This window comes from Eleginops maclovinus, chromosome 8, assembly GCF_036324505.1.
Source record: "Eleginops maclovinus isolate JMC-PN-2008 ecotype Puerto Natales chromosome 8, JC_Emac_rtc_rv5, whole genome shotgun sequence".
Classification (NCBI taxonomy): domain Eukaryota; kingdom Metazoa; phylum Chordata; class Actinopteri; order Perciformes; family Eleginopidae; genus Eleginops; species Eleginops maclovinus.
In genome coordinates this window covers 9,636,753-9,708,841 of record NC_086356.1, presented here as the reverse complement: position 1 = coordinate 9,708,841, position 72,089 = coordinate 9,636,753, and the positions used below count along the sequence as shown (strand labels likewise).

Below are 72,089 nucleotides of genomic sequence, written 5' to 3'. Positions count from 1 at the left end.
TTCTTGTCCCTGCAGATGGAATGTTGTGGGAGTTTGTGTGCTTGTGTGTATTTGCATGTGTGCTTGTCAAACAACACAGCTTAAAATGAGATATGGTCAGCGGGATGGATCTGAGTCAGCAGTGTGCAGATGGTTCCTTTTTTTACTGCCATGTGGAGGAATATTTAAAAACTGTAGCACACTCTATGCTATCTGCCCTTTTGTTCAGTCTCCCCTGCACCAAAGCACCACTGGGACTCTCCTAACTCCCTGTTGTGCTTACTGGATCCTTGGCAGCCAGCTGCCATACTGGCCAATTAGGAAAGCTTTTACTAAAGCTCCAGCCAATTGGATTAGTGCTACATTTCCTTGCGAGATGAGACTCTAAATGTGCTGCTGTATGCTAGAATATGAGAACTAGTGGGCAGAGTCGTGTTTCGCTGATAGGCACGGGGCGCCAGAATACACACACGCTGCAGTGGGAAAAGACATGTTGTGACGCTACTGTGGGTTCTCTGCTGCTGAGTTTGTGTTATTGAGATGATAGACAGTTTAAACCAAGGATAAAAAGCTAACTAGAACCAACCCAGCCAAGACGCCTACTCCAAGGCATACAGACACTTGCACACAGAGGGGTTTGCAGGAAAAAAAGATCAACATGCAGAGGTGACAGCAACCAGACAATGGAAGGAGGACAAACCTGAGAATAAAATAGGACAGAGATCTTCCTGTCTTCCCTTTTTGATCATGTTAAATATTTATGGGAGGAGTTTGTCTTTATCAAATTCCAAGATCAAAATGATAGCTGGTGATGTGCCAAAGCCATTTATGGCAAATATGTGATTCTGGGCTATACAAACAAAGCTGATTGGCTGAAATGCAGTTTGATTACCTTAATAAGTCTGAAAAAAGATTTTCGATTTTCAGGTTTGGGGCTGTTTTCAATTGTCATTCCATCGTGTGGGTGTCTTTGCCGTAAATTGTCAGTCTACCTGTCGCCAGCTACCATGTACCGTTAATCTGGGCCAAATTCAATTCCATTTTTGGAAATTAAATACAATTTCAAATCCATTGAACAATCCTAATCCACTTTGTTTAAATCACCGGTTTCAAACAACAAAAGCTAAATATAGGATGGTGAAAAGCCCTATTTTATATAGAACACATTGTTTCAAATAATAGAGCTTTCTGTTTTATGGTGTTTTGTTTTGGGATCACTTGCTTTATGTGTGCAATTCAATGCCTTCTGAAAGTACATTAAATATATAAATAATGCAATAAATCAAGACCTGAAATCTCTGTCTGCCCTAGTAAATAAATACTGTAGCACATGTTCCAAAAGAAATGCAGAGATTTTTTTTTTTTTTAAGAAACAAGGAGAAAAAATACTGAGAGACAAAGATAGATTGTGCATCTTGTTCGTACAACACACGCCTGCTCTCGCTCCCTCCTTCTCATCCTCTTATCTCATCGATACCGATAGAGTGTTCACTGCCAAGTCAATGCCTATGAGAAAGAATCTGTGAAAGTGCTCATGGGGGCCTGGAGCTTACACACACACACACACACACACACACACACACACACACACACACACACACACACACACACACACACACACACACACACACACACACACACACACACACACACACACACACACACACACACACACACACACACACACACACACACACACACACACACACACACACACACACACACACACACACACACACTTTCTCAACCGCCCCTATCCCTGCTACTCTGCTCACTTTGTAAATTTGCCACTGGGTATTTGTCCATCACAAAAAAAGGGACACTAATACACAAAGGAAAAGTAAAATCCCTAAAACACACACATAGGAGCACGGATTTAAACACTAAACCTCTGACAAAGTCCACTGTATGCAGCACAAGAGGAGCATTATATTGGCGTAACAAGCAACAACTAAAAGTCTGTTTCCACTCTATAAATCAACTCTAAGTGCTGGGCATTAAAACAAAGACACCCCACATTTCTATCGGAGCAGGGCAGGTGGGGCTGAGTGTGTGAGACACCTCCTGCACATGAAACAGGGTGGAGCAGGGTGGAGGAAACTAAAATAACCCAAATGGCAACAGGCCATTAGTCAAGCCTGGAGACCACACTGCACAAAGAGCTGATACTGAAACCAGTACTGAGCAATGACAAGAACTAGACAACAAAGTTTAGTCAATGAATACAATAACAACCTCGTCCAAAATGACATGAGCATAGTTAAAACCGCTGTTTCAGCACCAAGAGCAACTGTTTGGAGAGTTTTGCATAGGGTACAGGCTTGTGGGAAGACATTTGTACACTGACAAGCTGAATGTGGTTTTACGAGTTGTTGGTGTAAGTTTACAATTACTTAACAGGTTTGGGTTAGCCAACAAGGTGGTTCAGCAACACAGGACTGAGGGCAGTTTAGCATTGCTTTCTTTCACTGTCATTGTCTTGATCCCAGACACACACAGGAAACACACAAACCTATACCCGAAATAACCTCAATGGTGAAACACGGTGCTTCAATAACTTTTGGTTTTATAAAACAGTATGAGATAAAAAGGGGAAATGAAAGAATACTGAAAAACAACGTTGAAAAAATAGGTAATATTAAGTTAAAACACAACAGCAACTTCTATAGCAGGAACAAAAAGGAATAGGATAATATTTTTAGATAAAACACACCTAAATGTGTTAATGTACGATCTTTATCTCCCAGAACAGTGCGGAAGTGGTTATCAGACACCTGCTATATAAAATGAGCTACAGTTAAACCGCTCATCGCAGTTGTGATTCGCGGATCAATTTAACATCCTCTGCAAACATTTACTGACAACATTGTAGCCTCACAACATGAGGAAATATAGCCTGTTGTAAAGAAGTTCCACTTTTTGTTTTTGCTTCGGGGGAAAAGTGAAAGCAAGTCTGATAAACAGATAAGGAAACAATAAAACAAAGTAGTATAATTTCCTAACAGAGAACACGAAAATAATCAAAACTCCTGCCGGTGGTTTCCTCTCTCGGGTTGACAGCGCTGAACATGCGGAAAACCCCTCATAGAAAACAGGGAAAAGTCAGAAAGAACATATCAACCAACTTACGGTGTGAGCAATAAAGTGTTTGAAGTCCGTGACTGCTACCAACATAGAGAAATCCAAATAGGCTAAAATCCGAGTTCAATCCGAGAAACGAGAGCGCCTGTGTGAGCTGTCACTGTGCAGCCGCAGCGAGCAGAAGTCACACTGCTTGTGACAACCGGGGAAGCGAACCCGGAGCCGCCTGCTGGTTTTTCCTCTCACACAAGACACGAGAACGAGGGCGAGAGATCCCTAGAGATGAATGGAGGGGGGGGGGGGCGCATGCGCGGACGGGGGTTCGCGATTCATTCCGGTGGAGCAGGGTTGTGAGAAGACCGCAGAAACAGCAGGGCAACGCACTGCATTTATGTATTTACTAATGTTTATGTGTTGCTTATTTAATTATTTATTTATTCTGAGCAGGCTTTTTGGATGAACAGAAATATGACACACAACCGCAGACACTTAGGGCAAAAGGATGCTATTCCAATGGTGCATCTAATTTAATAGATGCAAGAGATAGCCTATTGCTTATTTTACCATCAATTACCAGGTCAATATTTTTTTTCAGATAAATCCTTGATCAGTCTTTTGGTTGTAATACGTTAGGAAATAGCTTAGTGACATTGTCAGTATAACAAGTTTCCCAGAGTGCTTATTTTGACAAGTTAACAGTACAAAACTCAATAATGTTTCATTCACAGCGATTATAGTCAGAGAAAAACAGCAAATGTTCAAATTTGAAAAGCTGAGTAGTATGATTATGTTTGTTATTATTACTTCATACATGAGTTAAATGCATGATTCAATCATTTTCTGATGGTTGACTAATTGATTTTCACCTAATCCTGTCAGCCTTTAATTTGACTTATTTGACAAAATCATAATACACCGATCACAAAGTCTTACTATAACTGGAATTAAACACAACATCTACAATTAGAAAACAACACAAGTAGAAATGGGTAGACATTCAGATCAGAAAGAGCCAATCTTGACTCCCTATCCATCCAAGAGAAGCATTACTCTCTCCCAGACAGTCTTATAAATAATTCAGCAATAAAAGCTTGCCTCTGCTCGCCTGGTTGCATGCAGCATCAAAAGAATCCCCCGCCCCCCTTGCACGGCGACAATCTGCGGGCGTTACCAATTATAACAAATCTCGCAGCAAAACAAAGTTCAATCAACATTCTTGTTTCTCAAATGGCTGTGGCCGGTCGGTCAGCCAGATCAGCCGGGGATTACAAGGCTTCTGTCAACTATCAATAGCCTCGTGTGCCTGCGCGAGACAAGCGGGGGAGAAAGGGAGATAGAAAGTGGGAGGGGTGGCTGAGTTTGAATGCGCAGACGGTGCAGAGCCAAGCAGCCGATGATGCTGTTTGTCCTGTCCGCAGATCGGAGGAGAGAAGAGAACCACACACAAGCGATGACCAATGTAATCCAAGACATCCTGTCCCAGAGCCGAGTCTGAAGCACATACTGACCCATTACAGCTGCTGAGAGGGAGATGGAGGCACAGAAAGTGTATAGCCAGGAAAAATGCAATTTACCTGCACACTGCTCCGGTTCAGCCTGCCGTTATTACTTCCCACTCAATGAGGCTTTCAGCGCTGCCGCTCACTCTGGGCTGCTCGCCGCCGGACGAGAATTTAGACAACGGGATTTGTTCACGTGGTCACGGTCGGTGCTCCTAATTGGCGGAGCTTCTCGAGTCGCTGCTCGCTCGCACCTGTACGGTGAGCGGCAGCACGGTGCATAGGGGAGACAAGATAGCAGATTGGTGCAGAATATATTGCATAGCGTGCGTGTGCGCGTGCGTGCGTGCGTGGGTGTGTGGGTCAAAGAAAGAAAACTTTATTAAGTCCCCTAATTGACAATCCACAATTGAATGGTTTTTTAATTCATTTTGAAGCCAAAAAGGAAATTGAGTATATCGCAGATTTCCATCAGTTTTAAATAGCTTGGATTTATAAAGGGTTAGAGAAAGTACAGGCTATAAATAAAACACAAGATCAGAACGTTATAAGCAAGGGTGTCTAACACGTCATATTGTGGATCGTGGTGAATATGTCTGTATATAATTCAACCCTGCATAGTTGCTTTTCTTCTTTATTTTTCATGGCAGATTGAAACCATTGCTTAAGAAATTGCTGCCTAACACTGCCTGCTGCTTCTATTAGGTGTTTTCAAGAAACGTGTTGAAATAAAAGTCCTCTGTTACTTTCATCTGTTATTAAGGGGGAGGAGGCTTGTCAAATACAATATATGAAGGGGGACCTGCCCTCTACATTGCCTCAACTTATTTGGATTAAAAGAATGCACAGCATGGTATCACAATAGTCAGCAAACCTACAATAGCAAATTAAAAATAGCAATATACAAATTATTCATCCTTTGGATACTGTCATTAAGTATTTCTGCTTAAGTACTGAATCAGGGTGAGCAATGACTGCTCCATAGATAAAGCCACCCTTGACAATAAAATTAGCAAACATTCAAGTTTTACAATAAGTAATTTCGTTTTTTCGATTTCAATACAAAAACAGTTTTTTACAAAAAACCCAACTTTTTTATAATCTTGTTTATATGTCAGAGTATCAATTTTAAATGTAACACCTGCTGTATATGAGCACAATTTGGTGTAAAAGTTGTAAGTGGTCATGTCAGTAATGTCTTAAGTGTACTATAATTTGAATTTAGAGTGTACACACACACACACACACACACACACACACACACACACACACACACACACACACACACACACACACACACACACACACAAATATTTACACAGAGGTTTTAAGGTTGAGATTTGTAAACCGAGGCATTGGCAAGCCTCAGAATTTAGCCCGAACCCCTTTCCCACTTTCACACATTCACACAAGCCTACCATACAAACTCCGTTATTCATCTACCTACTGAGGCCACGGTACTGTAGCAGTCAATGGTGCGGTAGTATTTTTAGATATCATGTGGGTTGCAGATGCTGCTCCACTCAACCAGGTCACAGCAAATAGAACAGCGTTTTAACTGTAACATCCGATGCCTTTCACTTCCTTTCGGTTTACCCCTAAATGTTTGCCTAGTGTTGATTTAGATCAGGATTATTAAGTCAATACCTTCACTCAAGGTCTTCCATCTAAATGTGGTTCTTATAGAGGGAGCTCAAAATATGTACCATTTATAATATCTCCTCTTCTCCGTACTCAGAGTTCCTTGTTGGTCCTGACAGATTAGGCCAAGACACTCTGGCCTGCAGGCTGTTGGCAGCTACAGTATGTGGCTCTATGTTTTCCCCCTACTCAAATCTTGGCCCAAATTAAAAGCATATTAGGTTTTATAGGGCAACATAGGGCATTTATAATTGACTGTCAGAAATCTGACACAGTTGCAGTCATAAATAAACAGTGAATCATCTTTTCAGCAGCCATTTGTCATAACCACAATAACAACCTTAGTATGACTCCTGTTTCCAGACTAGAGGGGTTTCCTTGGTTTTTGGAGTCAGGGGGTTGGAGAGTTATTATCTAGGAGAACAAAAGCTGAAGAGTACAGAGAACTGAGCCATCGCCCCCTCCTCCTGTTTCCTTCCATCCCTTCCTTGATCCGCCCCCATCATCTCTCCATCCCCCCTCCACACACCAACACAAATGCCTGCCATCTGACACCCCTCTTAGGAGATCTTTTTCAGAGTTGTCTTCTTAAAAGCGCACACATAAACACTGTTTGGTGGCTGTGAGGAAGTGTTCCTATGTTCTCTATCCAAGGCAGAGACGCAAGCCAAATGGCATGGAGAGATGCAGACGGAAAGACAGACAGGCACCCTTTCTGCAGGCTAATCAGGCCTATGTGCACATCAAGAAAGAGGAAGAAGCAGAAGGATTGCGAGGGACTTTCAGTTGGTAGACCATTGTGTGCTGTAGGTCGCAGCGTGTGTGTAACAACTGTTGGTCAATTGGTGGGATGCCACCTGGTTCTCTGACCACAAGCAAGAAGGGTGTGTGTGTGTTTGGGTGTGTGTATGAGGGGTCTTGCTGTGCCGGACAGAACTTCGACGGGCAGCAGATGGTGGTGCCAGCATGACATGGGCATAAGAATAAGGCGGACTCGCACAAATGGATGCATATAGGTCGGCAGTTGCCAGGAAGAATTTCAATAAAAAACTAATCTGACTTTCAGACTCCATCACCCTTTTACTTTTGTATCAATCTGCTTCTGCGTCTTTGCTTTTTTTGTCCTTTGCTTATTGGCAATCGTGATTATGCAGACCACAGTTCTAATTTATTTTCTAATTAAAACGTTTCCTCAATATATAATGGAGGACATGAGGTGTCACGATCAACAAAGTAACATTCAATCTGTTTAAGTGTCTATAAATAAATGCCATTCAACACAATACAATACTAGTGTCAAACAGGTGGTGTAAAGTCTTTGTCTGCCTTGTTTATTTAAACACAAGCAAATCACATTTAAAATAAGATCTTATTGTAATGTCACAGGTCCAATATTCACACAAACAAACTCATTGTGGTTTGTACATACAGTATATACACCTCCATAAACATACAGATGCCAAGGCATACACACACTTTCAGGGGCTGTGGCTGAACAGCTGTCTAGGGAGTGGACGACATCTCTATTGTTGGGGTGTGATGGATGAGTTGGGAGCTTTAATCGCAGCTTGGACTGTGGGCTGGGGGTGGAAACGTCCTTTGCCAACAATGTGCAGCTTCATTACTGCAGTTAATGGAAAAATATGTTTCGTAGAGGCTTTTTAAAGAACTGAGTGCTTAACTGCTGTCTTCTTTCCGTCCCAGAAAAGTGAGGACATGAGCAGTCGAATAAGGATCACATGGAATGAACAGTAGATGACATGAGACCTCCACAATATGACAAAGATGGGTTTGCTCTCAGAGATGTACTTTGGACGAGTTGCTTCATATTTGGGTTTGAGATCAATAATTCTCAGACACTTCCCTCACACACACACAAAGACACACATACAATGTGGTGGTGGGTTATTAATTATGTCGTGTGAACATCTGTTGTCAGTGACAGGTGATGTGTAAGGTGAGACCACACAGTTTCCCCCACCCAAAACCTCACACGAATAACCAATACAGACACCCATAAACACAACCACAGAGTCATTTTGTGTGCTGCCAAAAACCTTGGCTGTCAGACCTGATCTCCGTCTAACCGTTCTGGTGGTGACAGCATGACATACACACCCATCAAAAGGGTTGACACTCTCTTTTGTTGGCCATAATACCACGGCATCTTCAGATCTGTTCCCTACCATAACACACTGTGCCAAACACAACAGCAGGTTCTCCGCCCAGCAACCCAACTGAATGTCTTTTCATGGACCTAAGCTCATTCAAAATTCAAACATTTATTATTGTGAAATCATGACATTGTTGATGGCAAGTGTATTTCACAACATGTTGAATGAATTCCTTTTCGTTCCAACATTGTTTCATGGCTGGCCCTGACGCCTGACCCCAAGTACAGGTGGGGGCAAGAAGACAAATATTTCCTTGGGGGATATTGGACTATCATATACGTATCATCTAGGCATCAAGAAAATGCAGTGGCTTGATGAACAGATGGAATTGCTTTTAAAAATGAGTATTGAAATGCTAAACACATAAATGTGACAAATCCTGAAGGTCTACAAAAGGGACGTTTTTGTTGCGAAGGGACCATGTCATTCCCTAACTGAAAGTACAAATGTTGTCTTGCCATTTTTCTGCTAAGTACTACTGACCTTGTCTTGTACAGGTGAGAAAGGTCACTTCACTCACAGTTGTATGACAGCTGTACATGCAAACCTGCCCAAACACAGAGGCTGAGAAACTGTTAAAGTGGAACATACAGAAGCTGGATGAAAAGACTTTGACTGAAACAGACCGTTGGCTGGATGATGCAAAGCTGTGAAAACCAGTAACTTGTGCGTTAGTCTCTGTTGTATCAGTCAGTGGAGTATGAGTTAACCTGAAAGTGTCTTTGTCAGGCATCTCGTCAATTCCTTCTTCAGTTCCTGCTGTGAGTCTGACATGGGAAGGAATGAGAAACAAAGACAGAGAAGCCGAGACAGAAGACAGAGGACAAGTAACCCATACAGGGCAGCTCTGATTGCGGCTTTGATTTCGACCTTGACGCATATTGGTTACTTTACATCAGGGGGGAACATCAATCTAGCCTGTTCAGCGTCTACTCCACATGCTCAATCATTACTTGTCAACCACCTGCCCATACCCTGCTTCACCATCCTACATAACATCTCAGTACTTTCATCTTCCCCCATCTTTACATCCTCCCACAGAAATCTTTCCTCTATATCTCCTGAGATTCACTCCAGACCCCATGTGTGTATGTTTCTGCTATAGCACTTTAAAAGCAGCAGAAACAAGGGAAGAGCCACTAGGGAAAAGAGAGAGAGACATACAGAGAGGCCACTCTATCTAAACTGGAGATTGGTAAGCCACTGTTGTACAACTTTAATCATTCTTTTACTTTTTACCTGATACTAGATATCCCGATCAGAATAGCCAATTTATCACATACATATATATGATTGGCAGAAGATGTGACAAACACAGATCGTGCATCTGTTTTGTCTGTGCTCCCGGATGGGAGACAGCAAGAGTCTGCATAAATCCATCCATCTGTTGAGCAATAACAGACCTCACATTAGATCAGGCTGAATGGAGAAAATAGCAAACAATGTTCCAGATCACTGGTTACCTTACTGCAGAGACAGTCATATATTTGGTTTTGTGGTTCCGTCACCCTCCTTTTTACCCCACACTAAAGACACGCACAGGTGCGTGTTTAAATATTATTTCAGTTTCACTCACTACAATGAGGCACAAGCCAATCCCCCCTGAAGACTTCTAATGTTGAACCTAACGTCTATGAACCTTCTATGAAGTCTGTTAAATTGGCCAAGCTATAATCAATGGATGCCTTGTTGGTTCTACATTAATTCGGAATCGCACCAATATATTGTGGTAGACCAATAATTCCAAATAAAAATATACCAGGGTTTTCTTCTAATCCATGCTTGAAAATTACAAGTTGATTAAATATAAATTGTTTTTATTCAATATTAGGAATGCAATGTAACTAAGGAAACAATTATAACAACATTAACCATGGTGAAGATATACCAACGATACTATATCAAATGCAGACTTTCATTTATTTAACATTTACTCATTAACAATAAGTGTAAAAATAATTCATTACCGTCATCATTACCACTAAGCTTAGTGGTCTTACTGTTGATTCACACTAAGTATTACGTTAATTGAGTGTGCACATTCCTGGTGTGTTATAACTGGTGTGTATTTCAGAGTTGAGTACTAAGAGCAATGTCAATCCCTTGGATTTAGATCCAAAAGAGTTATGGGTGATTGACACGTGTGTGTTTATAATACCCTCTCTTACTCTCACTCAAAAACATTTGCATACTTTTCTGCCCTCCCAGTTCCCTAATGATGGATTCACTATGAGAGAAATGGTGGTGGGATATTTACATCTTTGGAGCTAATCCAGTTTTAATGTGTCCCAGGCGCTTAATCTTCTTCTTCTTTTATTTATGAGTCTAGAATGTTAAGGTTTTAAAGGTGTTAATTACGTTTCAGTTTTAGAGAGGCAGCTGTCTACTGCTCCTTAGAGAACACGCAGCACAGGGAAATGTGTGTGGGTGTGTGTGTGTCTGCATATCTGTAAATAAATGGGGGGCCAAATTATAGCTTAAATGCACTCACATGCAACTGTTCAACCAAAATCACAAAGCAATATGTTTTGGTTTACTTTGCACATGGATATAATTGATTCATGCAGGTGTGTGTAAAAATGCTCACTACTTTTCTTCCTTTTCATTATCCTGTCACTGATAGAATTATTGAATTTGTGGTGGGGACATCATTTAAACCTCTGTTTATAAATGGAGAGTAGAAAAAAGCTCCAATAATACTCTCAAAACATATATTTAAAAGAAAACGTTGCATAAATAAAACGTCTTCACATTGGATCTGGGACTGATCACATGAGTCAACGGGTTTTGTTACGTTTTATAAAAAGTTATACTGAAGACACACACAATCTTCCAAATAATTTGTAAAAAACTCAACTGACTGAATGTACCTCCTATCTTCTTCTCTAAACTAGTCATAAGTCTTTGTCCTTGTTTCTTTGATTTGAAATAGTTTTACAAATTTGTTCTGCTCTTGTTAATCAAATTTCACCATTCATCCTTCTTAGGATAATCTAAATCAATGTTTCCAAAATAAGTATTTTTTGAGCTGTACAGTATCTCACTGTATCTGTATCTGTGTTTGTGATTTAAATAGAAAATAGCAATTACCAAATCATTTTCATTATTTATAGGCCAAAATAGGAAAGTCATGTTTTAAAATCCTTCTTAGAATAGTGATTTTCTGAGAGCCAAGGAGATAGAAAGTTCGAATATGGAAGAAAGACAAATCAAGACAGCTACTCTGGAAAAAAAAGCATATGTCTCCTGTGTGTTTGTATTATGTGTGAGGAGTGTGTGATGTCTGCCTCTGATCTGCAGGCTGAGACTAAATTCACACCTGCTGAAGGTTTTTGTTTTTTTCCAGACACTCAGACACACTTCTACCCACCTTCTCATCTTTCAGCTATTTCTGTCTGCATCTGGGTTTAGGGCAAAGTTTCATTTCCCAAAGAGATGGGCTTCATTTCTTTGTATAACCCTCTTACTTTTTCTTTTCTTTTTTTTTTGTATCATTTTCCCTCTTCTCACACATGACTTTTCTCATTATTCCTTCCTTCCTCAGTCTCACACTTACCTCTATTGTGACGCCCTTTTCCTTTCCTTTCTCCCAGCATAGTTTCAAAAGGATGGATGCTGTGTGGTCTAGGCATCCTGTGTAACAGAATGAAGAGCATTTTACGATACTTAATGATTAAAACACACTGAAGACAAATGTGCATGTCCATTGATGGTAATTAGTTAGTTCATTAACTTGTATGATAACAACAGTATCAACATACACATACCTCTGACATACTTTATGAACTTATTCCTGTGTGGTCCCCAGGTTTTTGTCATTGTGCAGCAGAAGTATACCACTCTCATTAGCACCCAGCAACACAGTAAATTTAGACAATGATATATTATTTCCCAACAGTCTATTATCCACACACCCACACACTCTCAAGTCAACACACACACACACACATAGGGGGTGAACAGTTAGTCGTCCACAATGCTGTGCTGCTATTCTGATGACAGTTGTTGCTCAGCTGAAGAAAAGCACACCCTAACAATGAAGCCAAGATGTTTAGGAATTTCTGTCACGCTAACCGGCTTTGTTTTATTGGGTAGATATGTCTATGCACAGATATTTAAAGGGGGACATGTGCTCATGCAGAACCAAAGACATTTAATACACAGAAATAGCTCAAGAGACGAGAGAGCGACACAATTTCCGCACTTCATTGAATATAGGTATTATCAAGTAAGTCAAACATGATTAGCCAACCAAATCGTCATTTTAAATGTTATCATTTTTGGTAAATAGGCTGCACAAAGTAGACATTCTCTTTTAGAATATGATGGTGGTGCTGATAACAATTACAGTAACAAAGCAATGAAAGTATTTATAGAGTTTCGGTAAAGCAATAAGGTCTCAACCACCTGTTCCTCCAACTATTTAGTGAGAGATAGACCACCATGGGAGTGTGTTAGTGTTTCTCTGCATATGAGAGACAGACAGAGAAAGAGTGAAGAGAAAAAAACAGCATATATATGTATACATTTATTAAACATCAAAGACAATATCAGTGCTCTTTAACTTTGAGTATTATGTGTAATGTTTAATAAGCATACATATAACAAGGCAAGAACAATTAACAAATAGCCATTAAGTATTCCAGTACTAGTACTATCTAATACTAAATGATTTTCCTTCTCTATAAAAAGCTGCTGGAAATGCTGCTGGAAACTATAGGGAGTAAAATTAGAAGCAGAATAAATAATAAGGTTAGAAATGAAACACAGAGTTGTAATAGATTTTCGTGACTCCTACCGGTGGGCCGCTACTGAATCCATACTCATTATACATAAGTAATCAATGATCATGTTTATTGATCTTCAGCCACAAGGAGAGGTTGGTCACTGGGGATAGCCAACGTAATTGATCAAAATCAATGCTCTCACACTAATTGGGGCGAGATCCTATGGAAGGTTTGGATTTCCTCAGAAAGGTTGACCAGGGGTGAGGTCGCCCATCTGTAGAAAATAGGAAACATTTCAAGGATGAAGCCCTTTTACCTGTGACCTTCACCTGAACCATGAGGAACTGCAGCTGATTCCTCATGTTTACAAAGTAATCTATTTTGTTATGTAAAGCATGGCACTGTGATATAATTCCATCAAATACAGTATGTAGTGTTGGTATGGAATTATCCGCTCAATACTGAATGCTGGGAGAAAGCCTGAGGCACCTTATGTTAGCTATTAAGTACATGTTGATAAATCGATATTATTAAACTTACAGTGCAGCAGTTTTAAAACATTTCAATACAAAATGCTGTTGAGGGAATACAAGTTTCAGCAATGTGAACTTCTTTTTATAGTTTTCTGTCTTTTTGCACCTTGCAATTGCATCATCACAGTAACAATGTCACGATGTCAGAGACAGTCGAGCACTGAGTTCCTCATGCGACTGATGTTTTTGTGCAATAAGCATCAACATTTTTACTTTCTCTTCTTCACTGTCACTTTTGCTTACTGAATAGAACTTGCTAACCTGAATCATGATCACTTTTCAAAGTTTGTTTTTTCATTCTGAAATGGGGCATATTTATAACAAACTTCTCCACAGCAGACTGTTTGGTAAAAGTTGATGATGAGTTACTAATTGCACAGAAAAAAAAACAATGTTTACACTAAGTCGCTTTCTAATAGCATAAGTAAAGAGATAAGTTGTTTTTGCCTCATGAACTGGAGCACCGATGGAGTGTGATAGAAGGGGAAGGGACCAACAACTTGTCTGTGCCTGTTTTTATCCCCCAGCAGTGGCTGTCATGTTCATTAAATGTTTAACTTTTAGGCTTAAACACCCTAATATCACATTTTTTCATTTGATTCTGAGCTTATTTCTCACTGGAAAAAAAGGTTTAAAGAAGCAAGGAACAATAACCGGAATCCTGAATTCAAAAAAATACATTTGCTCCAAAAGCTATTCAATTGAGCTGTTCTGTAGCCTCTAAAACATTGAATACATATGTTCAGTTCCCAAGCTTCATTTTGAATCCATGAACATGACTCTGTGTCTTCTCCATTCATTGCATTGTGTGAAGCCAGCCAATCAATCACTGAGTACTCGCAGGGATTTGTCTTTTAGACTGTAGTGTCGCAGTGCAATAAACAATAATTGATATAAAGGAGCAGGTTAGGAGGAATAGAGAGGATATATAACTCAGCGTTAGAGACTGCAGGGTGTTTTGTTTGTGTGACAACATATGCTGATACTCCTGAAGAGTGAGAGAGTTCGCAAGATGTGAAGAATGTGAGAAACATAGATGTGTAAGGGAAAAAATGATAAAGAAAACCCCCTCTGTTCTTTGCACAGCTGCAACACTTTAAAAAACATACACGACATGTAACAGCCAACTCGACTCAAACCACATAACGCACATTTTATGTAATATGAGCCAGCCGCGTTTAGTACCTTTTTGAGTTTTGGCTCATCTCTGATGTTGTAGCCAATAACGAACAGCGAATTAAGGGGATAGTTCCTATTTTTGAAGCAGGTCGTATGAGGTACCTATCCATAATTATTGTATATGGAATAAAAATGATTAATTCTGCGGAGCCTTATTGATAATATGTTGATGCCACCATACAGTTAAGCGCATTGTTATCCTTATTGATTTTATAACTACACGCCATGAGCCATGTGCTGAAGCATATGTCATATTTCTAATCCTGAATTGTACTAGAGTAACTGAAATAATGTCTCACATTATCGATAAAGTTGGTAAACATGTAACTGCAGAAGGTTTTCTTCATTCAGTATGACAAGCTTTGAGACATGGCAGTATTACAACTATCATTATCATTGATCGAATGTTTGCAAAATCTGTCTACGAAAGTCCTTAGAGAATCCAGAGTCTCTGCAAAGTGTGTCAAAAGAGTGCACTTGTCAGTAGAGGGAAAGAGATTAAAAAGTAAAGTTTCGACAGTTTTGATTGTGCAATTTACAGATGTAATATGGACCGTCAAGCAATGTGAGCACTTTTACAAACTTGTTTGGATATGTTTGTAAAATACAGAGCAAAAAGAGTGAAGCACAAGAACACCCTTTTTAATAAGTATGGTATTCATTCCTGCTGCAGTGAGTTCACAAACGAGTTCATTTTTCAGTCAGATATTGTATGAAAAGTTAGATCAAGCAATGCATCAATTCACTTGTCAGGAGGAGCAGACAGGCAGCCGGGGCATCATTAGAGCAGGCAGCCGCGCAAAGACTGTTGCAGATGCTCTCTGTTCCTGTCAGGGTGGATCAGACTTCTTTCAAGCAAATCAGAAGGCTAAAACAATGGCAGCACCAAGGTGATAGGTTATGTATTTATAGATTTACATTCTTCTTTTGTTCTTTAGTCTGCTGTTGAAGAAGAGCCCTTTTTAAAACCCTTGTTTCACCAGAATATGTCTAAGCTTTATTAGGACACCTCCATGGGTCATGTTTGGCCTGAAGTCCCACCAGATGAGCACCAGGGAAGCCCATGTGGCCCTTTAGTCATCTCTTTTGTTAGCTCTATTGTGACCTTTTGGACAAAACAAACCCTAAAGCTAAATGTAACCCTAACCTTCTTCTTTTGCCAATACAAGACTTTGCAAAACACTACTGTTGTACAACCATGAAGCTATAGCGTGAATTACAGGAGATTATGTTTATGATTTGCTTTCTGAAGTTATTATATTTAAATGTGATTAAATATGAATAAAGGTACTTCTAGGGGGTGATAGCATGAATACATTGAACACTAAACACATCTGTGCTCCATGGTGTGAGTGTGTGCCTCTGCATGATCAAACGTGTCATGCTTTATGCTGATCCTCCGTATTACAGGGGGATCAGACACTGTCATATATAGCCACCGTCAGCAAATCCCGTACATTGGCGCACACTCACGCACATACACATATGCAGTAGGTCACGGATAAACCCCCTTCTTTCTTTTTTTTTTCTGTCACTCACAAATCAGGTTCAATGTCAACGGCTTTACTGCAGCGACAGCCTGGTTGACGTATCTGATGATTACAGTCAGTCATATTTAACAAGTGGGATAACATGAAATATATATGGATGAAAAGCCAAATCTGTATCTAGGACTGTTATATGTCGTCCTTATGAGCACACACATACACTGTTTGTTAAACACGTAATGCATTTTTGATTTTGAATCTTATCCAAACCCAATTTCCGACGTTTTCACCACTTCCATTTTTCAAAGGAACTGTTTCCTGTGTGAGCGTGCCTCACGGACAGCTCAATTCAAACCATTCATACCCTTGACACCATAGTTCTTTTAAACATTTGTCGGAGCATTACATTGTGAGGAGATAAAAGGAAAGGGCATTTTGCTGCCAGTATTTCCACAGCGGGGGTAAGCTTCAATGGAAAGATTCATCAGCTTGATTGCACACCCCTGAAGGCCTTAAACTGGAGGACTTGAACTTAACTCCACTCAGAAGGGGATAAACACCTCTTACAATATATATTTTAGAAGAATAACAGCCTACTTTTGAAGGACCCCCTGCTTTACTGTGATGGGAGTAGTATACTGCTATTCCCAAACTCTCTCAGTTGATAATGTCTGGCTCAGACACATTTCAGGCCTTGAGCCTCTGAGCCTCGGTGAGGAGCAGAGCCGCCCTGTCAGTTTCTTTTCTTTTCCTTTTCCTGCTGCAATTTCCATAAGTCTGAAGGTCACTGAAGACTTCATAACAACTGTAATGCTTTTGACCTTTTAAAATGCTTTGGAGAGGGCTCATAAGTCTGCCATGTCCATGTATTGCAGAAAGACTAAATCATTGTCATTACTGCAGCCTGTGCACCTTGCAGTGACCAAGGACTAACTGAGACAACCAGAACTTGAGCTAGACAAAAAATTCCATCAGGACATTTCTGTATGGGGACATAAAGTGTCTGGAATGATAACCTGGATGCTGAGGTAAAATGTACCTGGATAAACTAATATATTTAATCAGAACCCAATTATACCATGGACTTTTGCCCTGGTTGGAAAAACTTTCTCTAGGTGGAATAGTTTTCACTGTGAGAAAAACATCATTAGTACCTTAAGTTTTCTTCCTATTAGGGCACCTATACACCTTTTACCTTCCCCCCAGCACTCTGACTAATCAAAGTTGTTTTTATATGGGCTAAACAACAACTTTCTTCAGGATGTTACCTTAAAATTCCTTGAACTGTTTGATGTTGTTTGCAGAGGTTGCATTGAAAGTTTTACACTTTTTTCCAGAAAATGAAAAGAACACATATAACTCTTTAAATAGTCACTGGGTTGCCTCAGATAACAACAAGATTACAGACTAATCTAATGTATTTGCATGGTGGCATAATTCTCAGTTACGGTTTTCTTCTCATTCGGATGAACTGACCCCATGCAGATTGACAGAAGATCATGAGAAAATATAGCCCTTAATCTCCATCTCTGTTTATTGGTGCTTATTCAGTTTGCTTTGTATTAACGAAACTTGAGCTGCCAACAAATTAACATGAGTAGACAGAAGAATACTCAACTCTTAATGAGAAACTAAAATGCTGCGCTATTCACACCGCAAATCAAATTAGTATGCAAATATGGAAGGCAGAACACTTAACAAACAGAAGGATCTCTGAGTGTCTCAAAGATTGCTTCTCCCATGTGTTGTGGGATTTAATGCACAGTTGTGTGTTTGTGAATGTGTGTGTCAGATGCACAATTGGAACAAGCACCTATTATACAAATAAACCAAAGAAAACAACATCAAGCTGCTCTACCTTTCTGAAGCAGGACTACCAGTGGCAGATCGCACATCGTTCTGTGTAAATCAGTCGATGGCTTGTGGGAGGGGGTCAGGATAATGAAGATAAATAGATAAAGAATACATTAAATTACAATGGATCGTGTATGTGACACAACACACAGAATTATTTTCAGATTTAAATATTTTGACTTTGTCACGGGATAATGATGTTGTAATGTTGCAGCAAACAGGGTCTATCTGTCAATACACTCGCCCATCTAAATTCTTGCCTTTTATTAGATCACATCTATACATAATTTATGACTTCGCACCTCCCCCATCTCCCTCAATGTCTCTCTGTTTGTCTCAGTCAGCTGTGGTGAAGGACACTCAAGGTTGAACAATGTGCTTTTGTGTGTGTGTAAAGCATGAAACAGAGAGCAAAGATCAAAGGACAGAGAGCATCCCGGTTTGATTTCCAGGAAGCAGAGACTGATGGATAGACGAGGAAAAAAGAAGAGTGGAAATGAAAAGAAAAGTGTCAGGATTCCCAGCACAAATGCAATAAAGTGAAGCACATCAACAAAATAACATCACACATGAGTAGCTCCAGGTTAGAGGAGATAAAACATTTATGATCTGCTTCTAGAAAATGGGTCACAGCACAGTTACGGAAACATATACAGACATTATTAGATACATGGAATATTTTAGAGACAAAATAATAGATGGCTGAAGAAAAGGGAGAGGCACGACTCATAATTATTTGCTATATGTCTAAAGTGAGAGGTTTGCAGGTGAGCTGATTTTAAGTCTTCACTTGTGTGATGGTCATCTGTTCACATCAATATGCAGATAACAGAGCAGTAATAGAGAATTATGCAAATGTGCATTATGAGCTTTGGACATGTTTGCATTGAATGAATGTATTTCAAAACTGAGTGAACACTAGATAGATAAATAGATGGATGGTGGATGGATGGATGGATGGATGGATGGATGGATGGATGGATGGATGGATGGATAGATAGATAGATAGATGGATGGATGGATGGATGGATGGATGGATGGATGGATGGATGGATGGATGGATAGATAGATAGATAGATAGATAGATAGATAGATAGATAGATAGATAGATAGATAGATAGATAGATAGATAGATAGATAGATAGATAGATAGATAGATAGATAGATAGATAGATAGATAGATAGATAGATAGATAGATGGATGGATGGATGGATAGATAGATAGATAGATAGATAGATAGATAGATAGATAGATAGATAGATAGATAGATAGATAGATAGATAGATAGATAGATAGATAGATAGATAGATAGATAGATAGATAGATAGATAGATAGATAGATAGATAGATAGATAGATAGATAGATAGATAGATAGATAGATAGATAGATAGATAGATAGATAGATAGATAGATAGATAGATAGATAGATAGATAGATAGATAGATAGATAGATAGATAGATAGATAGATAGATAGATAGATAGATAGATAGATAGATAGATAGATAGATAGATAGATAGATAGATAGATAGATAGATAGATAGATAGATAGATAGATAGATAGATAGATAGATAGATAGATAGATGGATGGATGGATGGATGGATGGATAGATAGATAGATGGATGGATGGATGGATAGATGGATAACCTTTCTCTATTGATGTTTGTAGACAATTACCTAGTGGAATGAGATGAATTGAGGGATATCGTCAAGCTGTGTTTTAATTTGGCAGGCATTACACTCACGATGATCCCTGACACCATCTGCTGTCTTCCTCTCTTTGTTGTTAGATTCCCCTTCCTCTCTTTGTATTTTTCCAGTCTCTCATGCACGTGTTCATACTCAAACACTGTCTCTCTGAGTGTTCATCCTTACCACACCTCTTTTATTTCTTTAAGATATTCCTTCCATCTTCAGTAAGACAGTCACAGGATGACGGGGTCAAAGTATGTGCTGGCAGAGTGGGTGCTAAGCGAATAATAAAGGATGGAATACAGAGGTTTTAATTGTATACCTAAAATGAGCTTTTTCAGGCCCATTACTAAAAACTATTTTCCAAAGTCACTTCATTTGTACTTAATTATGCCTATCTGGGATTGGTGGGGTTTCTTTTAGTGCAATGGGTGATAAATATTTCTGTTATAAGGGTGGTAAGTGCAGCTATCAGAACGGTGGATAAGAAGTAATGAAATATTCAAAGAGGGATTACTACAGCGGAATGTTAAAGTGTATCTATCAGCCTTTTGTAACCCTGCCAAGTGCTCTTGTTGAGCTTAAATGTGGCCGACACTGCTGGGGTGAAAAAATAATGTATTTTGTAGTCAGGTTGTATTAGCCGTGGACTTAACTGTGTCCGTATATTGTTTTGGACATCTAGCTCCAATCTAACACCACAAATGTATCTATAAACACCCTGCAGTTTAGTGTTAATGATACCATAATACCATTGGTACTTTGTGGAAAACTTGGTGATGTGATCCTGCACTTATAGGTAGCTGATTAAATATTCACTCCCTTTTCACCTTTCTCTCCATACTGTTCCCAATATTTCATGACTATGCACTCAGCTTTCAACAGGACATACCTCACATTAGAGAAGTTATAATACAATTTAATTGGACCTGTAAATTGAATAATTTTATTTCACTCCATTTCCAGTGTTTCCTGCATAATTTTCCTCTCTGCACTGCTGTCCATGGTGCTGATTGCCCCTGTACTCAGTAGCAATGCTAAGTGGAAATAGAGAAAACGTGAGAAATCAGAGCCAAAGCCATGTACATCTGTCTCCTTTGCCTCAGCTTATGATGTTGGGGATTTATGAATCACCCCATTTGATACTGAGAGTTGTATCCAGATTATTATTTTTCTCCTTGAACTAGGTTGTTTTGATAATCTTCTCTCCGTCAATATGTTCCAGCGTCATCATCAGACAAGCGCGAGGACAGTTCATGCCTTATATTTTCCTCACACATCGTTTTTTTTCCCTCTAGGAAAACAATCTCAGTCATCACCAGATCTCTTTGAAGCGTAGTGTTCAAGAAGTATAATCTAACTCAACCAGCCCTCCTGAGATTTACTCCCCTTAAAAATCAATTCACTGTTTAACTATTCAATGTAACCTGTGATGACCCCTACCACTGCTGTGACCATGCAATGATTCATTTTATTGTTTGAGATGTCCAGTACAGACAATATAAGTTACTAAAATGCTGTAAACAGTGATGATATTTTAAATTCTCCGCAGTGCACATAATTTATCTGATAAATGTTATTCTGTTCAGTAGATTCTAAATAAAATGCTTTTTTTTTCTTCATTTGCAGTCAAACATTCATACTGCTTCAAACCCACACCAACACATGTTTTAATGCAAGTGAATTTAATTTGAATTCAGCACACAGATTTGCTCCACATTGAAAGACCGGTTATTTGCCGTCCTCTAGTGGTTGTAAACCGACATTACAATGACAGTGGAGTGTATCAAAGCCATTTTTGGTGTTGTGAAGCGGGTGATTTTAGTAGGCACCAATGCCATATGAAAACCTCACAGTTAATAGTTCTGTAAAAATGAGCTTGTCTTAAAAAAGTGTTGCAATCCTAAAGCCTCAAATTACTCTCTTAAAACTCCAAATCTGCAAGGTACACTCAAACACTTCTCACATACCGTGTGTGTAACAAATAGAGGCCAAGTCACTACAAAGTGCCAAACCCTGATGACAACAGAATCTGAAATATTGTCTTCTTTTCCTCGTCCATTGTCATTTCATTTTAAGATTATCGTGTTTTGCGGCATTTGTCTTTTGGACAACATACAATAATAGGGACAGGTGAGTTCTGGAAAGCCATGAAAAAAGAGAAGAGGTTTCATAAAGCTTCACATAAACAAAGGCAAAATGTTGTGGAGATTCGAACTGAGCAGTGGAGGGGCCTTTTGCTGCATTCTAAACATGACCCCTGAGTCCATGGGGATAACACAGTGTTTAGTTATAAAGCACCTTTGACTTTCAAAACTATTTGCATTATTTTTTCTTTGGTGTTTGTTTCAGTTCTTCATTTGTCAACAACAAACTATTTGGTTGCTGTGTTAATAATAGATTAGACCACTGGTATTATGGATATTCAATATTACGCAAAACGTGTCCAATCAACCCAAATAGTGAATGCAATACCTGTAGGAAGTTTGGGTAAAAAGATTAGGATAAAAATTGAGAAGTTTTTTTTTTTATTTCAGCATGACACAGGTTATGTATTGCACACTAAGGTACCACAGAAATCATCCTGCAATAACTTCATCATTTACATTCAAGGACAACATTGCAGAGTGATGCATTGCAGTGCTGTGTAGGTGATACATGGAGCACTTTTTTTCAAATCTAATTTGAGTTACAGCAGTTTTGACTGGAAAGTAATAAAAATACATAATTGCAAAGCTCTCGACTTTCTCGAATTATCCCAGGGATACCACATTAGCCCCGCTTCACCAAAAGCTAATGCTGAAATGATTGGAAATAAAATGGAAGCAAGAAGTTAAAATCAAAAAACAACATGTTGTTATGCTTCTAGGCTACATGCCTTTTAAAATGTGTTTATGCTTTTTTAATTTGAGAAAAAAATCTGTTCCATTTATTACAATGTTATTTGAAAATAATACAAAAATCAACAATAATATCTAGTTATACTATTGAGCATCATTTGACATTGTCCAGTTAGCTTTTATAACATAGTAGGCATGCTCAAGAGGGTGTGGACACAATTACATCCTACTTGGTGCAAAATTACAGTACCAATATTAAAAGGTGTAATAAAAAACGGTGACTTGTGACTTTGGAAATCTAAGAAACAGGTGGAAGGGACTTCAGTGAGGCTCAAAGCATTTATACTGTTGTTTAGATCCGTTTTCCGTTTGGTGTGTGTGCCTACTGTATCACAGGGCGGTGAGTATCAGCAAGCCCCCCCAAGTGACTGATATTTGTCATTGTATGAGGAGCCAGAGAGCTGAATTATTGAAGTCTTGTTTTTCATCAACCTGAAATTAAAGTAACACACACACACACACACACACACACACGCACACACGCACACACACACACACACACACACACACACACACACACACACACACACACACACACACACACACACACACACACACACACACACACACACACACACACACACACACACACACACACAATCATAGTCATTCACTTTAGCAAATTACTTCTGAACCTGCGTGGGACACAAAGTCCAAAATGAAAGTCCAACCTATTACCTCAGGGTGTGTGCGTGTGCTCACTTGATTGTGTGTTTGTCTTTATTACATTGCATCATATTTCTCAATTTACTCTACCTGATATAAAATCACTGAGTTAACTGGACCTTATTCCCTAAGATGACTTTGTCCAGGTGAGCCCTGAGGAAGATAAAATATTGCATCACCAAAAAACCCATTTTAAGAGTCAAAGCAAATGACCAGAATTTGTATTTATAATGGGATCAAACAAACCATTAGGCTACTAACCAGGCAACAATTTCTTCCCAAGTCATTATGCATCTTAATGGCTCCTAATTGGAATTATACAAAGCCAATTTATCAGACATTATCTGCGTTAAACATGTATCTGCTGTAATCTGTGGTGTGGCTTTTTCAAGGCCCTTTAGTGCCACCTAGAGGACGATTAACAGAAGACAAAGGTATCTTTCTAACTGTTAGTGTATGAACTGACTACAGAGAGGCTTACATATTCTGTTTTCATTGAGGGACGCCTATTAAGTGCTGAAAATGGCTTTTTTATTTGAGTAATGCATGTGTGCAATCACAAAGATTAGAGTTTAGCTTTGTTGTACAGAATAAAACCAGACAATGTGATGAAACAACTGAAGAGTAAAGTCTGAAGTATTGTTTTCAGTGCACCTGAAACCCAATGCACTCTTCAAGGAAAGACGATGATTAATTTTTACATTGCTTTCCAATGTGTTTCAGTCTCTACTATGGCTTCACACTTCACAGTTTCACAGCTGCATATGTACCCGTGTGGTATGGGTTTGACAGGAAGCCAAGTACATCTTTGCAGAAGTCGCACACCCAAAAGTCAACAGGAAGTGAAAGCCCATAAAGACCATGGCTCAAATGTAAATTGCACTGAACTGGTGTGATCTTAATTGGTCTCCCTGGTATTTGAAGAAAGGGGAAGACAGATAAAGACAGATAAAGAAAACCTCTTCTCACTTCAGATCTTCTATCTTATGCAAACATTTTGATCTTATTCTATTTAAGCAAAATTGATCTAATGTTTGAGAAGCCTTGTTTGAAGTTACATATATGCAAAGTAAACAGAGTGACAAAATCAAACAAGTTATGTATAGATTGTGACCAGAAGAAAACACTGTTGACTGCTGGTAGGAGACACAATGCTGAGCACGGTTTCTGGTTTTAAAGTCATGCCATTTACCTTATAATAGGGAATCTTATCACAGTGTAAATATTTCTATGCAAAACAAGGTTAAAAAAACACATGCTGTAGTTTTACATAATCAAAATCTCCAAAACCTAACCTTATGAAAACCTTGTTTTCACTCCACACACTGCATCACATACATTTTTATGCATTTGGTGCATCTTCTTTCCTGTCCTTAAATCACTTTTTCTCTGAGGGAAATATTCAAACCCAAGACTGTGGTTTTAAATGCACTATTCCATCATAAAGTCACATTCATACCCTTTTTAGAACATTTCATTCAGATACCCTAAATTCAGCTAAATATTGGGTATTTCTGAACTCTGGGATCCCTCCTCATAAATTCAAAGTAAAGATGTGCTTTGGTTAAATGCACATTATAGGCCTGTAATGACTGATTCATCGTTAGGCTTATCCGAGGATGGTTCTCAGATGACGTACAGTATATGTCAGGCATCTTGAGTTTCTTTAATCAAATAAAACTATGAAATACTGAGTGCTCTTACACATCACGCGTAAAACAGGTATCCAAGATGATCACCTGAATTGCTGTAACTGCAATACTTCCATCCCGCGTAAAGTGCAAGTGACACACACACAAGAATCATAAACATGACCTCAATGTCTTAGTATCCGGTGTGACTCACCCACACTCACAGAAATCTAATATGTGCATTGCTGAAATCCTGCATTTGCACTTGACACTGCACTTAAATACTTCATACTAATATTTACTTAAATAAACGCACAGTTAATGTTGGCTTTGGTATAATCAAGGACAATTATAACTCTACACATTAAAAGGATGACACATTGGGTCAATATTTATCGGAGATGTGCTGACCAAAAGGCCCTGATTACTAAATAAATATATTTTTCTTTGTGAATGTTTCAGGTGACTTAGTCATACATGTATGAAGCAGCAATATAATCTTTCTACCCTAATCAAACATTAACTGTAAAAAAAACTGCATAGGGAAGATGAAAGGACTCAGGATGAAAGGCGGTGATAATTATTCTTACCTCTGGATGAATTTATAGCCAGCTGTTTATTTCGATTGGACATAAAGGACCAATCAGCACTTCTGACTTTACACCCTCCAAGTTTCCATCAACACTCTATCTATCCTGTCAACACTATTTCATTCCAGCCTGACATGTTTTATACAATGGTATTCTTATCTGAACCTTTTCAAGTCTTGTCATCTCATCTTCATTTCCTCTTACCATTGGACCTGTCTGCTCTACACAGGAAGTGTCACAGTCTGCCCTGCCCTTGTCGCTGTCTTTCATCTCTCAGTTACAGAGCCATATGCCACTGTGAGCATTATCTCACCCACAGTGAGGAACTGTGGTCCATACCAAAGTGTCTCTGCCTTAAAACAGCTTATCCTCCCATCCGGCTCTACAGTTTCTGTTGCTGTTTAGTTCCACTCAGATGATCCATCTGTCAGCCACCTGCAGCTGAACCACACTGCAGCCACAACATGAGCTTACGGAAACTGAGTGAGTACTGTGTGTTTGTTTGCATGTGTAGGGCAGCTGCACATTAACTGCCATGTTAGTTTTGCAGCCTTGTGGTGATAAATGACATCCAAGAACACAGCTACACTTCAATTCAGAGAGGAAGACGTACAGCAATATAAATGCGCTTTTATAGAGACGTGCAGTGATTACTATAATACATTTATACAAAAGTATGATTTTAATTATAAACAGTATAGCTGCAAGTGGTTGATTGCTTCTACATCTCATTCGTTGGGTAACAAGATCAAAACACAAGCTCAGAAAAAGGAATTTGAAGCTGCAATGATTGCTGTTGGCTACCTCATTGAAGCAGAACAAACAAAAGAACACAACATTTGTAACATACAAGCTTACATTTGTAATTTTAGATCTGGTTAAGTCTGTAACAACTGCTGAAAAATATTGGTTTAAGTTTACAAGACGTTTCAGTAGTTTCCACAGCTGACTCTTCACGACTGTAGCATTAATGCTGTGCAGGAGACTGGCAAAAGCAATTCGGCATAATTAAGAGCAGAATTTGTGAGAGAAACCCAACAATCTAGAAATACACAAAGAACATTTCAAAATATATGAGATGGACTGAGGAGTTGGTTGATAACACTTTGTTGGTTCAGCGCCACACATTTCATGATAGTGAAGTATATCTTGTAGCGATGTTTGTGAAGATGATGAAGAAGTCTCCGGAAAGACACCAGCTTGTATATAATAAGGTTTATTACAACAGCTACACCAACACGGGCAATACGAGGTTCCCAGAGCCAATTGTGGAAGTCCCCCCGAAATCTCTTTGTGCATGCAATTTATAGGAGAAATGTGGGTGTGTGACCAAATGTGATGTTACACCATGTCTTGCGCGTACCCAAATAAGGTGAGATATACGTTGGTCTTTTTCTTACTCATCCCTGGAGGCCTTCTGACATATTCCAGAGGTTTGTTATACAACACCCTGTTGTACCACATCACTCTCTGCACTCTCTATGACCTCAGAGAGTAACTAACTGTATATGAACAGATTTAATACACCACAATAGTAATTTGATCTAATATCAATTCAAAAATAAATATTGTACAGCTTTAATCAGACCAGCTTCTTTAACTTCTTTATCTCCATCAAACTTGTGATAGTTACCACACTCTAAGCTTGTCTTCTTTTCTTACTGTTCCGCCCTCAAGGTTTCAAGTGGTTTGGTAGCCTCACCAACCTCACTTTTCGCCACTCCACTGAGAAATCAGACTCCAAGTCCTCATCAAAGTCTGGATCAGGAATTAAGCCTGAAAATGGGACGGATTGTGGTGCCATCACAGCGGCGACCCTTGCTCCAGTTTTGGAGACAACCATGGATGACATGGATGCCATGCGTCCTCGCACCTCCAGCTACGTCCGCTCTTCTGAGGACTACTCACACATGGGCACATTGCCACGGCTACTCATGAAGAGGAGAGACAAGAACAATAAAGGTGAAGCTTCAGAAGTCATGAACAACACTTTTGTGAAAACGATTAAGCTAAATAGGATAACAAGTTTTCACTGACCAACCTTTAATGTTTATTTCTGATGTTCCCGCTTTTGTTTTGTAGGAGGCTCCAACAGCAATAAGAAGAGTAAAGACAAGAGCAGCATCAGAAGAAGTCAAAGCCAGCGACCTGTAGGGCCGCCGAGGCTCAAAGCCCCTTTGCCCACAGTGGTTGACGAGGAGCTTGTGAAATCTTCTCTCACTGATCTCAAGACCCAGCCTGAGCCTACAGGTGAAGCAAACACCCAAAGCTACAACTCTAGGCCCTATAGCTGCCATGTCGCCATCTAGTGGCTCAAGTGCAGCAGCCCAACCAGAGGCTTGTGACGAGCAGTGTATCACCAAAACAGGTGTAGACATACACCAAAAGGAGACTTCATCACCTCCACTCAGCCGGGGTACTCATAAGGATGATGGGTTGGAGCCTGAAGCTGTGTCTGCACCAAAGCAGAAGGCAGTGAGCACAGAGCTGATAGGAGGAGTCGACAAAGGAAAGCCAAACTCTGAGAGCATTTACTGGTAATTTTCATTCTTTTTCCTGAACAGTTTGAACAGTTTATTTTCATACTATTAGAAAAATCTAACTCATTCAGCAGGAGGGGACAATGCCATATAAAAGGGCCAGGTGTATAACATGTTGACCCAGATTTGGATGGGATGCATTGTTATTAACACTAAGCAAAGGTCATAAAGGCCCAATATATGTTTGCATTTGAGTGTTTTATGCACTCTGACACAATGCAATTACATTTATTAACATCAAGTGATGACTAAAGAGTACTACAAAAAGTATTTCCAAGTATTAGTATTTTTTGGGGAAAAATATTACAAACAATTCTCTGTCCATTAAATTTGACATAACACAACCCCCACTAATATACTAACTTAATTATTCATTACAAATCATGTTTAATGTAATGCAGTTTGCTGATGTAATTTAAACAACATTTGGTTCAGATTACTTGAATTATGCGTGTAATGGTTAGTGTATTTATGTGACATATTCATATAGAACTCAAGAGCTGGCTTGACACTGCACTCACTTGAGTCATCAGCAAGAGATTAACAAACTGTTAAAATGTTATATTCCTTAGGTAGCCTTATGTGTTTATTTAAATAAACACACAGTAAAGGTTGGCTTTGGTATACGTCAAGGACAGTTATAACACGTTGGGTCATTAGGGGAGCAGAAACTCAGTTTTGCCCGTGGCCCTCGAAAAGGTTAATCCGTCCATGCTCCCTGTAAACCAGGGGGCGTAAAATGTTTTAACTGTGCGTGGAGACACCGGGAAGTTTGCAACTACTCATTGTGTGCTGACTTTTTCTGTGGACACAACTTGCCTCAGGCGATGGGTGTGAGGTGAGACGATAATAGGATTCATTACTTGACTTTTTGAAGGCAGCAGGTGATATCGATTCATTTTATTGATCAGATGCTGGCGTAAAGCTGCCACACTGTTGGTTTTATGTTTTCTCATATTTTGCTTTGATTTGTGTGCTTCCTCACGGGAGACCGAGTTAAATATTATTTGTGTGCGTTAATATTGTTCGTTACTTAATGTGTAAGTGGATTGATCAACACATTTAGAGCTTTTGGAGAGTTGGAGGGAAAATGTTGTGTCATTCCTCCTCCCAGCGGAGCACATTGCGTGTCCTCGCTGCTTTCCCATGACATCACTATAACATTTATGATAATGTAGTGCGTGTATCGTGTTACAGTAGGATTTTGTGTGTGTGCACGCGTGGTTGCAGTTGTGGAGGAATGCGCATGTGCGAGCGTGCAGTTCAGCAGGGACCGTGGGAAATATGGCTGCATGGTGTAGTGTAGGTTCACTATGGCCACTTCAAAGAGCTGTCTGTCTGTTCAGCCCTAAATCACAGGTCTTTCTCACAGCCTGGCTGTCCATTCGCCTCTCCTGCTCTTTTCTGTCCAAAGTGCTGCTCTTCACTTCTTTAACTGACTTTGCCTTTCTCGAAAAAACTTTCACTTCTCAGTCAGTGATGGTGGTGCTGGTAAGATTTGGCTCTGAAATGAAATAGTTCTTTACCCATATTATAAAGCAAAGCATGTCAATGTATTGGTTGGGCACTCATTTGAGAAGGAGAGCCACAGGGATGCCCTCATGTAGATTGATGTTTAACTAAAGGTAAAAACTAGTTGCTTTACAGTAAATAAATTAGCAAAAGATCCAATTTCGAATTCAGTTTTCCAGGAAAAGGAAATAGTGCTGGTTTTACCATCTCAACTGTGATGCTTTCTGCTGTCATATGACATCTATATATAGCTTAGTGGTGGAATTTTAGGTCTGTTTCAATATGTTCATGTATCATGTTACCTTGTAGTTACATTTTTCGCTAACTTCTAACATTTAAAAGACACAACAATTAACTGATTCATCAGAGATAACATGCAGATTAACTAAAAATTGAATATAAATGTAGCCCCAGGCAAAGCCAATTTCAAGTCCATTTTAATTATATACCCACAATCGATTGTTTTGGTACAACATATGATAACCTCTGTTCTCACATCCGTCAGACTACTGCCTGTAAAGTCAAGCTTGATATCAAGGTGTAGTAATAAGCTTTCTTTATTAGGTTTTGAGAAGTTAAGAAATTAAATAAAGATCACCTTACTGCAGTCATAAAACAACTGAGGGGTTTTGCACAAGATAAATAGTGTTTATTATAAATCTGCTGTAGTGCTCCTGGCCTTCTTGCTATCTAGGACTGCTGTTTTTATAGCCAGATGTATGATGGGTATGTTTTTCTATTTACAGCTCAGTCACATTCTTGTCTGGATAAATGCTGATGTTATCAGTGAAAATAATTGAGGGGAATATTTCACACTGTACAACCATTTTTCCAAAGTTTAATCTCAGGCGCAGTTTGGTGAGGGAATGTTAGCTCCTCTGTCGTGGGCTCTATTAACATTCCCCAACCCACTGCCTCGATGGGGCCCTTTGATCTGGCCTCTCTGTGGTCATGTGTAACACAGCGTCGCTCCGGGCCCTATGTAACCCATCATGCAAATTGAAAACTGTGCCGATTGATCCCGAAACTTGTCTGTGAGTGTAATTGCCCCTTTAGCTCTCCCTTGCTCTGTATCACAAAGTATCAACAGTATGGCTCCCAGGGCTCCAGCGCAGTGGGGGTTTTGACACATGAACCGGATGCATCATGAGCGTAAAAGTTTGAGTTATGGTGCCTGGGAGATTTGAGAGGCCAGCTACATATTTGGCAACCTTAGCTGTTCAGTGGGGTTTGTTATCTATCCATTTCGCATAAATCTGGCCTGCAACAACATGTAGCTCACTGGAGAGGCCGCTGCAGAAGAGGGGCATGGGAATACAGCTGTATTTTATGTCTGTAGTAACATTCACCTTTTAAAAGACCAGATCAAACACAAACTGTGTGCACATGTGTGTTGATACACATGTTCACACCATTCAACAGAGGTTTACAGCCTTTTTCCTGTTATTACATTGGCTAACACTTCCTCTCTTTCATCTTTTCTCCTGTTTCTTCAGCCACATGAATCCAGCAGAGAGCCAGGGGGAATATGTGCAGGTAAGGCTGCTTCCAGGTGTGTGCTCCTTTGTCCTCTGGCACACACACTGTCCTCAACTGTCTGTGTGTATGAACTTGCATATAACTCTACAGAAGTGTGTGTGTGTGTGTGTGTGTGTGTGTGTGTGTGTGTGTGTGTGTGTGTGTGTGTGTGTGTGTGTGTGTGTGTGTGTGTGTGTGTGTGTGTGTGTGTGTGTGTGTGTGTGTGTGTGTATATGTGTGTGTGTGTGTGTGTGTGTGTGTGTGTGTGTGTGTGTGTGTGTGTGTGAATATTTCCCAACAGAAGTCTCTATCGCTTCTTTACAAAAGAACGTTCTCCTTTTATTTAGTTTGAATTTCTCTGCCTGTGACACACATGCACACACACATGTAATGCCTGAGATGCCAGAAGCTTTGAGTTGTGGTCTTGAGCCTTTACATCAGCAGTTTAGTTTCCTCCTCTCCACCCTATTATTGAATTAGAATTTTTTAATGTGAGCTCTCAGATGTAATTGTGGCTGATTATTAGCCCTTTAGTCTTCAACAGTTGTGCTCATTTCAGCCGGCTCACTCTGCATTTAACCTTATTCAGTGTGCCATTTAGCTAATTGAATTTGGAGTGAATCAGTGCTTATGTCAGCAGTCAGCAGCTAGTGAGCAGTATGAGCTGCAGCCAGCAGGTGGGGCCATACACTTGAGTTTTGATCTCCTTTTTATCGATCAGAGAGCATGTGAGGATGTTTCATGACCTTGGAGATAGATGATAGGCCTTCATGCATTTTGTATAGCACAAACACACATTGATACAGTTATTGAATTTTAAACTGAGCGCAAAAATGGAAAGTAAGAGACCTGAAATGAAGAAAAGAAAGAAGAAAGAGGGGATTAGAAGTGCACTGTTGAGCTCCTGAGATGAGTTTTCCTATTGATTATACATCAAACGCGCGGTAAGAGCCTTCTCCTATGACCCTGACCTGTATTCCTTTTTGTAAGACAAACACATGCAACTTCCCCTGACCACAACACATCGATTTAAACCCCCCCCCCCCACACTTCCTGCCCTGTTAGAATTTGTGTTTCAGACAGAGCAAAAGCATTTAAAATATACAAATCTGTAACATCTTTACTCCACTTATGGTGTCGAAACAAATTTCAACGAAGACTGAGCGAGGGAGGGTTGAAGTTGTGAATCAGCAATATTATGCCGTCTTGGCTTTTTATGTCTTCATGGGATCTTGGATATGTTGTATGAAGTTCTCATAAATGAGAATATAGCTTGTTTTACTGCTGTATTTATGAACATACCATAATTTAACAGCATCAGAAAACATTTATAAAATATGTTACAGGTGTTATTGTTAGTGTAGCCAAAGTGGTAAGTCTTCCAGATCCTGAGACATCTCATTTTGTCATCAATTTGCTAAGAGGCTTTAACAAATTTCTCCAAAACACTACCTATGCTTCCCCCCCCCTAAAGATGAAGTGTATTAATTTTTTATGATCTTGGTGACTTAATGTTCACTTCAGGGGAGTTGACCTACCTTTGCACTATAGGCTTGGACGGGTCGCCCATGTAACTAGCACTTATACTGATAATATTGACACTTCTCTCACTCTGACATCAAAAAATATCGCTTGTTTTGAAAGTGTTTCAATTTTAGATAAGCTCAGCATAGGACTGCTTTAAATGATCTCATTCAGATTTGAAACCGCAGGAAGTTATATGAGATCAGCCTTTTTATAAATCCTTACGCCTGTTTTGTCACCTATTTTTTTCCCCTATCTCCTTGTCCTGTTCTGAAACACAACAGCCCCACCCACTGCCCCCACCCTCTCTCTGAAAGCTGCCAGCGGTCCCTTCATCTGATTCTCCTTCCATTTGCCTGAAACATTTATGACAGCTGATGTTTAAATCAGTAGTTGGCCTCAGTGTTCCCTGTTAGAGTGGGAAACACCAGGCCAATGACTCTCCCCACGTTAGTCACATGTGTCCTCTGATGTACTCTCACACAGGCAGCATCACACATACAGAAATAAGACACTGTGATGCAGAAAGACAGATCTGATCTGAGTATGCTCAAAGAAAATAAGCAATCAGTGAGAATTCAGGGGTTGTTATTCATTTTTTAGACTTTATCGTCAAATGGCCATCATCATTAATGTTTCATGTGGAGGCACGGCTGGTCAAGCAATATCTTCTGTTTTCATTTCTCCGACTTTAAGTGAAAGATGTAAAAGGCAGTTTTAAAATGGCTGAGGTTTGTAGAAAAAAAACACTCCTGACCATTATGTGTCATGAAGTAAGTTGTTCTGTCTCAGCTTGTTTTCAAATACTGTGTAAATGCGTGACTTTATGGCTGTGTGCGTTTGTTTTTGCCTGCAGCCCAACCCTGCTTTGTCTCCCCTCCTATTTAGTGGTTTGATGCTACTTTGACAGAGCAGCAGGGGGGAGGTGGAACAATTTGGATCATATGAGGTTTATTAACATATGCCTGGCACACTGGTGCTCTAAAAAAAAAAAAAATGTGCGTGTATGAAGGGGCTCAGCTGTGTGTCTGTGTGTAACTGCATGTTTGATTATGCGAATGGTTTGAATTTCCCAAATCTGTATGAATTTCTGTACTGCCTGATTAAATTTAGGCATTGCCCTGTGGGTGCATGAACATGTGTGCGTGTGTGACTTACAGTAGATGAATTAATGTGGCGCCTCTGTAAATGAGAGGGGTGTGAACTGTCAGGGTTGGCCCCTCAGTAACACAGCCCTGGAAAGTCTCCAGTTACTGTTTCTTCACCGTGTAGACAGAGAGACACAGACAAATAAATACAAACACAGTTGTTTAAAAGCATATTGTAAACAACTGTGTTTACAATTTTGACTATTTGCATTAATCAGTCAATTTAGGTCACCAAAGACAAAAGTGACAATATATGTACAACATCTTGGTATATACCATCTGTAGAATAGGATACCCTTTACTCATGCCTGATTAGTGTAAGCCACAATGTCGAGAGTGATACGTTTCCAATACTATACACATTTTTCACATGTGTTTGTAGCTGACCAGCAATTCAAGCTAATAATGACATCTGCTAATTAACACATCAACCTCATGGTGGCCCCGAGGACAAGTGAGGGAATCATCAAATTTATTTCACCTTATCCTCTCGGGACAATGAATGTCTATAACAAATTTTGAATTTTGGCGCATGAATCTACCGATGTAGATGTATAGATCATTTTATTTTTGTTAAGTGCAAAACATGCCCTGCCGAAGGATTCATCCTCTGGGCACCCATTGTTAATTGTGGCATATTTATGACACGTGTCCAAGTTGTTCATATTCAGGCAGGACTAAAATTCTGACTCTGCAAGCCCTCTTTGTTAATTGGTTATCAACCTTAAAAGGCTCACTATCTAACTGCCTTATTAATTATGATATAGAGTACAGTGGTGGCTGCTTGATCTTCTGTTACTTCAGTCATAAAACACTGAAAGAATATGTGATGTCGTAAAAAGAAAAGTCTAAACAATTCTACAACCACCTTAGAGTCTAAGAAAAAAAAAGCTCAGATTTTTTTCCCGCTTTCTTTAATGTCTATGTTCTTTTATCCAACCCCTTCAAGGTCGGCATACCATGCAACTGAGCAGTACATGAGACAGAGAATAATGGCACATTGATCTTTCTGCAACGTATTACACACCGCTTTATTCATGCTCAAGATGTGTCTTGTTGCTACAGCAACACATTTGTGTAAGGCTAAGTTGTTTTAATGCGATTAAAGCAGGACAGCTGATTTTTAATTGTGCTATTTCACAGCTAAATTCATATTTTTCTACTCGTCACTGAGGACAAAGTCGAAGCGCTTTCTAGCAAGCCTTTTCTCTCACCGCATCGCAACTCCCTTTGAAACGCATATCTGTTAGTTCGATACGGATTAACCAGTCGGTCCACCCTGTGAAAACACACTGATGACAATCAGAAACACACACAGATCATTAGCCGTACCCCGCTAACCCTCAATGGAGCCCGGCCTTTGTTTTTACAGACGCACAGCACATAAAGAAATGTGTGCACACATAAAGATATGTATGCACACATAAAGATATGTGTGCACCCTTAATCTTGAGCTGCCCTCGGTGTGTCGTTTTTCATCTCTCACACACATGCACACATTTACACACACTCTCTCAATGTCTGTATTCTGTCTCTTTCTTTCTCTGAGCGCCTCTCCCACACACATACACCCTCCTTTCATTAGTGGGAAGCTTGCAGGCATATGCATGGATTCTCCATTGTGTTCCCTATCAGCCTGCGGGATGGGGCTCACTAATTAATATTTAACCGAAGACCGCCTCCAAGCAGGGAGGAGATGTAGAGATAGTGGAAGGACGGGAAGGATGAGGGATGGCCACGGAGGAGAAGGGAAGGACAGGGATCAGAGAGCAAAAAGTCGGAAAAGAGGAGGTTAAGACAAGTGATGAGGGGCCAGGATAAGGAGCAGGGAGACACGAGGGAAGGAGCAGGGAGACACGAGGGAAGGAGCGGGGTGATAAGAAGGGTTAGAGAAAGGTTGGATTCAATAGAGCATAGAGAGAGGGAGTACAGGGAATTCTGAAAAGAGAAAGGACAGGTTCAATAAATGGATAAGAGAAGAGGAGACGGGCAAAGAAAGTGATGAAAATGGTGGAACAAGTACATCTGCAGACGTTTCCTGACATACATGCTAGTTGTGAATGCAGTGAATGAAAGGAAGTTAGATAAAAGGATTTAAAGGGAAGCAAAAGTGGTGAGAATGAAGTGAGGAAAGAAAAAGAACTAGACAGACGATTCGGGGTAATGAAGTGTACCAGACACCAAAGTGAGAATGAGACACTCTTTAGTCTTCCCAAAGGCACAAAATGGGGCGAAGCTACCATTTTTCTTTTAACCTGTGTGTGGACCATTCAGTCTATTAGATTTAAAACCTCGTAAAAGATATGGAGAAGCGAAGGCTGGAGCTTGGTGAAATGTCTATAAATTGTCACATTTATCTCCATAATGAAACATGCAACTATAAATCTTTGAACACATTGGGGATTTTTACTTTCTTATGTTCACTCTTGTCTGTTATGTGCATAGTATTGTGCACTGCATGGACGGTGGAGTAGTATGTCGCACTATGGAATAAGTGTTGTGGCATTTGAATTACATCTGATTCAGGGAATTGTAAGTTGTGAATCATCCATTTATGTCCTTAAGAGACTCATATATTATTTTATTTCAGTACATTCAGTCACTTGTTAGCTCAATTCAAGAGAAAGTTCTTCCAAAAGTAAGTAAAAAGAGCAAGTTACTGCTGCACCAGGACTGTCAATTTGCCCATGGGTGTTATATCATATCATCTTTTTTCTCTATCAAAAATTTCCAGAGTAAACGGTTGAAGGGAATCTGTTGCTTTGCTTTAAATTCACTCAGCTCCCCACAGCAGAATTTGATGTTTGATTCAACTTAATACCTCAGAGGACGCAGAATGACATGTGGAAACACGAGAGAAAGAAAAACAAAACAATGAAAGGATGTGCTCATTTCTAGCCGGATATTTTTTCACTTGTGCAAAATAGTTCTCAGGAGGTGCGATCTAAGACATATGTTTTATAAAAGTCTAATTTAGTGGAGTGGCTTTTAGCTAATGGACCTTACAGTGCAATGCATTTTCATTATGACCCGTTGGAGGGGGAATTACATCCCTAACATTGCCAATTTTAATACTAAACTCCCAGCTGTAGCAGACCATACATGCTTTAAACTCTGCATCCATCATATTGTCACATGCGTTTTTCCCAATGCATGCATTTTGGTTAGAGTGTGTGTGGCGCAGCAGCCAGATGCTGTATGTTGTGATTGTTTTACCGTGGTATAACTGAGGATTGAGAGAAGGAAAGTACAGGGCTCCTTTTATGAGATTATTTGTGTCCCCGCTGTGTAATCTGTCTAATCCAGCGCTGGATGCTTTGAGATTACATTAAGAGGAGACACTGCAGTTAACGAGTCCATCCTGTGTCTTGTACCTACTTATCTATCAGCCTTTTCTCTCTGCCTGTGACCTACTAGCATGCATTCAAGAGGCAGATTAGCGAATGGACTACTAGCATCATCTGATTCTGTTTGTGTGGAGCAGAGATTACCTTTAAATTAAATTAAACAAACATACAGTATTTTTCATCACCTGGCATGTTACATATTCCTCTTCCTCTCTGGCTATGTCCCTCTCTTGCGTTATGTTTCTCTGCAGTGGTGCAGACCCAACTAAATGCAGTGTCAGAATTTTGGATGCTGTCAAGTGCTCTTGCAGTGTTGCCATGGTGAGGCGTCCTCAATGATGTCACTGACTCAGGCCTCTGGATACAGAGCCCCACCCCTCCTGACGTGTGTGTGTGTGTGTGTGTGTGTGTGTGTGTGTGTGTGTGTGTGTGTGTGTGTGTGTGTGTGTGTGTGTGTGTGTGTGTGTGTGTGTGTGTGTGTGTGTGTGTGTGTGTGTGTGTGTGTGTGTGTGTGTGTGAAATGGGCTGGTGAAAATCACACTGTGTTATCCATGAAACACCTGCCTGTGTGTTTCAGCCTATAATGAGCTGTCTAGCTGCAGTCTGCATGGCCTTTTTAGAGACACATCATTATATTCACACACACACACACACACACACACACACTCTTGTTCTTTCTCCAACACACACGCGTATAAGGGTAACACTGTCTATCAACATTATTTCACACCAGGAACCAAATACTCCGTAGCTCCTGCCTTCTCTACTATATGAAGTGCTGTGTGTGTGTTGACATGCAGGTGGAATAAAAGGTGTGAATATGCATTTAAGCGTATGTGTATGTATGGTAGGGTGGTGGGGGCCCCCCTGCTGGGTTCCTTTCATGGCTAAAGAAAGGTTAGATTCCTCCGGGAGGCTGCGCTCCTCCTCCTCCTCCTCCTCCTCTCTCACCCTCCAACCCGCATCATCTTCATTCATCAGCTCTTCTTTGATTATCTTTTTTTCTCTGCTCCCGTCTTTCTTTCACTTTCTCCTTGTTTTACTTACTCCATCGTCCCAGTTCTCCCTCCAAACCTCCCACCCCACCCCGTGTCAGCATTGTCTCAACACTGAAGTGGGGGTCGTCGGGTGGGTGGGTGGGGTTTTCTGCCTGCATTTCAACAGCACTCCTCTTTGCTTGTGCCTGCTACCATACCATACACCCCCCACCCTCTCCCTCCCTCCCCCCATCCATCCATCCTTCCATCCCTCCCACCCTCTCTCTCTCTCTCTCTCTCTCTCTCTCTCTGGTCCGCCCTCCCCCCACCCACACTCCTTTCATCAGCAAGCAATGAGGTAATCCCTAGCAGCCGCGTGAAGTGCAGCAAGTGCAGTGAGAGAAGCGAGAGCAGGAGCGACAGAAGCCGGCGCGGGGCAGGAGCAGCAGAGATGTCAGGAGCTCTAATATCTCTCGCTGTTATCAGTACCAGCTGTTAGCGGCACGCTCCTAGCTCATATAGCTGATGTTGTTACCAGCAGCTGCTTGCAAGCTGTAGCTGTAGTGTTAGCTGTTTAGCTTGTAGCCTGGTTCTGTACTGGTGGCACTATGTTGAGGGGCTGTTAGCCAGGCAGAGAGGCAAGGAGGCAGGCTGGCAGGGGTGGGACAGGCTTAACCCAGGAGCTGGGGTTTTGATAGGACACCCTGGGTAGGGGGACAGATAGAGAAGAGGACAGAAAAAAAGAGTAGAGGAAAAGATTTTTTAGGAAAGGTAGCAGAGGAAGGTGTGCACTGAACATGACGGAGAGGTGTAGTCTGTGGAGTGCCCTGTCGGCTGCAGCATGCTGCTTCTACCGGGGGTCTTTCATGCAGGTGCAGGTGAGTTATCATCTTTGTGTGTATGTGTGTGTTCTGATACAGAAAAACCATGTGCTTCTGGTGTGTAGCAAAGTGCTCATATGATTTCATCAGACATGTGTGTATTCTTTCATATAAAGTGATAGTTTCCTTATATTTGGTGCATTTGTATGTGTGTGTGTTGTGTGTATTTGCGGGAGGTGTGCTGACTGTTGGCTCCTCAGCCAGTAATGTCTGTTATAGCTGGCAGACTGATGATATCATAGATGCTGTACTGTACTTGGGTGTCAGATGGATTGTGTGAAATCACAGTTTGGGGAGAGAAGTAGGGGAATGGTGAGGGATGCGAAGGGTTTGTGGACCAAAGTGTGGAAAATAAGAAAGGGGAAGCGTGTTTGTGATTTGTGAGGAAGAGAAACTGTGTGAAGGGTACAGTACAGTGAGGCGTATCAGTGTTACTTTAGTCTAATTCTGGCTTCATGCCTGACACATAATATCTGACCTTATTCCTGGGACAAAATGACACCTACAGTGTATTTTGTGTGGGTGTGTGTGAAGAGTGTGTTTCTCTTCCTGTTGTGCTTGATATTTGATGCTCTTTTGCTTTGTATTTCCGAAATGTCAACTTTCCAGGGACCGAGGAATATCAACTTCTCGGTTTGTTTACTGGCAGAGTTAGTTTGTAAAGCTCAAAGGATAGAGAATACTACCAAATATGAGACTCCCAAGAATAAAGATGGCAAGAATTTCACATGACAGCATTGAAAAAAGAAGAGACAACTTAAAGAGTATTGTATAATAGATGAGATCATAAGAAATAGTAGCCAAGGAATCTAAATGTGTTTTTTGCCTGGGGTTTTGATACAGCGCTGGATTGTAGTGAAAAATGTCTCTTCAGTTTCTCTGCCACGTTGTTTGTAGCCGACTGTTGTTATAATTATGGCTTTACTTTAAACAGGGAAAGCAGCCGAGTTGTGTTTGTGTGTGTGTGGTTAAACTACGACTCAGGGCAGTAATCCTAATGTTGGGTGTCGGCGTGTCCCACCTTGTTCCTGGCAGCGGGACATATCGTCAGTGTGACAACTTGCTGAGTATCTTTCTGCTGGATTACTTGCTTTTCTGTTCTATAAACAACATTTCCTAGAGAAAAACTTGGAGAGAAAGAGTTATTCTTGGCTCTTTTCTTTTTAGGTGTTGGAGGCATCTGTTTTTATTTAGCCTGAAGTGTTTCAAAGCTAAGAGTAATGAAGTTTTATTTTAATTGAATCTTTCATGGGGTTCCTGCAAAGTGGTGGTTGTGGTAGGAGTGTGTGTGTGTGCGCGGGGGGGGGGGGGGGGGGGTAAATTAATTACCAGCCGCTGAGTTAATTGGGAGCATTTCTATTGTAAAAAAATAATAACTCCAATTCTATGAAACTTGGGCTTGTTTACAAACAGACCCATTTTTAAAAGTCTGCAGAGCAATATTGATTCCCCAATCCATTCTAATTAAACATAGGCTGTTAAGCACAACACTGTGTGTCATGTTACCCACACAGTCTCTGCTGCAGAGAACTGATGCATTAATCATTACTCGTTCTGCACTGTCAATGTCATGTTGATGCCTTCTCTTAGCCCCCAGGGGGTAACGGTTTCTTATGATTTGTACCTCTCTGTTAGACACCTGGAGATCCTGATTGAGTTTTCTTTCATCTAACACACATAAAGTTTACTCACTCTTAGGCTGAAAACTGTGAACACTCAGGGGGTGTTGATCTTGATCTTTTTTACCTCTAGAAAAACACCCAAAAATCCCACCACTAATGACTGCCGACTGTCTTGTTCACGCTGGCCGTTTCTTCAGTGCTGTTTCATTAGTGGTCCGTAACCACAGAAGGAAAAACTGCTTCCACAGAATATTTTAACCATTATACTTTCATACTTTTTTAGCTCAAAATAAACACAGTTGTGATGTTGACACTTCAAAGTAAAGTTTTCAAGCCTTAATTGCTACCAAAAAGGGTCAAATACCACAACACAAAAAGTACTTTAAATGAACTTGAAAGTGACATGCAGAGAAGATACAGCAACAGTGGACAGCTCATCAGTGGTATCATTGGAGAGAGATTACACTTGATCCCTTGGTCTAGACTGCAGCATGCTAACTATGGACACACACACACACACACACACACACACACACACACACACACACACACACACACACTCATACAGACATGCAGCTTTATAGCCATTGTGTCTGCATTACACCCAGTGCTTCCAGTGAATCGATGTGACTGGGACAATGTAACTGTCCGCTGTTAAAACCCCCAGAAAATGACGTGTACACACACACACACACACACACACACACACACACACACACACACACACACACACACACACACTTTCAGAAATACATTAACAGATGCATGGATAAACAAATATACTGAACTGCCCGCTTCCACTTCGGTTGTTTTTTAACTTAATCCTTTCGTTTTCTGCAAGCCAATCTCCATCTCTCTCTCTCTCTTTCTCTCTCTCTCTGCCCTTCGACTCCGTAGCCTCATTCCCTGCTGACCTGACCAGCATGTGGCATCCGTCATGCCAGCCAGCAGCCGTCCCCTCTGTCCTCTAGCGTTCCTGCAGCCCGTCTGTATGTGGAGCGCTGCTGTCGACCTCCAACCTCGCAACATGGCACCTCTCATCCCATACTGTCCCATGCATTGTTAACCACGTATCTGTTTCTGCAAAGACATTCTCAGCGATCCAGCACCTCATAGTGTTAATTCTTCATACTTTTAAGTAATATAAGGCTATAATATGAGAAGTAAAGGAGCGCTAAGTGTGCTTTTTTATACATATTTTGAAAGTAAATGCGATTTTAAACTTGTTTGATGTCCCTGTGTGTGCATCAAGCGTTGTTGTGTTGCCTGCAGCAAGGACATCCCGGTCACCTTTAGTTTACAGTTAAAAAGAGACTCTTGTGACCAACAAATCTCAGAGGATCTTGTGGTTATAGAATGTAAAGAGATAAATGGGGAGTGAATGCAAATGAGCTTCTTATTATGCAGATGAATAATGCATCTAAATAAGCAAAAAGCATCAGTGTTTTGATGTGGCAAACCATAATGCTAAAATCAGATTTTACCTAGCTGGATTTAAAACAATATTAAAATGTAAACTTGAAATAAAAAGGGGGATATTTTCATGAGTAGTGGTACAAAGGAGTTAGATTATCATAGAAATCCATTTATTACTTGCTGGAGCAGGAGGACTTTTTCAAGAAATCCTGCACTGAATAGATCATACATATTAAACTGTCCGGCTTTATTGCATGGATGTCCCTCCGGTGTCTCTCGTCTATGCTTCAGTCCCGACAGAAGGTCACAGTTAATAACAGAAATTGAAGTTGTACCTATGGCTGTACGTCCTAATATAAGGACAGACCGTTTACAGTGCTTTGACTTTAACAAAAATAACAGTTTAATATATCTTCGCCTCATGTGACTTAGTTGGATTATTAGTTTTGAGTTAAATAACAGAGCTCGCTTGGTTTTGGTGCAGTCACAGCGGGTTAAATCAGCTTGTCGGTTAGATTCCCGGGGGGGCCCAGTGATTTTGTATTAGTGTTACCCATCATCCCATTCTCTGTCTAGTCACTGCTTAGCTAGCTGCAGAAGATATGGCCCTGCTTATGTCTTTATGTGTGTATATGTCTTTCCAAGCCAGAAAGGGAGCCCAAGCCAATTGGTATGTTTTAGTATTGAAATATTCACCATGTAATCCCCTCTTCTCCACTCCTCCTAACTCTCCCTCATTCCCTCTCGCCCTCCTCCCCAAAGCTTTTCACCACAAATCCTCTTCTGGCGTGCTTGCCTGTCACACCCTCAGGCACATAGTGTGAAGGGCAGCTGTGTGTGTGTGTGTGTGTGTGTGTGTGTGTGTGTGTGTGTGTGTGTGTGTGTGTGTGTGTGTGTGTGTGTGTTAAATTGCCTTCTTCCAGAGTCCAATATCCTCATTAGAGCACTGTGATGTTTCTGGCGGTAGTGTGTGTGTTTTTCATGACTTTGTGTGTATTTGAATCTCCAGACCGTTCTGTGAAATTGTTCTTCATTCACATTTCTTGGTTCTTAGAGCTTATTTGGTTTGTTTGTTGAATCCGCTCAAGAGAAGGATTAGTTTTGACCCGTGTAATTGATCAACCATTCCTTGGATAAACTACTTTAAACAAATGTGTGTTTGTCAATTGTAACCTCTCATTGATCTTGTATCAGAAGGACAACATTGTTTCTGCCCTCAAAAGCGTACACAAACATTTTATTTGAGAGCTTTCTAATCCACAACCTCTGTGGTTAAAGTTTGTTTACGAAATAATAAGAATCAGCGTATCTGCAACCGTTTGCAACCACAATCAACAAAGTCAAGGTCCTTTTTAATGCCTTTTTTTAGCGATATAAAAACATTCCACTACTCCTGTCTCTGCTCCTGTGATTCTTTCACCATCATCAGATGTTGCTTGTCAAGTAAACGTGAACATATGTTCAGTCAAAGACACTTAAGGGATTTACCATTTACAGAAACCTGTTAAACCGTGGGAAAAGGCTCTTTTCTTTTGAAATATCTTAAAGAATAAGAGCTGCATCATAATGTAACATCACACATCATTTATCTGCTTTACACTAAAAGCTGAACAGAAGGCTTACATTGTCTTCACTTGAAGGCTCTTACTTTAAAGCAGGAAGTGTTCAATGTGCTTTAACAGCTTACTAAAGAGTCCACTACTATGTTACTCTTTAGCTTTGCTTTGTCTCCCTGATACATCATGCTTTTAATCTTCGTCTTAGCCTGGAAGGTCAGAGAGAATACTGAGAGCTTCAATGCCCTATTTCCATTGTAGGTCACTAATAGGAAGCTTACTCTAAAAGGTGGAAAGAGTAAACTGATTCCTTTAAAAAGATAAAATGTGGATTAACAGATGTGTTGACACATGGTTCACTAAGCCTCTTATCAAATAATGTAAACTTGTTTGCAAGTACACAATAAAAGCTCAGTGCTAAATGAGATCAGCCGTCAGACCAAAGAGAAATCAGGTGAAGGCATGAGTCCTTAATACTGTAATTTAAAATAAGTGTGGCCAGGCTGTCTACTAGAAATATATGTCTTCAGGCATTGTATGGTTGGGTGTATTATGTGCTTACCGTTTAAACAAGTGAAAATGTAAAAATGGTGTCTTCATATCATGCCTTTTAGCTGCAGGCCAGAATCCCAGAGGTTTCCAGCTCAGTGCTTCATGTAATCATCTGCTCTCTCTCTTGACATGATAGAAGAAGGCTTTAAAATAGTCTTGCGTTAGCACGGGAACATATGGCCAGAGCTGTTCTGCATTTAACAGAGGCTGGTGAAGGAGAGATTATTTTAACATAATACCTGCCTCCAGGTTAGAGATGAAAATGCCCCTCTGAGTTATAATTATCTTCTCCTCTCTCAACATTAAAAGTGAAGGGCTGAATGTAATTACCTTGGTGAATATTTACATTTTGCGTAATCATCTTCCAGGGACTTTGCTTCTATGTGGACTGAAACATTTTTACAGACTTAACTGCGACCCTGCAATTTGTTTAATCATAATATCATCTGTCAACGTTTCTGTGGATGCCAGTGATGTAAGAATGTTTGTTCATGCTGTTGAATGAAGATATAAATGCAGTATAGTGTAGAGAGGCGCTGCAATAGATCCAGAATAAAAATAATATTCTTCTTATCAGTTTCTCTTGCTTCTAACCCCGTCTTCTCTTACTGCTGCATCCATTCACACATCCTAATGTGCAGTTTTAAGATGAATGAAGTCAAGTGTCTGTTAGTTTTGCAAGCAAACCTTCAGAACTGCCACACAGGGCTGAACAGTTTGTGTGTAAATCAACCCTCTGAAGTCTCTCCACCAGCCTCTCACTGAAGAAATCACACATTCCTGTGGATCCAGACTCAGACACACAGCGCTCACATATGCTGGGAGCGTCGCAGCTGACAGGGAGTGTGGCATAGTGGAGGGATTTGGAGCAGGAGGTTGGCAATTGTTTGCTCTCCTCACATCTGACCTTACCTGACCTCGGAGAAAGCAGAGGCCAAAGGATCAAAGGCGGATGCAGCTTTAAAGGCTCAGCTCTCCCAAATGAAACAATTAGTCGTTCCAGCACCGGGAGTTGTGCTCTCGTGCTTTACATGCCCATTGTTGGTGAAAAAGTAGGGCCTTCTGGTTTGCAATGATACATAAAGGATGCATTGTGGAGGTATAGCACCTGCTTAGACTTTGAGTGGGCTTTGATGATAGAGCAGTGTTGATTTAGTCTATGTCATGTTCCTTCAATAAAGGGAATTTAAAATGTTTCTACGTAGGCTAACCGTTTAATGCATTTTCCCAGGGAGATTTTTTTTCTTCAGGTTAAGATTTCCCAGCTTTCCAAGACCATATGTCTCTCTGTTCTACTATCTAATAAATCCCACTGGGAGTAGTGTGTTTGAGTTACAGAAGGCCCTGGACCTCTGCGGAGATTTTAATGCATCATTTTCCTTTAAGAAAAGACTTGAGGCTGTTACAGCGTCTCTGGGTGATTTGCAGAGAGCAGCTGAGAATGGTAGTGAAAGCTCACATACACACAATCACTCATAAATGTGTACATGCCTCCACATGAACGCATGGGTCTTCAGATTTGATGCATTTTTTTAGGCCACAAGGTGTCGAAGAATTTAATTGTATTCTTTTAAACCGCTTAGTTGATTATCAGGAATAATAATTCTCAGTCAGTTGTTTCAGCACTACTGCCGTAGAAATGAAACACAAGTTTTCGCCAGTAAAGATTTGGAAGATGGTGTTAAATTGCTTAAAACACTGATAACATATATTAGTTATTAATGAAGCAGGTCAGGGTGTAAATGTGAACCAGATATAGATACTGATTTGAGATTATACAGACTTAATTGAGTGGAATTGGATAGCTTTGTTGGATGTAATTCAATTCAAATTAGATTACACTTCTAATAAGACAGAATTCATGCAGCGTGGACACACAGATTGTGTGCTAGATCACATATAACTCATGCATACGCATAAGCAGGGTTTATAGACGGATAGGAGACTGTTAATATAAGAACAGTGGATATAAGTTATTATGTGTCCTGTTTGGAAGAAGTGAGGTATAAAAGTCTCCGGATATAAGAGCGTAAATGACATCTTCCAAAAAGGCAATTATTTCTGCATTTGGATAACCCAAGTGGCATTTTCACAAATGGTGAAATGGATTTCTGTATGTGTTTTTTCGCCTTAAGTCTATCTTTAGTTTGTGTAGTGAATTTTTTATATAAACTCTCAACTGAACCATGTTTTAGTGAGATTCAGGGCTGGCATGCATCTTATGTTAAAACGTGAAGTCTTGGAAGAAAATCCTATAACAGCTATGCTGGCAATTACAAGCTTGCCAGTGACATCATGCACTAAAAAAGGGGTGTTTTCAGGGTGGGGAGCAGGAGGTGTGGGTGGCAAGAGGGGGGAGGGGAGTGTAAAACATGTAGGGAGGAAAGGGGGAGAGAGAGGAGAGTAAACGCGCAGCACTTTGTAAGAAGCTATCACAGGCTAATTTCCCATGAGCTTCTCTTAGAGGAACGACTAGTGTGTCCCATAGGAGTGTTTACTATCACACCTACACACGCACGCACGCACACACACACACATACACACACACGCACGCACGCACGCACGCACGCACGCACGCACGCACGCACACACACACACACACACACACACACACACAATGAAAGCAAGTATTTTTCTGTTGCTTAAAAGCAGCTGCAAGGGCAAGGCTGCTCTCAAAAGGTATGCATCAATGAAAAGGTGTGTGTGTGTGTGTGTGTGTGTGTGTGAGAAAGTGTGTTTTTTTTATTGCAAAGTCCCAGCTAGCAGTAAAAGCTCCATCGTCATCACCATGACAACAGCCCAGTAACAACGGAGAGACAACACCCATCTCAACCCTCCCAACCCCCATCAGAGTGTGTGTGCATGCTTGATTACTTGCATATTTGATGGTGTGCATTTGTGTGTGTGTGTGTGTGTGCGTGCCACGGTGCCAGAAAGAGCGCCCATTAGGGAATCAGCAGGTACTGTCTGTGCCTCTGAATGATGGACACGGCCCTAATAGCTCTGCCTGTATGCCTCTCCTCTGTGGGGAGTGGTCACACACACACACACACACACACACACACACACACACACACACACACACACACACACACTCTCTCTCCACAACTGCCTGTGTATGAATGGAATTGATACCTCAGCGGCGCTCTCTCCCACTGTCTGCCTCAGCCAGCCAATTGTTAAGCTCGCCGCTCAAGCTCCAGGAAGAGATGACATCATTGCCGGCCAATCGCATCACAGCTCTAGGGCGTTCATCTTTCTAACGGTCTGCATGATCAGGGGTGGTGGGGAAGGTTGTGTGTGTTTGGTAATAGGGAGATAAAAGTGATTGATATGCAGCAGTGGTCTACCTATGGGATCTAACTGCTCCTCATTTATTTCTCATTATATATCCATATCCAATACTCCCTAATCTTTTTTCGTCCTTCCATCTCCTTACTTCTTTACCTTTTCATGTTTGCCCTCAGTCCCATCATCACCACTTCCTGTGCATGTGGTGTGTTTGTGTGTCAAGTTCCAAGGCCAGTCGATAGGTCATTGTTTGTGCTGTGACTCGGCAGCATTTATGTGTGTGTGTTTGTACTGACACAGCAAGGGGTCAGATGACACCGTGACTAAGGCACAAATAAAGTTGTCCATGATACACTTCCCCACTGTGACCTTCCATCTAATGTAAGTGCTTTCATCATGGGTTTCCAGACATGCGCTATACTGGATCTTGGATTTATATTGGACAGATATGAGAATGTTTGGGTAGTTTCTCACAAATGTTTTGGACTCTGTTTTCATCCGTTTGTGTTTAAAGTTGAGGCTAATCTGTTAAATGTGTGAATAATAATAAAGACATCAAAAGCCGTGGCTGTGTTTGTCTGAAAGTGACATTGTTGGCTGTGTTTCAGGAAGCATTGCTGATTAATCCTCTGCTGTCACTCATTGATTAATTAATTAGATGCTGTGTCACCATATGTGTGTGTATCTATGGTAACAAGGCTGCAGCTTGTGCCAAAGACTTTATTGAAGTTGAAAAGCAATGCAGACTTTTAATACGCATAAAAGCCATAAATATTCCTCATTTTATGTTTTATTAATTTAAGCTACCCAAACTCTGTACTTTTAGTTAGTTATTATCAAAACAATGACCCTCTACATGGACCATAACTTGTCCTATTTCAAAAGGAGGGCATGAAATTGCCCTTTGTTGAAGCATTTGCTACCTCTTTCATTTGTACCAATCAAGGCCCTCTTCTCCCCCCCCCCCTCCACCCTCTCATTTAGCCTCTCTCCTGACTATCCTTCATCTGCTGCTTCCTTCTTTTTGCCCCTTTCCTGTTTAAATGTAATGGAGAAATTCAAGTCTGGTTTTTCCCTTTCACACCTGTCACTGTCAAGATGGATGGTACTAGTATGGATGGTAATGTTACTGGCTTGCGGTTAAATGGCAAACACATAGAATAGATGCGTGTGTGTGTGCATCAGCTGTGTACATCTGATTGGTTGCCATATATGTTCAAATTCATGGACGCGTGTCTGCACCTAGACATTTATGGGATAGTGTGTGTGTGTATATGTGTGTGTGTTGCCAGAGTGTGGTTGGTATTGATGAATCCTTAGACCTTCAATCCATCAGTGTGCTGACCTTTTGCCCCAAAAACCTGGAAAATTAGCCATTAATGGTCAGGCCCAGAGCAGAGAGGATTACAGCTAGGGGCACAGGCCTTAGGGGTAATTGTGTTTGGTGAGTGGTTTGTATTTTGCCTTTCTAAGGAAAAATTGAGACCAAACTGCGCAAAAAGCGTTTGTCACTGTGACTGGATGCTGATTTAACATACTATATTTAGCTTAATTGTCATAATGAGGTCTGTTTTTTTAAATAATACATTTCTAGTTCGCTGATATTCAAGAACCATCTTTCCCACCAATCACAAGCTCTCCCCCGAGCTGCCAAAATGAAAGGTTAGACCCGTATTTTCAGCCGAGTGAATTAAATCTCCAGAGCGTCTTCCAGCTGATCCCGGTTGTCATACTAACTACTCTGGTTTTAATTAAAAGCAAAATGAAAATGTTATTAACTGAGAGTAAAATAGTGTTAAAATAAAAGCACACAATCAGAATGAATGTGCTCTCAACAAGATTATTTTTTTTTTAATTACTAATCCAAATGTAATGTTTAAACATATAACTCGGAACACTTTACTAAAACAGGCCTTTGTATTTGCTTGAATATGCCCTCAAAAAATAATTCAAATAAAACTGGTAGAAGCACATAAAACATTTTAAAGAGAACAATATTTACATAACTTAGAATTAGTTTTTTTAATTTAGTATCTTTCTCTCTCCTCTTCCTTTTAATGCACTTTTATTTCTCTCTCTTTCTCTGTTTCACTGATGGATCAAGGTGATGCTCCTGCTGCTGTTGTTTTTTTCATCAAAAACACATTCACAAACACACAAACAACTACACACCCACGCCGACAGGCTGGCAGAGTGGATCGGGGAGGGAAAGTGCACAGGAGAGGGGAGTGATAGGAGATGTGGTTGAGAGTTGACAGGTTTCGAGGAGGAGGGAGGGAGCAATGAACTCACAGCAGAGAGACTGAGATGATTAACTTGGAGGAGAGGAGAGTTAGAGGAATAGAAAGACAAAATGTAATGGAGTTATTTGGCAGGATAATAAAGCAAATATTAAGAAAGAGAGCAAGAAATGAGACTGAGCTAGAAAAGAATGAAGAAGACAAGGGGAAACGTTCCCTTTTTCGAGGGAAGATAAGAGGATAAAAAAATAGCGCAGGCAGCTTAGAAGTGCAGAAAAAGTCTGCATGTTTGCCTGAAGCGTAGTACGTGGAAAAATCTGATGACAAGTGATGGAAAATTAAGCAGCGGAGTAAAGGGAAGCCATACGATGAGTTAAATGTGTGTGTTCATTCGAGTTGTCTATAAATTGCACTGCAGTGAGGGAGAAGTGAAGTATGAGAGGCAAAGAAAAGCGGGCAGAAATGAACAGATTGAACAGCAAAACCTTCAATTCTCTTTGATTACTCTGAGCTTTGGCCAGCAACGATGGACGGGGTCGATGCAGACATGCCAGTCAGGGTTAATACACATCTTGAAAACGAAGGGTTTTCAAACAGCTTCTATATAATTATAAAACAGTGGCAGGGATTTCTAGGATGCACATATTATGTCCTTACAAAATAATAAATAAACCATTTTAAAGGCACCATGGTGTGTTTTTTAAGGTTTAGGTATCTTGTTAATGTGTTATTGTATAAAGGTCTTTTTGTATGTCATGTTGTTTATCAGTTTATAACTTTTCCATTGTGCGGTCCTTATGTCAGTCATCATCACAAAAAGCAAAGCACAATGCACAACATTATGACACAGCGATGCTGAAAAATCCAGGAGTACACATTTATTGCCAATTCTTTTTAATTCTTTGTCTACGTTCCGGTGGTGACTGATGCTAAAGTGAACAAAACAGCTGGAACCTGACTACTAAACATTGTCTCAAATCCTTTCATCCCTGTTGGCAGAACCCCAGCTCGCCACACACTGTAATGTGTGTGAATTTAAAGCATGAGTCATTGTAAGAAAACAGCAAAAAGCTGTGTGATGGAGTGGGCTGCTTAGGTAATTGTTTACTCTGTTGAGGCTCTGTGACTGTATTGTTGTGGTTGTACTATCCGGTTCTAATTCATTTTGATTGAGATTAGTTTTTTGGCAGCAGATTCTCGGCAGTAAAATTAATTGTAAGGCTTTTTATCTTCATTCACAGTTTTGTCTTTTTGCAATGTTTTTAAAGAAAGCTGAATCCTTATTTGTCTAATCTTGTGGACTTCAATCCCGGGTGAACTGCTGGGCCAATCAAAACTGATGACTAGGATAATAAAACACAACCATAGAAAGACATCATACACACATATGCACACATACGATCATACACACACAATGGGATACCATAATAACTGCTCCCAACCAGCCATGTTTTCCTCTTCAGTACACACCGCTGCACATGACAGAGCAAGGCACACATGGGGCACATTAACCTCTCCCTGTCACACACACACACACACACACATACACACACACCATACATTGCTCCTCAGGGAAACACCAGCTGGGGCATGCAGAGTATGGAGTTACCATGGCAACAGCATCTATAGGTGTGGCATTGCTGAGTCGACATTTAGGGATGAGTATCTGAGCTTGTGTGTGGTAGTTTAATGTGTGGCATCTGGTGTTTATTTGAGGATAATGTTTATTTTTTTCTTTAATGGACATCTATCCTTCCCCTCATTACTGCAATCCTCTTTTTATATTACAACCTGGCATCTGCACAAAGCACTTTATTAGGATACTTTTTCTCGTCTCTCCTTGTAGCGTGCACCTTTCTGTGAGGTAGATGTGCAAATTGTAATTAAATAAATCTATTGTATTTCCAGTGTGTACTTTCACCCTTTGGCTGTTGACTTGGCAACTTAGCATTGCATTCCTGCCTGCAGTGCATGTCCATGTTTGGTAAATAATAAAATAAAAAACTGAACTAAATGTTTATTTTATGGTTTTCAAAATGGAAGAAGACAATTAAAAAAACAGGGCCATGTCAACATTTGATTTTATTTCAGCCTTAATTGCTAATTTTCTTCATTAATACATCATACTGTCATAGTCAGGCAGATAAAATGCAGTCATTTGGCTTTCTTTAGAGTTTCCATTTCAGCAGCTTTTTCTCTAAGATGTGGTCACATTTGAGATTCAAATAAAGCCTATAAAAGAAACGTGGCTTTTAATCTCAAGTATGCATGACTGAATAAGCAACTTCAAAGTAAAAAGTTCTAATATTCACAAACTGTCACCGTTGAATCCTGATTGGTGCTCAGAATATGGGATATATCAACTTTTTTTTATAATTGAGTCAATTTGAAACCAGTGAGGGGAGCACAGAGAAACCATAGGACAAGAAACCTCTCACGTAAAATTGACCAAAACTATTCAAACTTGAGAACGTGTAGCTAAATAAGTCTTTCAAGCTAAACAGCTAAGTTAAGACCTGAACTGTAGTCATCTCGTCATTTGTTGAGCCTATATGTGCATGTGTTAAACTGTGTATCCAATTACACCAATACAATGTGTGTGGCTACATTGCTGGGTCATTAGCAGAAGTATTAAACTAATTGCAATTCAATTAGGTTCAAGCAAACCGTCTAATTTCATCCAGAGAAACATCTAATTGAATCTGTGTAATCTCTAATCAGTGTCTGTGTGGTACTCTGGGTAATCACCACTCAGATCTTTCTCTAAAAAAACTAAACACATTATCAGTACCACTTCTATTTTTACCTGGGTGTAAACTGATGACTTGAAGTGTGAGTACATGTGCTGGAAAAGGGAAGTTTGTGTGGATGCTTTGGGGAAATGTGTAGATGTGTGTAGATGTGTGTGTGTGTGTGTGTGTGTGTGTGTGTGTGTGTGTGTGTGTGTGTGTGTGTGTGTGTGTGTGTGTGTATGTGTGTGTGTGTGTGTGTGTGTGTGTGTGTGTGTGTGTGAGTGGCCTATAGGCGTGTTTAGCAGAGAAATCTCAGGTCAGGAGGCAAGGGAGAGTCGTGCAGTTAGGAGTCGTACTCAACACTCAAACATCATTAAAATCTTCTCAGCTTCTGTGTGCGTGTGTGCATCTGCAGTCATGTTTTTCTCTGTCTGTTCTAGTTTCCGCTCTCTTTTGCATTACTGTGATGTTTAGGTTTCTTTTTCATTGTTGCCGACAGAGCTGTCATGTTCAAACACTCCGTATACAACTTTTTGTTCATAAATGAACATAGGGATGACAGTATTGTGGATAGAAATGATTATATTGCACAAAACCACACACCCACTCTCAGTAATGGTCCTTCATCAAAGTGCTGATAGATGTTGCCCACCAGGTTGATTAGAGGGAGGGAAAGAGAACTAGAGAGAGGAAACACTCCAGTAGGTCTTTGAGCCAGAAACAAATAGCAGGATACTGAGTGAATCAAAGAGGAAGAGACATTACCATATGAATGGTACTCACAGAGGGAGAAAGATGGGTTCTGTCCATCGCGATGAAGGCATACCTTTTGTATTAATCTATTAAATGGCATTTTTCACAACTTTATTTTCATAGTTGTGGCCTAAATTCACATCGGGTTAACAAGATTTTCCTTTCTTATATTATTGATGATGTCTGGGCACAGTGGGCGAACTGTGTTCAATAGATGAGCATCATAAAGACATGTTTTATGTATGTTTTATACAAAACAAGTCCACACTTCCATCATGTTGCTTCAACAAGGAAGGGAGCTGAAGGGTTGTTACCCAAAATGAGCTAATGTGCTGAGATGTACCACAAGCTGTGGCTCATATGGGCGTTCGGTGCAAAGGATAATTCTAACAGACATTTTGAGTGCATCCACTTTTGTTTTTACTTCAACAGAAGGGTGTTATTTCACAGTGGAGTTGAGTGTGTCATATCCACATCACTTTTCAAACCAAGTGTTCTTATTGCCCAGCCACTATAATTAAGACAAGAGGAAGGATGAACAAGATGTTGTCATGCTTATCAAGGTCACTTTCAATCGTCAGAGCAATTAAGTTTTATGAGCAGATGAGAGTTAAGGACTTTCTTTTCCCCGGGGTTGTGTCTCTCAGGATTAAAAGAGGGAGCTGTCCTTTCTTCTGATTGGTTGAGGTTGTACCTGCAGAGGACTATAGGTTATTTGAAGGTCTGGAAAAACCCCGAACTCCTCTGCACGTTTTTTTTGTTTTTTTTTCCACAACAAGATTTTCTATTAGGACATAAATCATTGATATGGCAGTAAAGGACAGTGCTTATTTGGGAGGAAAAGGAAACTCTTAATCATAAGGCACAGCTAAACCATCAACAATAATGTGGGAACAAAATGAAGTTAAATTGTCCCCTTAATTCAATTTATTTTATTGTTGCTTGTCACTTCATGTCTATAAAGGCTCTTGAGTAAATAGAGAACACTAGGTTGAGAAATAAGAGAATATGACCTGAGACGGGAGAAAAGAGACAAAGACCATAGGGAAAGCCACAATGTATAGCAGAAGGAGAGAGTAGTTTTGACAAAGGGAGAGGAGACACGCAGTGCAGAGTGGCACTGTGCTTCCTGCAGTCTCAGTGGGACTGTAGCTGTACGTCGTATCCTGTCCACCAGCTGTCACTCAATCCAGGGGGTCTCATCCCTGACACCTCACTGACTGACAGCGCACAGCAGCCCTCTATATGTGCGTGTGTGAATATACAGTATATGATTCTGTTGGGTATATATCCTCATCCAGCTGCCTCGAGGGAGGAGTGCCCTGTGTGTGTTTGTGTGTATGCGTTTGTAGAAGACACTCATTCCTAACGACAGTAGAAGGTCACTGTTATCAGTCTCATATTCTCCCCGTGTCTCTCCACCAGTCGTCACTTTCTCTCTGTGTGAAGCTGCATCTCTGATATTGTCTGATCGTGTAAGACATCCGCACTGTTATGTTTTTACTTTTTTATGTCTGTCCCATGTGTTAAAAGTGAATACTGCAATGAAACATAGTGGATTTAATACTGCAATATAAAGAGCATTTTAGAGTGACTAACACTGTTCTTACTTACAACACTTTGATTTTTATTCCAAAGTGGTTTAAGCCCGACAAATTCTTACATTTACTTTCATTCATGTTGTACCTTTCAGATGAGATAATATGGACAGTCTGCATCTTTTCCATAGTCAATCAGTCTGACTGCCTTTTTCACCTTAAACATTATCTAAGCAAGTACATGTGACAGGAAGCAATATCTGGTAAACACTATGTGTGTCTGCTGATTACTATGCATCGCTTAGGCTGTAATGAGCGAGCTAATCTGTTTGCGTGAGAGCTGTTATTATGCCGTTATCTTATATACCACACCAGCTGTAGGTTTAGTGATGTTGTTTTTATGGGTTTTTTTTCTTTTAATAGGAGTTAAGGGAAGTCTGTCTGTTATTTTTTTAATGCAATGAGCTCTGTACTTTTCATCATTTGATATTTGTCCAGTTAATGAACAAAGTTTGGTCAAATCATTTGCAGGGCTTATTAGAGAATCTGTCCATCCTGTGAAAAGTGACTCTTAAATGATACGTTAACTTTAATTATAGAGACTATTATTTGCTGTTTGAATAATATTCATGATAGGTGTAGCTACTGTACATAGATGATGATCATTTTAAAATAAAACTGAGGTTTCGCTAAACACTTTGTCTGCTAAGGTAGGTAAGGTAAGGTTTAGTACATTTAACATAAGAGTATATAACAAAAATCCCTGAGTATTCAGTCAAGCACATTTCTAAATATGTTTGGTAGGAACTGAGCTTGAACTGCAGTGGCTCATACTCAGGTTGACGTCAGGCTGAACTCGCTGTTCAAGCTTCAAAGCTTTCTTTTTTGCATCATTGCAAAAGCCGTTTCATTAGCTTTGATTCAATGCCACTCTCACCTTGCTAAAAGACAAATGCAGGGTAAATATAAAAAGTCTAATGTTACCAGCACTCCCGCTAATGCTCATATCCTTTTACATGCGTGTTAAAGACTAATATACCCGTGTGAACCAGTGGAAATGAAACAGTGGAAATCAGGCTGGAGGGCACAGAGGGATTATAACAGCCTGGTGAGAGGTGATATTGGCCACGTACGTACACATTACCTACTATAATGTGCCTGTATGTGGGGGTGTAATAGGAGATAGGAGGATTTGAGGGTCTCTATGCAATAATCCCGGTCTCTATATCTCCCCAAAAGAGGGATGCATAGAATTGAATGGGGCGAGAGGAGGAGAAAGAGAAAGCAGATCAAGGGATTGAAAGGCTCTTTGAGAATAAGACCCCTGGCCTTGGTGTGTGTGTGTGTGTGTGTGTGTGTGTGTGTGTGTGTGTGTGTGTGTGTGTGTGTGTGTGTGTGTGTGTGTGTGTGTGTGTGTGTGTGTGTGTGTGTGTGTGTGTGTGTGTGTGTGTGTGTGTGTGTGTGTGTGTGTGTGTGTGTGTGTGTGTGTGTGTGTGTGTGTGTGTGTGTGTGTGTGTGTGTGTGTGTGTGTGTGTGTGTGTGTGTGTGTGTGTGTGTGTGTGTGTGTGTGCGCATGACCAGGAGCTGCCCCCCACCCCTCGCTAAAATCCCAGCCCCCTTCCTCCCCACTGTCACTACCACTACTCGGGGCGTTACCATGACGACAGGGTTAGAGGCTAGCCCACGAGCTGGAAAAAGAGAGAAGATGCGTTCTGACATGAGCTTAGATCTAAGTGCTGCAGTCTGTTGAGAAGGCATTCCTTTCGTTTGTTGTTTGCTTTTTTCCCTCTTGTTTTTTGACTTTGCATCCACGCTGATTAATGCCACAGACTACTCCCTGCAGGTTTTCATACTTGTCAGCGATTATCTTCCATTTAATTTCTCATTCATGCCTTCCCACTCAAGGTTGTTTGTTTTTAGTCGCATCTTCTTAAATTGCTCAAGGTACTTGGCTTTGTGCTCCTCTCGCTAGAATTAGCAAAACAAACTAGTTCAACCGCAAACAACAACACGCTGATGTGTGCCAGAGTTTACACTCCCCCCACTGCGTCGTGCATTGTGAATACTTGTGGCTGTATATTTTGGACTTCACTTCGAACCAAACCACATGCAGTAATGAGGGGGTGTTAGATGAATATAGCAGTAAAGACTACTCTGATTGTTTTAAATATTGTTAAAAAGCTGCATGTTATGAATATTTGCTACTTGCTCAGAAAAGCAACCCAACTAGACAAAGTAACAAACATAAAATATCGTAGAACAGGAGGCTGAACGAAACCCAGAACCGCAGTAACTAACACACACAAAAAAAGCGTGTGCATAATATATGTATAAATATGTGCATACATTTAAACTTCCTCCCCATTATCATCCCTTTCATTTATTTTTCCTTTTAGGTGGTTCATTTTTTCTATTACTGATGTTGAGTGATAGCAGTGTCAATGTACACTCGGGGAGGGTGGGACCATGTCATCAGACAAAGCGGAAAAGTGCATGTTGGTGTAAATTAGGTGATCGATTACTGTAGTTATCTATAACTCATATGCACACACACCCCTAACCTCTTTAGCCTATTCTCCAACTCACCCCCATCCATTCAAACTCTACAGTCCCCCCCCCCCCCCCACCCATTTTAATGAATGTATATAAACACGACTCTTATCTTTGCTAACCTGGTGTTGTTGTTTTTTTCTCTAAAATAGAGCCCTATCCATTAATAGTGGCACCCATGTAGAACAGTCCCATGTGCACACACGCTTACATGAATGAATGGTCACACACACATCATGCATGTGCACACACACACCAATCAGTTCTCCTCTCTTAGCCCCCCTGGGGAAACAAAGTCCTGCATGAGCTGCTAAATTGCCTAAACTCTCTCATCTGCTAATGGGCTACCTGTCTTCCTGCGTTGCTGCCTTTCTGTCTACGTTAATGAGTTTGTGTTGTCTGTCTGTCTGCCGCTGAGCCTTCCTGAATGTCTGATGTCTTGTTTTTATGAATGCTGGGTGTTTTTTTCCATCTGTGTGTCTCTGACCTGTCTTCTTATTTGCATCTACTGTCTATCAGTCTGTCTCTTGGGCCATTAATACGTCAGTCTCTCTGTTTTGATATGTCGTTTTTTGCTACTCTGTATGGCTGCCTATACCCTCGATACACACATCGAATAAGCTATAATCATGGGCCTGTCTGCTGCTCCTAAACCAACATAAAATACACATCAAAGCAAATCATCTGATGCTAATGTGAAATAATATAAGCATTTGTATCAGTTAAAGTAGCAATACCAGAAATAGTAGTACCAGCAGCAGGAGAAAAAAAGTAGTAGAAAAGCCGTAATTCTCACTAGTATCACTATTATACATACTTCTAATAACTTGGACTCAAACTGTAGCTGTAATAATTTAATTCAATATGAAATTTTAGCTGTGAGAGTCATATTTTGTAAGTTGGGATTATGCCATACTGATTGATAGTATAGTAGTTGTTATGTGGCAAATAGTAGTAATATTTATAGCAAAATGTATATATTGTGTATTGTTATTTTGGCCAGGATAATCATGACATGAAACCTTTTATTGTTCCATGACTAGTGATCGAAGGTAAAGTTAGGTTAAAGTGACCAGTGAAAGAAACAAGCTATTGACATTGATTGTAGTGTAAATCAAAATACCAGTATTCATTTCACTAGTAGAATGTGTGGCAGTATTATTTGATTATATAAATAGGAAGTCAGAATAACCATTAATGTTATTTGCAGTATTAGGATAGAACAGGAGACTTTCTGCCAACGTGTAATGGAAGAAACCTTTTTGTACACAGAGGCAAACAAACAAATGTAATTATGGCAACCAAGGACTCAACGTTGTAGATTTGCATACCCCCGTGTGATTATAATACGATACCTATATCATGCTGGTCTTTGTAGATAGCTCCCATTGTACTTTTCCTTTTGTGTTTTCCCCTTTTCTCCCCAGTTAACATAGAGGATTCTTTATTCTCACCTTTTCTCTGCTCTCTTACATCTGCCATAACATGGAATGGATTTAAATTATAGCCTACTTGTACGTAGAATAAATGGTATGATTTTTTGTGGCCTTGTCAAATTCCTTTCCCTCCATCGCTCCTTTATTGTCAATCCATTTTTCCTCCGTCTTTCAGTGTGTCCCCCCTAATGTCAGCCTATTCATGAACCGTATCATAAATAGAGCCCTGCTGACATTTCAATTTGCCCCATAACCCTTCATATATATATATATATATATATATATACACACACACGCACACACACACACGTACAGACCAAGTTCATTGTTCAGCATCTGTACAGTGACAAGCCTCTCCTGGGTTTCCAGGGAGACAAGGAAAAGCAATAACTGCACACTTGACCCCTCTGCTCTTTGATTGGCCTTCTTCACACATACACACACACATACACTCGCACACCTCAAATCTAATCTGCGAGAGTGAGCCCCCTTGGCGATATTCCTTTATTTCCCCCTGAGGATTGGACTGGCAGAAGAGAAGGAAGTCAGTAATTTCATCTTGCCAGTGACCTGGAGACGATAAGATCGATTCTTTGGCACTTGTAGTCTCCTTGTATCACACACACACTCATGTGGGAAGGTGGAAACACACTCGTAACAAACAGATCATCACAGTTTCCCATCCTCAGTCACCCTCATAAAATGTCTCTTTCTCTCTCCGTCAGAATAAAGTTGAACAACTTGCAAAAAACTTTATGATTGTGAGAGATGATGAACGGGCAGAGGAAGATGAATGGTGGGCAAGAGGGAAAACAATGACACAGAGAAAGTTGAAGACAATATTGAGTCTTAGCGAAAGAGGAAGAGAGAGATTGAAGGAAAATATTAGGAGCGGTGACAGGCCAGCCTTAGCGACAAGGCTGTTTACTGTTTATTTTGGTCTCCAGTCTCATTTCTCCTCATATTGGCAGAGTCGAGATGATTTCCTCTTTCGCTGTTCAATCCCATGTGGATATCTCGTGTTTTGAGGTTATTTGTGTACAAGCTTGTGTCTGTGTGTCCCCTGTTTGACTCATTTAAGATCATCTCTCTGAACTCAATCTTTCCACAATCATCCGTTGTTATGGTGCAGTCACGTTACATCAAGGTCCCAGTGTGGGATTCACTGTTTTTCTTTCCATGCCTACTCAAATACAGAGCAGATAAGACACTTATTTTCATTAAATATTGTCATTTATTGTGCATAGTTTTCTCTCAGAGTTTGATTCAAACAATCAAGGTGCCAATATTACTGAAGAAGCTTGTGAACGCATTGTTGTGCAAACATTTTTACAATAAAGATTATTTGTATTTAATTAATTCAGTAGACTCACCATTGTTATAACCCAGATTTTGCCTAAAGTGTTGTTCCTGAAGCTTTGTGTGTGTGTGTGTGTGTGTGTGTGTGTGTGTGTGTGTGTGTGTGTGTGTGTGTGTGTGTGTGTGTGTGTGTGTGTGTGTGTGTGTGTGTGTGTGTGTGTGTGTGTGTGTGTGTGTGTGTGTGTGTGTGTGTGTGTGTGTGTGTGTGTGTGTGTGTGTGTGTGTGTGTGTGTGTGTGTGTGTGTGTGTGTGTGTGTGTGTGTGTGTGTGTGTGTGTGTGTGTGTGTGAATTGTGGTTGTTTATCTGGCATTATTATAAGCCGTGACTACAATCAGCAGCTAAAACCAGGACTTCACTGTACACACTTACATTTTTTCTGCCTCTCAGTAATCAGGTCAGGGTATGTGTGTGTGTGTGTACATGTGTTGTGTGAAAGGCAGCACACAGTGTTGCTTCCCTGCAGTGTGGCCTTCTGTAACACAGGTGTGTGTGTGTGTGTGTGTGTTTGTGCATGTGTGTAAAGGATGCTCTGCTTTAGCAAAAAAACATACATGCATGTTACACTTATTATCTTTGTTGGTGTTCTGAACTGAGGTATAATTTGCAAGTGTAAATCATTAATCTTGTAGGTATACAAATATTTCTGTATTCCGAATCCCTCTTGGAAACTAAATCTCTATGGGATATGCCTTTACAAATAAAGTGATATATATATATAGACTGATCTTATATGAGAATGCTCTTAAAGGGCAACATGTGAGGAGTCCCTTGTGTCATTTCAGTCCCATTCATGTCTTGTTGTACTCCTGTGTTTGTTCCTTGCAGTTCTCCAAGGAGAAGTACCTGCTGGAGTCTCCTCCCGAAAAACTTCGTAAGGAGCTGGAGGAGGAGCTGAAACTGAGTGCTGCAGACATCAGGAGCCATGGCTGGTACCATGGACACATACCAAGAGAGGTAAACATGCACTGTGAAATACACTGTGGACTTTGTATACATGAACAGCAGAAAACACTAAGTTAGTCATGATAACACTGGGAGTCCTGGGCGTATGTTTGAAAACAGATGGTTAAACAGATACTGCAAGAATTATTTCATTCTAAAAGGGAGCAAATGTCACCAAACGCAATTTCCCCCAGGATAAATAAAGTGTCCAAATAAGTAGTACAACCAAATGTATACAGTACACACACAAACACACACATACAAACATGCAGGGAGTTCTTTTGAGATAAGTCATTCTTTGTTTCAATCATTTAGTCAACACAAAATGAATGAGTAATTTCTCATGCAAAAACTCCATTGCTTAGTCTTCAAATGTGAATATGTGCTGCTTTTGTTTGCTGATATCATTATAAACTGAATTCTGGGGGGGTTTCAGAAGTGATCTAACCAAACAAGACAAGAACTGATAAATATTGTAGCGTCATTTTTGAATATTATTATTATTATATTAATATAAAAATGAACAAACTTAATGTGTCACTAGTCGGTGATTCGTGTCCAAACCTGATGTTGGCAAGAAACCGACCAAGATATGAATAAAAAGCTTCAAATTAAGCTATCTGTCACTGTCTACTTATAATGAATAAGGAGTTCCACGAAAACAAATTGCTGTGTTGTTTTTTTTCCAAAAAAACATTTCATTTCAAAAGGCCAGAATAAATGATCTTAAAGTACGAACACAAAAGCATTTCTTTATGGGTTTGTGTTGTTGTCAGCAGTCAATAGTATTAGTTGAGCGATTACTTGGCCAAGTCTCTGGCTTTGAAAGCACAGTTTAAATGCTTTACACACAGAATGACACTGATTACTGAATCCCATCATCTGTCACAGCTCAGTAGAAATTGCTTTAGCGCTCAGAAGGAGGGGTAACTCTGCCAAACAGACAGCTGTGTGTGTTGCTGATGTACGCAATTCAGTTTCACAGCTGGTGACTGAGACGCGGATGAAGACACACATCAGCAGACGTGCACACACCCACACACACATGCTCACACACTGCATGCACATGTGGAATCACACATAGATGCAGTTTCTGTCTCTTTATCAACCTATGTTCTCTGTCTCGCTCCTACACATTCATAAACACAGATTCAAATCAGCCATCTGTGAGTCTTTCCTCTTTTTATTTACATAAATTATTCATTTATTCTGGGTTTGCCCCAGTGGAAACTTGGGGAAACCCTGAGCCGCGTGGTTACCAAAACAATACTTATTGGCTAGACTTCACACATCCTATATCCTTCGCTGCGACTTTATACATTATTTATGTGTTTCACTTTCAAAATTAGGGCCTTTGTATATGTCATGAGTGGATAGACCAATGTGGCTTTGTTCGATGTATTTTAAATATGTTATTCTGGCCCTCAGAGTAAAACAAGATTTATTCTCAAGGTGAATGGGGGAATTGTCAGATTTTAAAAAAGCTCCAAAAACCTTTCACAAAATAATTATATTATAAAAGAAAAGGTATGTGCTACACTTGGATTGAGCTTTTTATCTGTGAATATACTGCCTCCTGCTGGTGTTTGAGGCACTGTTTACCTTTTGTTGTGCTGCATTGCACATGTCATGCCCTGCTTTCTTGTATTGAATGAATTTAAAGCTTCACCTCTTCAACCTTCATCATCTGTCTTTTTTGCAGGTATATTTAAAGGGAACTCTGGTTAGTTTAAATGTGTATCTCCTTTTGTACAGGACTAAGTGAATCAATATTTCCGATCTCTTTTTGCAGTTACCCGAGATACTTTTGCAGTGTTTCGTATCAAACGGATGTACAGCCTGAAGCTGCTCTATTGACCATGAATGGAAAATTGCTTTTCTGGATTGCCTATTCTGTCAATAAATTCAAAACAACTCATTTTTACAGTAGTGCGGTGAAATGCATCCTCAAAAAGTAATTGCGGTCATTGTCGCTGGCTTTTTATCCACTGTGTATAGGAGACACACTTTGTTATGGAGAAAGATAGTTGTGTTTGTTTAGAGAAAAAAACTGTCCTAAGGCATTTTTATAAATAATCATGATTCTCGAAAAAATCAATTATTAAACAGTCAAAGTCTCAGAAAGAAAATATATTCTCGAACATGCTGTAGCTCGGTGAGCCAAGTAAGCTCCGAGCGCTTTAAAATCGGAGCCTGTGTCTCGTTTATTAACAAAATACAAATTTTTCTCAATTATTTGTTTAGGTGTCAGCAACTCTGGTTGTCCGTAATGGAGATTTCCTTGTACGTGACTCTCTGACCAGTGTGGGTGACTACGTACTGACCTGCCGATGGGATAACGAAGTGCTGCACTTCAAGATCAGCAAAGTCTTGGTCAAATCCAGTGAGACTAAGGTACGTACTTAAGCTTTTCCTGGCAGTTTCAGCACCACAGGCATCTTACTTTATGTTCGGCAGCCATAAAAGACAGCGGGGATAAATCTACTGCTGCAGTCTGCACTCTGTAGTTTATTTAAGGCTGTTAGAGCTCTCAACTTAGAAACTAACTCTGTCCTTTTTCTGGCTGGCAGAGATCACCGGTATAACTAATAACATTAACGTTGGCTCTGTTGCATTTAGTTTTCTTAGCCATTACTTTGCCTGCGAGTAAGCACTTACAACACCACAGATCCCTAGCATTGAAACAGCCATTATTAATGATAAACAATGTGTATTGACTTGAGTCATTACTGGCCTTTAAATGGTGGTGTTATACATATTCTCCTCCTAACCTCCCTAACTATTAGCACCATACCTGAATGCATGTTAGCGTTACTATTTATACCTGTACAAGTCTAGATTTATTCCTCTTCATGAAGAGGCCTATTTTCTCTCGTCTGCCGCTAATGACCCAAATAGTTGGGCAGGCTAATTTAGTGCAGTTGTGCGTCAGTGACGAGCTGTGTCGCATAATCTCAATTCAGTCCCTGCTTTTCTGACTTTGTCTTATAGGCCCTTTTTCACATTAGACAGTTTGATAATATTACAGCAGTTTTCTCCCTGTCAATGTGTTCATGTTGCAAACTTATTACAGCTTAGATGTTATAAGGATTTATGTCATCTCTTCATTCTCAGGTGCAGTATATGTTAGAGTCTGACAGCTTCGACTCGGTCCAGGAGCTTGTGCGGTTTTATGTGGGCCAGCGCAAACCTGTCTCAGAGTCCAGCGGAGTCCACATCTACTGTCCGGTCAGCAGGACTCTTCCTCTGCGCTACCTGGAGGCCACCTTCGCGCTGGCAATGAGCAAACAAGGCTCCGCCTACTCCCCGTCCAGCCAGAGGGGAGCCTACATCAAGAGACGGAGCGTCACCATGACCGATGGGCTGACGACGGAGAAAATGATACCCCACAGGTGAGCCAGGAGAAAAATAAGTGTTTTTTGTTGTTGGAGAGATGCAGCAGCCATATGCAAAACCCTGACAGTTCTTTCTTGCAGTGTTCATTACATTTCACTCTTGCTTTATGATTTATACATCAGTGACTCAGACAGTCCCAGTCCCAGTCCAGTAAGGACACCAGTGGCACCACCAGAACCAGAGCCGGAACCAGTGCCCATCTGCAGGTTGTGTTTGTGTTTGTGTGACAATAGCGTTGTGTTGGATCACAGAACTAGTGCCCTGTCCTTCCACAACCCTGCAAATCCCTTACTTCACAAACACCATTAGCACATCCCCTAGTGACAGGCATCTAGTTTTGTTAGTTCCCTTAGAGTGAAGTTGCAAAATGACTTGTTCACTCGTCCACTTGTGCACTGGATCACACAAGCTTCAAACAGAACCAGGCTGTTTGAGACTTGATTCTACAAAGAAGGAGCAGACAGATATGTTGTGTGAAGTTGCTATCATTTTAGCATTATAGGGAGTATGGAAAGGAGTTGAGAAAGATTTCTAAGAAGGGACAACATCAATTGAAATACACATTGGGAGTTAGGAGGCAAATTCAAAGATATATATTAGGACATGTTGGTTGAAAGTATATGCCAGTATTAATGCACTCAAAACATTAGTTTTAAAATGCAGATTTTATTTTTATAAGATGCCACACTGCTGAAGTGTCTGCTCCTACTTTAAATTCACAAACATGGTTTTTATTCATAAATAACACATGAGAGTGTCATGAAGTTGAATAATTGTCCTACTAAAATGTCTCCCACTTCTCTCACCCTAAAATGATTAGTATTTGCATCTGTAATGACACCATTCCTGTCATCTGAAACTGATAAATGTCACACTCTGAACTGCACTGCTTTGTGAGGTTCCCTTCACTGCCTGGACAGCTTTTAAATCCACACCCAAAGATGTCTAACATCCCAAAAAATGCTGTGTTCTCAGCCCTTCAACAATCCACCACCATAAAGACGCAATGAGGAACTGTGCGATGAGTATGGACCAGATTCAGGAGTACCGCTGCCCCTTGTCACCTGTTGGGGAAACCCCACTATCTCCTGCATATAGTGCTAGTAAGTTCCACACAGAGTATCAATGAAAGTAAAAGCTCTGCATGTACATTGTCAAACAAAATTTACATAAGTAGTTGACCTTCCTCTTTCATCAGTCACCAGGCAGAGAGCTCACTCAAGCGGGCGCGCCCTGGCCGTCGTCCCGCCCTCCCCTGTGATGCGTCGCTCCAGCGACACTCATCTCAGCCCCTCAGCCAGTGACAACCCTGCAGACCATCCTGCGCATACCACTCACTCTGCACACTCCACACCTGCCCATCATCCCAGCTACCAATCACATTCCTCAGACACAGCGGGGAGCTACTGTGACCTCAGACCTTGCCCCGCTGGTCCCCCTAAACCCCCAACCAAGGGCTATGTGGAACGATTGCGAGTGGAAGAAGGGAGGGGGGATGGAGCGAGGGAGGAAGGAGAGGGGATGTTCAGCGCCCCGCAGGTGGAGACAACGTCCTCGTTCAAGCCATCCAGGTACGAGACACATAACATACATTCTTGTAAACAAACCTACTTTTTCAAATAACTTTACCAGAGCCGTATTTGCTGGAAAAGCCTAAGAATAGAAAATTCTTTCACTGATATGTACATCAAGATGACTGTTGAATGGGGGCACAGTTAGAGCTCATCTCCATGGCAGGATTCAGTCAAGTGGGTGTGTTTTAAAGGTCAATTCACATTCTTACATTTTACTACGAGGGCAAGAATAGTGGAGTTAGGCGATTTGAACCAGGTACTGCAGTATGAGTATGAGTGAGCAGAGACTGGAAAATAGACTTGAGTGAACATTTGATAATCCTGTGGGAAATTGCCTGAGGGCAGACTCTGTGCTGGGGTCAGAGACGCAGCTGAGACTGTATCTTATTGGGCTTACAGTGCCATGGAAGGACATAGCAGATGAAGCTCGTCACAGGAAAATGCTCAAGTACACTGAGTCGCCAGCAGCGAACTAAAAGCCCCCCCTGTGAAATTTTGCTGCAGAAGGGATTATTGTCAGTGTAACTTCTGGGGAAATTGTCAGTAAAGGTGACTTATGTTTGAGGTACAATTGACTCACTAGCTGGCATGACTAGGGTAACATGTCAATAATGTTAAAACCAGTGTTACGGGTCACTTGGTGAACAAATTAATGTGTATTTGGTTTGCTTTGAATATTGGTCCAGAGAAAACATTATTTTCAGTGGCCAGCAGGGGGCAACATATATTTTTGCAAAACTAAGTGATGTTTTAAAGAAGTCTATGAGAAAATGTCGGAGAAAATGAAAGTAAAAATATTCATAATGACATTATTAAATCAAAAACTAATTTAAGTATTTTTCCTTAGATGGATGTAATTTCTGGACACATTTAGATTAAAATAGACAATAAATAATGTATTTTTTGGTTGTGAACCGAACCACTGGATGGGACTTTCAGGTTACAGATCATTATATTGTGAGTTATTTTATTTTAGAAACACTTTTCTCTGGCATTCTTTGCCAGTGCTCATATTAAACAGGTTTAATGTGTTTTAATGCGCTGTTATAAACGCTCCTTTGCAGGTACGAGTCTTGCCTTTTGCCAGCTGAGAATAAGCCTCTGGAGATGTCGGTGCTGAAGAGAGTCAAAGAGCTGCTGGCTGAGGTGGATGCAAGGACTGCGGCTAAACATATCACCATGGCGGACTGCATGGTACCCACACGCACACATAATTCACACACAAGCACACATGCTTACATAGGCATACAAAGCACAAATGCAGACTTGTATAGTCAAATACAGTAAATACCCAGAGACACCAAATATGATCACCATTATTCATGCATACATGTAGGAACACATGGAAGTAAGCACACAAACATAACACCACACATACAACTAATATATTTCTTCTTTTTTTTTACTCCTGGACAGGTGGCCAGAATATTGGGCGTAACCTCAGACATGCAAAGGATGATGGGAGTGTCCTCGGGGTTGGAGTTACTGACACTACCACATGGACACCAGCTAAGACTTGACCTACTGGAGAGGTACAAACATGCTTTTCCCCCTTTATACAACACTCATTAACTCCTTCATTAATTCAGCTATTGATTATCTGTACTACTTCTGTTCTTCCCCGTCTGCCAAAATGTAAATTTCAAAATGGGTTTTGACTTCCCCATCATCTTCTTTCCTATCAGCAGCAGTAATTCACTTTTATGGATGCATTTTATTGAATGGCACATTTTTCTTTCCTCAGGTTTTACACCATGTCTATCATGATGGCAGTGGACCTGCTCGGCTGCACAGGAAGCACGGAGGAGAGGGCGGCCCTGCTCCACAAAACCATCCAACTAGCAGCAGAGTTGAAAAGCAACCTTGGCAACATGTTTGGCTTTGCTGCTGTGATGAGAGCACTGGAGCTGCCACAGGTAACATTGATACAACTAGAATCATCCATAATAAACTGAAAAACTCCAATGTTTTTTATCAAATATATTTCTTAAAATGCAATTGTGTCTCTTATTGCTTCAGATTTCCCGCCTTGAACAGACATGGGTGACATTACGCCAGAGACACACAGAGGGCGCTATTCTTTATGAAAAGAAACTCAAACCTTTCATGAAGAATATGAACGATGGCAAAGGTGAGAACACAGTTTACATGGTTGGCATTTCTTTGAATTGTTTCATTTAAAAAAATATGTATGTAATGACCACTCTAAACTATTAAATCTTCTTTGCTTACAGAGTCAAACGCCCTGTCCAACACTACCCTCCCCCACATCATTCCTGTCCTGTCCTTATTGGAGAGAGGCATGGCTGTAGGGGAGGCGCTGGAGCCCTGGGAGAGTGCAGAGGTGGGAGTAGACGTTGTCATGTACCACCTAGAAGCGGCTCGTACCATCGCACACCACGGGGGGATCTATACAACCAACAGTGAGACCAAACTGCAGGGTAAGACCAAATGAAGTCAGTGGAAGTGTGACCTCTTAGACGGCATCTGTGTTGTTTTTGGCCATGCTTGGGGGTGGCTCTATGTCTGGCAGTGTTGATTTGTTAACCAGATTGAGCTGTCCCCCACATTGGTAAACACTGAAAAATGTCATCACCTGTTGGATCAATTTGTGGCATTTTGTACATACATTAATAATAGCTAAAGGAGGAATGCAAGGATAGTGCCCATCAAAGAAAAAAAACATATCTAAATTCATTCTCACGACAAACTATATATAATAACTGAACTTTGTCAGTTTTCTACAAAATGTTATACAGCCAATACTTCAGTTAATAACCCAATACCAAAACGAACGGCATTCAAATCATCCTCAGCTGTTGTGTTCAACACTAAGATAAATAATGGTTGACATTTTACCTACTAGCATTAGCATGGAAGCATTGTCATTGACACCATGTTGTCATTCCAGTGTTAGCATTTAATTTAAAGTACTGTTGTGTAAATGTGCAGCTTCAAAGAAACGCAAACATGACTGAACTTTTTTTTTTATGCTGTTGTGTTTAAGCTTACTAATACAACCTTGTTATTTCATCAACACCAACCCTAAAGAAATTATGAAAAGAAGCCATTTTTCACAGCTGGTACAGTGTAACATGCTGTTAATGATGACTGTTCAGTATCACTGATTATGTGCATGTGCTGCTACTATGTTAACTGTATTGATCCGTAATACCTTCCCAATGGTTCTCAGTTTGAGGCCGTTACTGCTTTATTGAACAGTTTGCCAATAGCTACCACGCCGCTACATCAGCTCACATCTCTGTTCGCTGTTATATCTCACTATTGATCAGCCTGACCTCAGTCTGCTCCCATCATTAACAGTCCTATGTGCTAAAGTTGAGATGTTTAGTTCATACAGTTGTCGAAATTGGTTCAACTCAAGATGTTCTTGTTAAAAAACTATCTATAGTTAATCTAAAGTGTAAGAGATTTTTTTTAATTTAGTGAGCATCTCTGCATGGATATTCATTCTTGACCTTGGGAGTAGTACATTTAACCTCATTTAACGGTCTTTATTCGCAAATAGCTTCAAGTGTTATCACTGATTATCATAAATACAAAGGATCTACAAAGAATGACATTCCCTCTCTCTTCTCCAGGATTTCAAGAGCGAGCAGAAATCCATGAGATCTTCCAGACAGAGTTTCAGATGCGTCTCCTGTGGGGCAGCCGCGGCTCCGAGGGTAGCCAGTCTGAGCGCTACGAGAAGTTCGACAAGGTCCTCACCGCCCTCTCATACAAGCTTGAGCCTCCTGTGCGCCACAGCGAGCTATAGCACCTGCCCCGACACCCAGCATGGACACTGAGAGGAGAGTGAGAGCGAATGAAGAGGCAGCTAACCGAGCATGTGCAGTGAGAAATACAGAAAAGAGGGTGTCACTTATAACATGTGTTGCACTCACTGTGGAGTTCCTCACTTAGTGCGTACATATTCAAATGCCAATGGAAAAGACAAGCTTAGTATAAAAGAAGATGGAGGAGATGAGTGACGAGCTCATCTGCGTGATACGAACAGTAACATGTGTACGATGCGTCCCGGCGGCCAAATGAGCTTGGCTTTGCTCCAATAAAACACAAACTCTTTCTTGTTTCAAACTACAAGAGTCTGTCACACACTGTAACAGAAATGCTAACAATAACTTACATGGCTCCTATATAGATGTTTCGCCTATGTGTGTGTGAGTGAGTGTGTGTATGTGCGTTTACATTTCTTCAGTTTTGTACTTCATTAATGTTTTATGTTTGTTTTTTTTTATTTTGTCTTATTTATTTGTCATGATCAAAATATGATGATCAAATATCTAATCATCACGGATGTTGCTTCACCAGACTCATGTGAATCTGCCAATCCTCATTCTGAAGGAGCCATGTTCATAAAACCTCATTAAATATGCATCAAGCAGTCCCATTGAATCATATTAAAAATGTATCAGGCATGCATTAATAAATGTATCAGAAATGAAACATTTGCAGAAGCAATGCAGCAATATGAGGACTTTGTGCGTTGTTAAAAATGTTAAAAGAACAAAGCAACTTCCCTCTGTTGTAGCTGTTTGACTATTACATTTGATATTGTGTGTTTTGTGCACATAATTTAGCTTAGAACCGCACCAAGAGACCGAGAAAAAATGGGATGTATACTCTTTAAATTGAGTTAAAGCAATGTTTCACTTAGTATAAAAACATTTATGAATATATGGCTTCAGTTTGTAAAGTTGCAGAAATATCTGAACTGGTTGATGCATGCAGCTATAAATGTTATACCAAGCAAAATGTTGCTAAACTAATAATTTAAATGTGTCAATCTTGATAATATGCAGATGATACAGTGAAGATCCTTCAGGTCTGTGGATAATCTTACATGACACCAAACGGAGAGAAATGTTTTCTTTAAACTTTATTTTTCCAGTTTAAAAATCCAATTACTTAAGGAATGTTCCAAACTGAGACAAATAATGACATAGCCCTGTTTAAGAAAATGTCTTTTGATTGTATGTTTTGAATTTGTGTTTCAGCAATAGAGTTAATCATTTTATTGCTATGGGATTACATTTTTGGTAACTGTTTTTACAGCATGTGGGCTTGGGAGGGCTGAAGCCAACTCTCAGAGTTATGCAATCATTTCAACCAAGGGCTGAGACCCCCACGGAGACACACAGAAAAATATTCCCTGTTGCCCCCAACATCACCCTCCTTAAAAATGCATATCCTTTCTTCTTCCTGAACTTAGCCAAAATGATCATTGTTATATGAACTAAAGTCATATCTGCTATCAATGACTCCGATATCATTCTAAAAATAAGCTGCCCCAGATTTGCATATCAGAGATTCTTTAATTCTTGTTTGATTTTCCCACTTTCTACCCTGAATTTGTACATATGAGGTGGGAGCCATTGCCAGTTTCCACTGTTGTCCAACAGGGGGCGGTCTTTAGTCAGCAAAAAAACACTGAATCATGAATTGTAAAACGATATAACAGGAAGATACACAAAAACACATGTATTGTGTGTATCAGAACAATGTTTGATATCAATGTTATTAGGTATCATACTAACTGGTTTAGGTTTGGTATCTGATGTCACTGAAAAATGATGTAAAATGTTTTTATTTGTCCTCTGCTGAATGCTGTACGGGAATGCTCTCTGAAAGTGTGTGGATCCTCCTGTTTTTTATGACAGGACTGCGTGAGATGAACGTGAAAAGCAAAAAGACAAGAAATGTTTCAGGAATGATCTCATGTTTTTTTACGTACTGTAAATAGCAATTCACTTTTTTTCAAATAAAATGATTGCTTGTGTCAAAAGGTTTGGTTTGTTCTTTTTTTATTGGTAGAAAAGGTGGTAACACTTTGTCACCATCATTAATATGTGGTAAATCGAAAGTTAATTTATTCGTAGTTGATTCGGCACTTATTTTACCATATCTCTTGTAGGCCTAATGGTTTATAATTTATTTATTATATTCTATTATTATTTCCTTTAACAGTCATACAATTTATCGATGTTTTACAAATCACTTTGAATAGTTTCCTGTATTATTATATTA

The 72,089-nt window shown here is 40.3% G+C and overlaps 2 protein-coding genes and 1 long non-coding RNA gene across 6 annotated transcripts in view; 1 reads left to right on the top strand and 2 right to left on the bottom strand.

Annotated features, from left to right (window-relative positions):
• The window catches only part of strbp (spermatid perinuclear RNA binding protein), a 73,879-nt gene extending 70,594 nt beyond the window's left edge, over positions 1–3,285 (bottom strand). For all 4 annotated transcript variants that reach the window (XR_010166280.1, XR_010166281.1, XM_063889472.1 and 1 more), the window contains exon 1: positions 3,109–3,285. The gene's annotated coding sequence lies outside the window, so the exon portion shown is untranslated. The remainder of the gene's footprint in view (positions 1–3,108) is intronic.
• A 22,640-nt stretch (positions 3,286–25,925) lies between these two features.
• On the top strand, positions 25,926–71,847 carry sh2d3ca (SH2 domain containing 3Ca). Its single transcript, XM_063889609.1, is given in 17 exon segments — positions 25,926–26,119; positions 27,314–27,598; positions 27,719–27,899; positions 27,901–28,173; positions 31,185–31,224; positions 60,955–61,083; positions 63,316–63,465; positions 64,186–64,463; positions 64,590–64,673; positions 65,443–65,570; positions 65,666–66,038; positions 67,106–67,235; positions 67,458–67,573; positions 67,786–67,957; positions 68,061–68,172; positions 68,276–68,482; positions 69,644–71,847. Coding segments are annotated over 17 exon segments (2,853 nt in total). The 5' UTR covers positions 25,926–26,100; the 3' UTR covers positions 69,820–71,847.
• LOC134868465 (uncharacterized) lies at positions 26,300–27,874 on the bottom strand. The gene is made up of 2 exons (XR_010166287.1): positions 27,678–27,874; positions 26,300–27,564 (listed from the first exon to the last, which is right to left on the bottom strand). It is a non-coding gene; the product is annotated as an uncharacterized LOC134868465 (long non-coding RNA).
• Positions 71,848–72,089: the final 242 nt, after the last annotated feature.